General features: G+C 41.0%; 1 protein-coding gene across 3 annotated transcripts; it reads left to right on the top strand.

The window, feature by feature from the left end:
• Positions 1 to 14,233: 14,233 nt before the first annotated feature.
• LOC125458102 (protocadherin gamma-A1-like) lies at positions 14,234 to 68,669 on the top strand. 3 transcript variants are annotated; one of them, XM_059650544.1, is made up of 2 exons: positions 14,234 to 16,803; positions 68,334 to 68,669. In XM_059650544.1, exon 1 carries the CDS (start codon positions 14,364 to 14,366, stop codon positions 16,770 to 16,772), a length of 2,409 nt encoding a protein of 802 aa, XP_059506527.1. In that variant the 5' UTR covers positions 14,234 to 14,363; the 3' UTR covers positions 16,773 to 16,803; positions 68,334 to 68,669. The 3 variants fall into 3 exon arrangements, with proteins under 3 accessions (XP_059506527.1, XP_059506528.1, XP_048398953.2); XM_059650545.1 differs by lacking the exon at positions 68,334 to 68,669 and adding an exon at positions 17,404 to 20,633 and having other exon boundaries at positions 14,234 to 16,425; XM_048542996.2 differs by lacking the exon at positions 68,334 to 68,669 and adding an exon at positions 17,404 to 20,633.
• The last annotated feature ends 3,024 nt before the right edge of the window (positions 68,670 to 71,693 follow it).

Genomic DNA, 71,693 nt, shown 5'->3' with positions numbered 1-71,693 from the left:
AGGTGAACACTGAGCAATTCGCTGTAGGTGTCATCAAGAGGAGTGGGCGAGGTGAGTGTCTGTGACAGACTGTCAGCAATACCTGCAGGAATTGACAGGTTGAGCAGCCTGAGATATTTAGGTCGAAATCGATTCACTGTAGCTAATGAGAAGTGTTCTTAGTCTGCTGCAAATACAGTATCTAGCTGTTTGGTGCGTCTCTGTGAGTCTTTACATTATTTCTATTGATAATGTTTAACCTAGTATAACAGTTGGTGGTGAAGATAACTTTAGTAACATATGTAAAGCAACATCAGCTCGTGATTAATTATATAATTAATTGAAAGTGTTAAAGATGGAAGGGAAGTCAATGTGTCATGGAATCGCAGAATGAGGGAATTCCTGCCAGTGTGTTGCCAGCAGTGTGCCACCGTTTGAGACGTCTGCTGTTGCTGGAGAGCAATATTAAATAGCAAGAGCAGGTATCAATTGTCGCGGCCCATGTAGGTACAACCATATAGAAGGGAGGTTTGCATTGTCGTTGTCAGGAACAAAGCTTCAAATCAAGAAGCAGAGCCTCAAAAGTCATAACCTCTGCATTATTTTCCTGCGCCACGTACAAATTGACATAGGGCAAATGAGACCACAGAGAAGATTGCGAAGCCAAAGAGTTTGGGGGAGATGTGGGTTCATACATGCGTAAGAGTTACTGACGCTGTGAAAACTGGACTCTGTACTCAACTGTACTTCTCCTGTACTGTGCACAGACCAGAATTTTTGTTGTCTGCATAACTAGGGAAGCAGAAGAGACTTTAAGTTAAACATTGAATTAAATGGAGACAAAGAATCAAATAGGAAATGATGCTGTAAATGAAACACGGGTCAAGGTCAAATAGAAAGACATGAAGACAGAAGTTAGAAAGAGATCACAACAGGTGGAGAGGGAACAACAATGCGATAATAAGTATCAACCAACAGATAAGACTCGAATTTATAAAGATCGTAAAAGGGTATAACAAATTTCTCGATATCTGACTGCCTGAAATGCTGGAAGCAATACAAATAACCCGAGAATGTAGGTAGAAATGAAGAAATACGACCCACGATGTATTAAAGAGACCGTTCAGCGGCGGATAACGCTTGGGAGCTGAGTATTTTAGGTAGGGGACATTTAAGAATGGCAGGAAAATGTGAAGGGGTGATTTTGTTAGTTAAAGATTAATTCAGCACAACAGACAATGGTAGCCTAAATCCAGAAAAGTGAGATGTGGAATCAGTTTGCATGGAAGCTAGAAATGATAAAATCAAAATCATATTGGAGTGGAAATCAGACCTTTAAGTAATTATACAGTTCAGTAGAGAAAATAAAAGGAAGAAAGAGTGCGAGCTTGTCGGAAAGGAATGGCACAAAACAATGGAAACTTCAGTGTTCATATGGGCAGAGACAGCCTTGATGAGGGGATCATAGAATTTATTTCGGACAATCTTTTTAAAAAATTATTCTGGAGCCTAGTGGACACCAGGCCATACTAGATCTAGCTTTTATTTTCATAAGGTAGAACTAATTAATTATGTCACTGTAATGACGCCCTCAATAGCAACGACTATAACATGATTGAAATCAACATTCAGTTTGAGGGAGCAAGGAATGGGTTTGAGACTGTTCATTAACAGTTAAATTTTGGCAATTAGGAGCTCATGGAATTTAAAGATAGATGAACAGAGACCAGCAACAGATATTTAAATAATACTTTTGAAGGCATGCAATGGATACATTCCAATTAAAATTAAAGAAAAATCTTCTGTAGGATCCACTATCCTTCATTAACTAGAACAGGTAATATCACACTGTAAGAAACAACACACAATTGAGCAAACATGGGAAGAAGGTTAGAATGCTTGATGAAACTTAAACAGCAAATAATTACAAAAAAACCTAATATAGAGGGAAATTTTAGAGTATGAGTGATAGCTGTACAGAAATGGTGAGGCGTTTTATTACCAGTTTAAAAAAATACTTTGCAAAGTGAACGTTGGTCCTGAAGAATTTGGGATTGAAGGATTAATGAAGGAAAGTTAAGAAATGATAGACGGATTTTGCATCAGTCTTCAAAACAAATGACACAGGAAAGATCCTATGACTGGCTCTAAATCAGGAAATGGAAGAGAAATACGAATTCAGTAAAAAGTGGAGGTGTGGATGGAAAAATCATGATGAATATTACTCTATGTTCTTAATAGAGGTTGATGAATTTTCCAAAAGTAATTTCACAAATTTCATTTAATTTTACCAAACTCTTTTGATTCTCTGATTGTCGCATTAGATTTTAAGGCAGGGAATGTGACTTCTTCATTAATAGAGCGAGAAACAGACAGAAAGACATAGACTACAAAACCTGCATACTCAAAATCTTAGAAGCAATGATTAAAGAAGATATAGCTCAGCAATTGCAAAAATCCAACATCATCTGGTAGAGACAACGTGGTTTTGTGAAGGGGGAGTGACGTTTAACCAATCTAGGGTCGTTCTTTGAGAAGGTAACGTATTCTGTGGATGAAGGGGAACCAGTAAATATACTGAACTTAAGTTTTCCAGATTGCATTTGAAAAGGTGCTTTATCAAAGTGTATTGAAGAAACTAATAACTCATTGTGTGGATCGTGACATATCGGCAGAGAGGAAGATGAGAAGCTAAACTGTAATGGGTCGAAATGTGTTTCTTTTTTGATTGGAATGGTTGGAAGAAATTCTGCACCTTAGGTATTGATGCTGGCTCTAAGATGTTTACAAATTACATAAATTACATGAAATCAAAGATAGAAGGTATTGTTGCCAAATTTGACAATAGCACAAAGATAGTTAGTTTGATAAGTTCTGAAAGTCTTAAAGAGGTTACAGAAATGTATAGCTATGTTAAATAAGTAGGCAAAAATGTACCAAAAGAACAATAAATAGATTAAATAAGGAAATGTGGATTTATCTACTTTTTCGGAAAGAACGTATAAGAAGCTGGCATGTTGTAAGGGATTATCGAATTCTAAGATAAGAGCACAAGATGTAGGAACAGGATTAGGCCATTTAGGCTGTGCAGTAAACACCATCATTTGATGTGATCATAGCTGATTTCATTATCCTCAATTTTAGTTTAAAATTCGCTTACAGCATGCAAATAGCAGTAACTGTAAACTGGCCTTACCAGTCAGAAGGACTACTATTTGATCTCTCAGGCTGAAGTGAAGGAGGGGTTGTCTTCAAATTGTCGGCTGTTTCACAGAATTGTGGTAACTTTATACTGGAGTTCATTTTAAAGATTTTGTAACAATTGGTAGAAATGATGATCCTTCTTCATCTGTCATACTAAAGTAAGGACAGAGTTAGGAAGAGTTCTCAGTGATATGCAATTATATAGGTTATTTGTAAATAATGTGGTGCAGCTGTCAAATATCTGGGAAGGAATAAAACCATCAGAAGTGTTGTAACATCCCAAAGACAGATGATGGAGGAATCGAGTCGACATCATGAGATTATGGGAGGGCCTAGGTCTTTCCTTAAAGTTGATCGCTTGTATAAGTTAGGGCGATGAAACTAACAACATCAATTTTGCACGTAATTATCAGAATTCAAAAGGTATAAAAATGTTGTATTTGGCGGGGAACACAAATCGTCATTGGCCATGGACCTGAGCCATGTTTAAGACGCAACTGAGCTCCGAGTGAAAATCAGATTCAGAGCGGTTTCTGGCCTCTCCAACATGCGGCAAAATAACTCTGAAAAAATATTGCTTGTACTGCTGCACACAGAACTCAACACTCCTCTTTGATATTTATCCTTACAACAGGAAGGCACTGCTAAATACACTGATGAATTTCCATAGTGGGCTTTGTAAATGGTATGAACTGTTCCTATAGGCCGTCTATGCGGAAGGAGTAAATATTTTTGAATGTGATACCAACCACGTGTGCTGCTTTGATCTGAATATCCTGAAGATGCTTGCGTTTTATTAGAGAGTCTTTCATCAAGGCAAGAGAGAGTCCTGACTTGTGCCTTAGAGACAGTGAGCCAAATTGGAAATTGAGGGATGAATTACGCGATGCAAGATTCACAATCTTTAGACTGCTGTTATGGACACTATTTATATGGTTAATTCGATTTCGAGTTCTGGTCAATAGTCACTCCTTGGATGGTGATTGCAAAAGACTCAGTGATGGTAATGCTTTTGCACAGGGACATTTTCAATATCTGAGGAGTTGGAGTGCTGAATCTATGATCTCTTGAAGATCAAAATTGCAGCAACTGAAGATGGTTGGGCTAGGGACATCTGTAGATATTTTCGGTGATGAGCTGACTGGTTCCCAAAAAGCGTAACCATCATCTTGCGTGCTCAGCTTCATTCCAACAGGTGAAGGTTTTTAACCTTGATTCCAACAGATTTTAGCTTTTCTAGGATTCCTTGATACCAAAGTCGGTCAAGCGTAGCCTTGATGCCAAGGTCAGTCATTGTTGCCTCACTCCAGGTAGCGTTTTGTTTTCATTTTTGACCCAAAACGACTGAATGGTTCTGATGAAACTCAAACTAATAACGTAAACAGGTTGTTCCAGAGCAAGTGCAGAACACCTACTCTCGGTTCGCAATAAACAACTGCATTTCCCAGTCGGGAACGATTTTAACTTCCCCTCCCATTCCTTAGACGACATGTGCATCCTGGGCGTCCTGCAGTGCCAAACGATGCCACCCGTAGGTTGCAAGAACAGCAACTCATATTCTGTTTGGGAACCCTGCAGCCCAATGGTATCAACGTGGATTTCACAAACTTCGAAATCTCCCCTTGCCCCACTGCGTCCCAAAACCAGCCCAGATCGTCCCCGCCTCCCTAACCTGTTCTTCCTCTCACCTATTCCCTCCTCCCACCTCAAGCCGCACCTCCATTTCCTACCTACTAACCTCATCCCGCTTTCTTGACCTGTCCGTCCTCCCCGGACTGACCCATCTCCTCCCTACCTCCCACCTATACTCTCCCCTCCACCTCTCCTCTCCTCTATCCGTCTTTGGTCCGCCTCCCCCTCTCTCCCTATTTATTTCAGAATCCTCTCCCCATCCCTCTTTTCTGATGAAGAGTCTAGGCCCGAAACGTCAGCTTTTGTGCTCCTGAGATGCTGCTTGGCCTGCTGCGTTCATCCAGCTCCACACTTTGTTATCTCGGATTCTCCAGTATCTGCAGTTCCCAGTGTCTCTTTTATTGGACAGCTCCGTTGCTTTTATCACTTTCTTGATGATTGCGAGTACACTGATTTCACAATAGTTCCTCTGTATTTACACGACACACACGTAATTTTTCACATTGTCCTCTAGATGCCACTGTTGCAGTTGACCTGGAACAGCTCGGGAAACAGTAAGTTCGAAAGCACAGTTCATCCGTTTGTTTTTACAGGAATGTTATCAGGGTCCAATACAACGTTCGGTGCCTCCAACAATTCCATGACGCCACATGGAGTGAATTTAAATGGCTGTAGCTTCGCACATGTGATTGTTTAGATATGTTCAGGTGGCTGAGTTGAGACAAACATTCAGAGCTTCTGGAGGAAAATTGTTGTAAAGCTTCAGCTTCACAATTTTTTGCACTGATGCCCTGTGCCCCTCATCAATAAGCATTGATACAATGATATCTGTGAACCCTCCTTCTCCAATCAGTTGCTTAATCGTATGCCACCATTCAGGACTGCAAGTGGGAGGACTGCAGACTGATTTGTTCCTTCTGGAATCTCTTAGCCTATTCTGTTGCATCCTGCTGTTGGCACACACATTGCCTTGTGTTTCGCTTCACTCGGTTGATACTTCACTTTTAGGTATACCTGTTATTATTTATAGCATATCCTCCGACATTTTGCATTGAAACAGGGGCGACCCCCGAACTTGGTGGCCATGTTTGACTCGGTAATGTGCACCTTGAACCGACAGCTGTCCTTGCAGTATATTATTTACACGTTAATTTCCCAATGTATTCAACATTGATGTACAAGATTGAAGCTCTTCAACCATTTTCGGCATTGCAGAACCTCATTAATTAGTTCATATTATTTAGTGCAATGGTTCCATATTTGTAAGCAACGACTAAACTATACAACAATAATAATTGGCACTCCTTCACAGTTTTTATGTTAAATTTTCGGCACGCTATTCCTAAAAGCATTGCAGATCTATTAAAAATGGTGGACTTCAACGTGTCGAGAGGGTACTTTATCACTAGCTTCTCAAGAGTAAGAAAAGTGAGTTAAAGTGTTCGTCTTACTTGAAATGCCAACATCTCATCCTTTTGTCTGACCCCACCCCCACCCCATTCTGGAGAAGTCTATTTCAATGCATTCCTGGCAATGTCCCAAGCCTCATTTTCGAAATGCTTATGACCAAGCAAAGCTCAAACGTGTACCAGCATGTGTTCACTTATCATCCTTGTGCCTGTTGATATTAATACCACTCAGTGGATTAGTACATCAAGTTAAAAATTTGCCGTGCTCCTTCAAATGCCTCAATAGCCCTGTCCCCCTCTTTATCTGCAAACATTTCCAGTTTTGTCCTTTGCAGGCATCTGCGTTGCTCCAATTCCGGTGATGTATCAATCAGTGGATGTTTTGCTAAACCTTCCTAAGACTTCTCCAGCTTAATATTTCAGGTTCATTTCAGGTAAATCTTTAAACATGTTTTTGCAAACTTTTGGCAATGTGGTATGACGTAATTGCTCGCGGTTTGTTTTTATTCTTGTTTTTGGTAATTGTTCCTATGAGGCGAATACCATGTTTGGCTACCTTAACGGCGAAAAAAATACAAATTACTGTTTTTATAAAGTTGCATGTTAAGTTTGGGAAATATGCTGCTAGCCTGCGCTTGCTAGACTGAAGAATGCTCCACAGTGAGTTGCATCAGCGCGCCAGCGAGATATGCAGAACAAAAGAGGTTGTACTGAACTCACTCAAAATAATTGACAGAATTTGGAACAGGAGTAATAGAGTTAATGTTTTGAAGTGTGTTCCACAGCTAAACGGATCCTGATACAACTCACGATCTGAATCGTTAGCCCTATGGATATCCCTTCTCCCTTTCTCACAATTTTTGAGAGGGTGAAACTGTGCTTCCATCATTATCTATTTTATTACAGCTCAGGAGCTTCAAATCACTTATTTTAATTTTGACTCGGTTATATGTCTTGGATCTATTGGCCGGGAATATTCAGAGAGTAGAATTGCAGCTACTTGGCTGCCTCTTGGCACCAACTCTCTTCGCCATCTTCTTCAACATGATGCTGCAGGAAGCGAAGGAGGGCATCACGAACAGCATCTACATTCACTTCCGCCCGAACGGCGATATCTTCAATCTGCACCACTTCCTCACTCGCACGAAGACAACACGGGACTCCATCATAGAGCTGCTGTATGCAGACGACTGCGCCCTACTCACACACACTGAAAAGGTGCTACAGACTGCAGTGACGTGCTTCTCCGAAGCTGCAAAGGCTTTCGGGGTAACGATCAGTGTGAAGAAGACAGAGATCCTGTAACAGAAGCCACCATGCAGCGCATACAACCCACCTCGAGTCTCGATCGACGGCCACCCCCTCAACATGGTCGAACGTTTCACGTACCTGGAAGCATAATCTCCAACGATGCTACAGTCACAGGAGACGTCGACAATCGCCTTGTGAAAGCAAGTAGCGCCTTGGGACGGAAGCGTGTATGTGGAAACCACTCGACAAGCATGTCGACAAAAATCCAGGTTTACAAGGCCGCGGTCATCACCACACTGCTTTCCGGCTCCGAGGCCTGGGTTCTGTATCAGAAACAGATGTGGCTGCTGGAACGATTCCACCAATGTCGCCTGCGCTCTATATTGGGCATCACCTGGCAGGACCGCGTCTCTAACAACGAAGTGTTGAAAAAGGCCGGCTCCCCAGCATCGAAGCGACGCTTCTCCTGAAGCAACTTCGATGGTCGGGTCACATATCGTGAATGGACAACACCAGAATACCCAAGACAGTGTTCTTCGGGGAAATGTGCGACGGCAAAAGAAACCGCGGTGCCCCGCGCAAGCGCTACAAGGACCAACTGAAGCAACAGCTGCCTCAGGCCGGCATCGCCTCAACGGAATGGCAAAAGCTGGCCTATGGCAGGGACGCATGGCGGAAGAAAAATACAACGGCGACGGAGCAGTTCGAATGTTCGAGGAGAGCAGCAGCAGAGGACCGACGGAAACGCAGGAAGGCGCCCTCATCTCAAGCCCCACTGTCCGGAGCATTCCCCTGCCCGCACTGCCCTAGGATCTGCAGGTCCAGAGTAGGACGCTACAGCCACCAACGGTTGTGCCAACGAAATCGCTGATGAATCTCGTCCCAACTGATCTTCGCAAGTGAAGAATCTGCCTGAGAATTGCAGCTAGAAATTTCCAGTCTGTGTCCACACTTCCTGGCCTGACCCAACAGCAAAATAGTTAGTCATCCCTGTCAGCATGAACCTTAGAGTGATCTGCACTTTGTACCAGTGACCGATAGGTGAAACTGAGATACAGTATACTGTATGTTACTGGTAAGGCTATCGTGATTACGGTTGACATTTGAGCCCTGCGCAATCACGGATTAATTTGAACAAAAACAGAAAATTTTGGAGAAACTTGCCAGATCTGGCAGACTCTGTGCAGAGAAAATAGTTATAAGTTTCTTCTGAAAAAAGTGTGACTGAACTCGCAGTATTAACTGTCCTGTCTCAACAGATGATATCAGACCTGCTAAATTTCTTCAGGAAAACAAAGTGTGGCGCTTTGAGGATCATGATGTCTGTATCGGTCATCAGATATTCAAATTCTTCAGCATCTAGCCCATCGAATTACATCAGGCCCTCTCTGATGGAGGGTCTCGGCCTGAAACGTCAGCTTTTGTGCTCCTGAGATGCTGCTGTGTTCATCCAGCTTTACACTTTTTTTTTAGATTCCCTACAGTGTGGAAACAGGCCCTTCTGCCCAACAAGGCCACACTGCCCCTTGAAGCATCCCACCCAGACCCATCCCCCTATAACCCACACACTCTGAACGCTATGGGCAATTCCCCATGGCCAATCCACCTAGCCTGCACATCTTTGGACTGTGGGAGGAAACCGGAGCACCCGGAGGAAACCCACGCAGACACGGGGAGAATGTGCAAACTCCGCACAGACAGTCGCCTGAGGCTGGAATCGAACCCAGGTCCCTGGCGCTGTGAGGCTGCAGTGCTAACCACTGAGTCATCGTGCCGCCCAAATTCATTGTTGTCTTAGATTCTCCAGCATCTGCAGTTCCCATTATCTCTGATCACAAATTTCTTCAGGAATTTTTTTTTGTTTGTTTCAGATCTTCAATATCCGCAGTTCTTTGTTTCGCTTTGGTGGTTAATTAGAAACGAGATTGCGAGGAGAATCAGCTTTTCTGCTGCAAAAATACATTATACCGATTTTATAAGGAATACTGACAAAATGTGCTATTACTTGTGTTTGAAGAATTTTAAAATTGCGCACGCACAATCTATTCATTTCATGCTGTGGGAATGTTTGCTGAAACAATCTCCCGTTCGGGACAATTGCTGCAGTTATTGTTTGAGGCTGTTCGTGTCGCTGTCTACCAATAAGCAGCTGAACCACTGCCTTGGATCTACCGAGCTTCATCTGCCAGCTAAGAGTCACAGAGCAGCAACGAACAGAACAACAGTGCCTGCCTGTGTGCCGCGCAGACATGATCAGCAACGCTCCGCAGGTCTGTGTATTTTTTCGCTTCTTCTCTTCCGTATTGAAGTACTGATATGCGTCTGTATTGTTTTCCTGTAGGGAAAAGATACGGTAATTGATTTGCCGATCCATTTTGAAGCAGCGTCCGCCTGAAATGAATGGTAATAATGGGCGTGTGAATTTTATTTACTGCTTTACGCGTCGGACCTGTTTGCGGTCAAGCTCTCTCTTCGGCTCCCGAGCAGCAGTAACAATAGGCCTTTGTTGAGCATATCGTAGTATTTCGTAGTGTTTGAGAATAAATACGTCGGAATTATCCACTTGGAAGTCTCGGTTGGTCTTTGATGAAAGAAGCTAATACATTGAGGCTAATTTGGAAATTTAAGACGTATCTGTTAAAAAAAAAACGCTTGAGAATCACAGTGGGGACGCTTTTGTGAAGTGGCAGTAACAGTCCGAAACCCAGTGCGCTGGGGACGTGCGGGCGAATTACACGGGTCGTGGCGGAGTTTGCATTTAAATTTAAAGGTAATGTGAAGTGGAGAGGTGACCTAATGGTAGGTTGCCGTGCAAAGCCATTCGCTTTTAGGGGAGGCAACTGCTGGTCACAGTTACTGCATGTGACCCGTGATCTACGGCAACGTGGTTTGCCTTTCATAGGGAAATGCCAGAAATGCTGGCCAAACCAATGAAATCCCGCCCTAGCAAAGGAACAAATAAAAAAACAGATTGACGAGAGACTAGAGCCGGAGAGTTACTGTAGCAGTAAAGAGGATCATGATGTCTGTATCGGTCATCAGATATTCAAATTCTTCAGCATCTAGCCCATCGACTTACATGTTATGACTTTTTACCAGTTCATCTAAATAGTTGTGCCTTGAGGTTTCCTGTTTATGCCACCCTTTCAGACAATGAATTCGAGGTGTCCACAACTGTCTGGAAGAAAAACCCTTGAATCCATTCCGGATTCTTACGTTAATATTTTATCGCCCTGACTATTGACCACTCTAGTAAGGAGAAACGTTTCTCTTTATCTTGGCGTTTATTGTCCCTCGAAACTTTCCGTCCCTTAATCACAATGCCCCTCATCCTTATCTGCTATGAGGGAAACAATCACATCTTATCTCGACTTTTTCCGTAGCTGAACCTCTTCAGCCGAGCCAACACGCTGGCAAATCATTTTTTACTCTCTCCTGTCCAATCACTCCCTTTGTACGTTGTGGTGAGCAGAACTGCACACAGTACTCCAGCGGTGACCCAACTCTCATTACATGCAGCTCAAACAGAGTCACCTTGGTATTGCATTCAGGGAGAGCAACCAGAGGCCCAGAGTTAAGCAGCACTGTTTCCGTTCACTTTCTTTGCTGAAACTAGTGGAAAATTATTTGAAAATAAACCCACAATATTCTGAGAATATTACATGTAAACGATTTCCAAACAGAGAATTTCAGCTGCAGTTCTGTCATTCAATTTAACAGACGCGCTAAATTGAAAGGGAGAACGATGGGCTGCTAATCCTAACACTATCAACACATCCTAGATCTTTCCTGGAGATGGGTTTCAGTCCCATTGTTCCTATTAACGATATTTCAATTCGATAAAATTCTGGTTTCAATAACTAGTTAAATTTAAAGTTTGTAATATTATTTTTTAAACGGCAAGATGTTGCAAAGTATCGATGTATAAAAAGATCATCAAAGTGTCACTGCAGTTTAACATGCACGCGCAGCAAGCTGCTACGAAGGCCAATTGAATAGCAATCTTCAATGCAAGAGGATTTGAATATAGGGATTGTCAAGTACCAGTTCAATTTTATAAAGATATATTCCACGACAAAGGCAAGGTCGTGTACAGCACCTAAAGAACGATATTTTTGAAATAGGAGGAGTCCATGAAGAACATTGGGAAAATTGGCTTGCATTTCCTAGAGTTTTGAAAAAGTGATCTCATTCAATCCTATAGCATAGTTAAAGGAATGGGAGAATAAATTTAAATTTAGATTTGGACTTTATTGTCACGTGTACTCAAATACAAAAATACAGGAGTACAGTGAAAAGTTTTCAATGTCGCCACACACAGTAGCGCCATCTTAAATGCAATTACTCGGAAGAAAAACCTAAGAACGAGGTAGAAAGAAACAAGGAACAAAGTTAAAAGTTAAACATTACCGTCATAATCTCATAGATACAGGAGAGATGATTCCCCGAGATGGGGATCCTAGTTCCGTCAGGCACAATTTAAAATGTGCCCATGTAGAACCAAGCTGAGAAGGCTTTATTTTAAATTAAATCTATGTGATCATTTGGAATTTCCTCTCCAGAGGCTGCGGAAGCTCAGTCTTTATGAATGTTTTAATAATGTTTACCATATATTTTCAGACATTTCTAGTTACCAGTGGGTAATGGTTTACTGGGATAGATTACTGAGAGACGCTAAAGTATTAGGTTAGTAACATGACAGGCGTGGGCGTCTGAACGGTCTACTCCTGTTTCTATGTGCCTAGGTTCTGATCACTGTGAATGCAACATGGCAAATGCTGGGAGTTCGATGGAGTGAATTCTCTTTTTGCCATCTGCTACCAGTGGTCTCATTATTGCTGTCCATGTTGTCCATCATCGAGGCCAAACATTGCAATTTTCTTTCCATAATGCGATCTCCTTCTCTTCCTCCGAATTCCGAGACAAAATCTAACATTTAAACCGATCAGGATTCGTCCATTATTTTGATAGGATTTTGTGTCATTCTGAGCAGCTGTTATTCTCCTAATGGGCGTTTTATGATGACGGCCCGAACTTCTCGCATTCTAACTCTTACTATGTATCCATTCAACTCATCTGTTCATTCTTAACTTCACGAATATACACAGCACACGCGCCGCAGTTCCACGTCTATGGCTTTTCTTCAATTCTCTTCGCGAACATGAGTTGTTAGTCGCGTTTACTTCTGCGATGTTAAAATATGAATATTCTTGATCAACTTAATTCTTTCCAAAAGCAGATTGAGGAGTATCACATTCGAGTTCAGTTATAAGTCAACCTTAGAGCTATTTAATTTGGTGTCGGTCCAAATATCAGGGCCATGTACGCAGTGATAGTAGGAACTGCCGATGCTGGGTCGACTCGAAACGTCAACTTTCCTGCTCCTCTGATGCTGTTTGACCTGCTGTGTTCATCGAGCTTCACGCCATGTACGCAGTGTTTTGTGATCGTTTAAACTAATTTGAGATGCTCCAAAAGATAACTCACTAAAAAGCTGTAAGCACTAACGATTTTAGCAGATATGAAGATGTTCAGTATGCTATGATTCATCGAAGAATATCAAAAGGACACGCAGCTGTCTACCTCATTCTTTTCACATTATCGCATGGGTTCATTAGTTTCGCGGAATACCGACGTAATTTTGAAATTTTAATAGAACGTCAACAGAAATATTGAACTTTAGGGGAAGCATGCTTATGTATCGTATGCACACATTCTTAGAGATGGTCAGGATGCCGCTGTTTGCTCCTGGATGAGGGTGATAAGTTCATCAGAAAGGGATTCCAATAACATTCAAACGTTCGTAAAAAGAACCAAATAAACTGATTTGGGGTTACTATTAAGAGAGAGAAAATATCTATTACCAATAAAGCGATTACGGTCATTGGTATTCAAAAAAAAACAGAATCAACATCTTGGAGCGATTGTTGACTTTTTTCAAGCACTAAAGTTATTTAAACCTTCTTAGCATCAGTAAGTATTAGTATAAGTCTAATATTTTTTGCAAAGTTGATAACCTACGAATTATTTCGCCGGAGCCCCAGCGGAAGGTGAGCGCAGGAGCCCAATCCCACAGCAGCAGCGGAGCAGGCGGGCCGAGTACCGCGGCGAAGCGAGCGTGTCGTTTTGCGGGGGGAGTGGAGAGGGCCAGCGACCGAGCGGCGGCTGAGCGGGAGGCAGGTCGAGGCAGTGTGGCTTCATGTTCTGGGGCAATGGGGAACCAACTCATGTTAAAGAGGGACTGGAACTTAAGTACTTCTGGTCACTTTTATCATCATTCTTGACTTTTTAAACTTTGTTTCTGTGCTAGCCTATACATTTTTTAAACTCTAACAACACTTAAAGTATCTGTACCTGGCTACACTGTCCATACGATGGCGCCGAGAGGGCACATTACAAACTTTTAAAGACACTCATTCGAATGCACGTGACAACAAAGGATATACTGGTTGTAAAGAGTAAAATAGCAATAAAGCAGCTAAACATGACCAACCATTGATGACGAAAATGATGTAATTATCAAACAGTTCATGATTCTGATACACCACTTTGAAAACAAAACCGAAATGCAACATGCTACTTCCAGAATATTTTTTAATTGTGCACTCGTAATTTGAAAAGATCTCTAAAGGGTCTAGCTTTAAGAATGGTTGCAGTTATTGGGCGAAACTCGTCGTGTCGCTGTCTACCAATAAGAATTCGAGACGTTTTGAGAGATCGACCGCCTCCTTCGTTGGGCAAACAGAATCAAATGGGCAGTCGGTGTCTGCGTTTCTTTTGTGCGGTCACGGTCAGAAAAGCTCCCAGGATGATTAACCTTCCTTTGCTAGGTTCAAAAATAGAATATTAACATACAGCTAGCATTTTTTTCTCTGTCAGAGGTGACGCATGAATATGATAATGGCGACTATACTGATGAGCCGGGTGTCTATTATTTTTTTGCTGTGTATATCCAACCTGGTTTCCGAACAACTTCGCTACTCGATTCCCGAGGAAATGGAACGTGGAACCTTTGTTGGCCACTTTGCTGAAGATCTAGGATTAAAGGTTTGGGAATTACCGACTCGCAAAATTCTGCTGCTTTCTGATTACTCAAAGCAATACATGGAGGTAAATGTGGAAAATGGCTTCTTGTTTGTTAATGAAAGAATCGACAGAGAGCAGCTTTGCCCCAAATCCCCTGCATGTTCTCTATCTTTCCAAATCACGCTCGATGATCCTTTAGAAATATATCCCGTTGAAGTGGAGATACTAGATGTAAATGACAATTCGCCCGTCTTTTCGAAGAAGGAATTCTATTTGCAAATCAATGAGTTAAATGCGCCGGGCACTCGCTTCCCTCTCGAGAGCGCGCGTGATTTGGATGTGGGCACCAACACGATCAACACTTATCAGATCAGTCCGAACGAGCACTTCGGTATTAAAGTGCAGACAAGAAGAGGTGGAAGTAAAAACGCCGAGCTGATATTAAAGACGCATTTGGACCGTGAACAACAGGCAATGTTCACTCTTGTACTGACGGCTATCGACGGTGGGATTCCGCACAGGTCTGGCACGGCGCGGATCATTATTAACATCATGGACGGAAATGATAACCCGCCTATATTTGATCATGAAACCTACAGGACGTCTGCACTAGAAAACATGGCGAATGGCTCTTTGGTGTTAAAAGTTCATGCTGTTGATCTGGACGAAGGGACAAACGCTGAGGTAACATATTCTTTCACAAATCATGTTTCCCAGAACATTCGAGAGATGTTCAAATTGGACCCTGTGACTGGAGAGATCAGAGTTCGAGGAGTGCTCGATTTTGAAGAAACAAATGTTTATGAATTTGACGTCCAAGCAATGAACTCAGCTCCACCTGAATTATCAGCTCTTGCAAATGTTGTCATTGATGTAGTTGACACGAACGACAATAGCCCTGAGTTGCAAATAACAATGCTATCCAGTGCTGTGCCGGAAGATACTTCTTCGGGGCTTGGTATAGCACTCATCAGCGTAACGGATCGCGATTCTGGCGAATATGGTGAAGTTCAGTGTCAGATCCCGGAGAGCATTCCGTTCAAGATCGAAAGATCTTTGAAGGACAACTACAAGTTGGTAACCAATGGCATTCTGGATCATGAAATATCTCCGCTATACAACATCTCCGTTTCAGCCTGGGACGGTGGATTTCCTCCACTTTCAGTAAGTAGATTCATTGTGATTTCAGTAATTGATGTCAATGATAATGCGCCAAAATTTACACAATCGTCATATAACGTGTATCTGACGGAGAACAATACACCCGCTGCTTCCATATTTGCTGTGAGTGCAACGGATGCTGATTTGAATCAGAATGCGGCAATATCTTATTCTATTATCGATGATCAACAGCAAGAAGAAATGCTTTCTTCTGCCTACATCACGATCAACTCTAAAAATGGGAACGTTTACGCGCTGCACTCCTTTGACTACGAGCAACAGAAACATTTCCGGTTGAAAGTCCAAGCTCAAGATGCTGGATCGCCTCCACTGAGTAGCACTGCCCTTGTAAATGTAATTATCCTGGATCAAAATGACAATGCACCCATTATTGTTACACCTTTAACATGGAACAACGCAGCGACTGTGGAAGTTATACCCCATTCAACATATCCAGGATATATGGTCATCAAGGTAATTGCCACTGATGAAGACTCTGGCCAGAACGCAAGGCTTTCCTACGAATTACTGGAATCTACGGATCCTAGTCTCTTTACTGTTGGACTTCTCTCCGGAGAAATCAGAGCAACGCGAACATTTAGTGAACAAGATATGCTTGCTCTCCGCGTGGTCGTCTGTGTGAAGGACAACGGACAGCCAAGCCTTTCCAGCACCGCCACAATATCCTTTACCATAACGTCCAATGTTACTGAGAAATCATTTGAACAACGAGATGAACCCAGACGTTCGGATCATTTTTCAGGTTTAAATAGTTATTTAATCATCATTTTTGGATCCACTTCCTTTTTGTTTCTCACAATAATATTATTTTTGCTAACCTTGAAGTGCAGACAAGATAGAAATACTGCTGCAGACTATGGCACTGCAGTTTGTTGTTGTAATGGGAGGAATGCGAATGATGGCTTTAATCGTACACCAACAGGAAGGGATCCTTTGAATTATAGCGGGACCGTTCAGACCGGAAGTTATCATTACAGTGTGTGCCTGTCACCAGAATCATCGAAGAGTGACTTTCTGTTTTTAAAACCCTGTAATCCCACGTTGCCTTTCAACGATCTGAGTGTTCATGACAGCAATGCTAGAAACTAACTTCGACAGCAAACTATTCTTTGAAAAGCAGGTAATTCTTCGTTAATAATTATGATGTTTTCAATTAGAGATTCACTGCTATACATAAAGAGGATTTTCATACTGATACTGGAAAGCTTATTTTGCATAAGTTTCTAACTACTGTTGCTGCATTTCCATGGGTTCTGCAATAGTATCCTTGTCTAATATTCTGACGTTTTTCTGCTTTGAACAGCTTTTTAATTGAAAGCTATTACAAAACCCATTTTCCCTCCGCCCTTTTCATGATTCTGTTTTTAATAATAGTTGTATATAAGTTTCAGAACTCCAATATTCGTACAGAATCGATAATCCTTTACTTTGTACAGCCTGTACTTCTCGTAAAGGCGGATTGCGCATTCATATCAACGGATTGCGGGAGTGAAGTCGTTAATTTTGGACTTGGGTGTCCACTGTGAAGCAGTGACCACAAAACAAGGTGTTAGTATTTTGTATTCGTTTGCGTTAAAGTGTCAACTGCCATTAATTTTGCAGGAATCTTACCAGGTTATCCTTTCAACTTCTCTACCTTATGCGCAAAGCGCTTGATGCACTGCATGACTAATTTACATTTGATGCGAGCTCACGTGTTGGATTATTTTTCCTTAAACAGCATATCCGGAACTAGTTCATTATTACCCACTTCAAATCTTCGAAGAACGTTTGCGCTGGCCTCTAACTTAGAAGATTCCAATTATCATCCAGAACCTCCAACATAAAATGCAGGCTGCATGTCTAGTAGAGTGTAAACGGCGACCTGTGCCGTTCGTGTTGCCGAACTTTGGATAACAGAAATACCTGTCATATGTTAAAAGCGAAATCCTTGTTTTTGCGCCCTCATGCCGATCAAAATGTTCCTAGGACACTTCTTCAAAGAATAGCGGAGTGTCCACTTCACTAGTCATTCAGACATCTGCAAAAGACCAATTCGCTGTCCCTTGCCACTTTGCTGTTTGTGGAAACTTATTTTGGATCTTTGATTCGCGGAACCGTACATTACAGAAGTGGACCTTCAGCCATCGAGAATATGCCGCTAAAATTACACTAAATCTAAAGTCGCTCCATTTTTCAGCAGCAAGCATACAGCTTTGAATGCTATGATATTTCAAGTGTTCATCCAACTGCTTATTTAAATGTTGTGAGATTACCATCTCAATTACCCCGCAAAGCAGTGGATGTCAAACTTCGTCAGATCACCCTGCTTCCTTCATTTGAAAAGTTCGTCCTGAACAGAAAAATTCTTTTCGGGACCCTGAATCAGAGAAGTGTGTTGTAAATTTACTGTTCCTTCTTTCCTGTATCTATTGTTTTTATGTTACTATGTGGATAATGCTTTGAACGTTGTTAGCGTTTTCCGGCTAATTTTCATTTATTAGTTAACTATTTTAGAAAATGGTATTGAGAAAACGAATGGGTCACATTCGCATCATAAAGAACTTTATTTCACACAAGTTAATAACCAAAATGTCTGATACCTGCAACGACAATGTACCCACCATTTTGGAGAGAAATTAATTGTATCCACCAATCCACCTGGCGGGAATGTTTGCTACTTACTCGTTCATCAGGCAATATTTGCTTTTTAGTTAAATAAACTGACAGTGGAAATTACATTGCTCGCAAGAGAGTCTGAACAAACGTAGAAACACTTTCCGATAAGAGTTGACTACGTAACTCAGCAAAAATTGTTTTCCTCCAATAATCAAAATTCTAAGACTTTCAGCTCTCTTGATTATGACTGGCGTCAGACAAGTTTTAGAGAGTCAGAAACCGAAGTACACAGAACCTCAAGCGCCAATGTTAGTCAAGAGCTTCAATGAAACTACTGGAAATGTTAATATAAAATATTAATTATTTTAATTAAATGGGGAACTTTCCAATGGTACTTCCATTCAATGTCAAGTAGAAATGGTCAGTGACATGAATCAAAGAACCTTAAGCTTGTCAGACAAAAGTCTCGATGCTACCCAGTTGTCACGTGGATTGGGCTGCTTTTGTTGTCGAGGGCTCAGGAGTAAAGCTGAATATGCAGAATCTTAGACTACAGTTCCACTTTTTTATCTTTACGATGGAGGTAGGGCCCTTGATGAAGCAGCAGAAGGTCGGTTTTGGATACTGCGCGAGGAATTCGTGCAGTCCTGCAGCTAAAATATTCCACGCACTCCATTTTTGGCTCATCCAATTTCAACTGAAATTTGAGGATCTTTATTTTTGCGCGATCTTGTTTGTTTTCAATTTGCGTAGAGCTCCTTGGTCTATATTTAGAACATGCGGCATTGCTATCAATCAGGGCAGTTTATTTTACCTCACATATGGAATTGCAATGCTTTGTTCGGATCTGAACATCAGTTGTCAGGATTTGCAGCGGGAGAGATGCTGCAGAGCCCCCAGTGATCAGCACCGGTAAATTTGCAGGGGAGCAACTGTTGCTGAATAGCACTACTGATGGTGGCTCCCTTCCCCTGGTCCTGAATTAGAGGTAGACCAATAGGGCGGCGGTTGGCTGAATTATGCTGCTTGCTTCATCAGAGCTCACCTTGGCAATCATTCACATAAATGTTAGCATTGAAGATGACCTGAGGAAATTCTGGCTAGGACAATTTTTGTTTATGAAGTATAGCCGTCTTGCACGCCAGCTTGGGCTTTTGTCTGGTCCAAAATTGATCGTGTATCCAATGTCCAGTTTTAGTATTTGGCATCAGATTGAGAGAATACAGCGTGTGAAATACTGGCCTCGAAAATAGTTGGGATCTCAGCAGGAGAAATGAGCAAACTTTAACTATTTGCTGAATGGCTTTCACGCTGCTCATCATGGAAAATGAAAAAAAAGAAAGGAATAAAAGGAAATGTTTTATTTAAATATTGCACCTTCCAATATCAAGGCTTTTCAAGTTCTGCACAGCAAAATACTTACTTTTATTCATTTATTGTCCGCCCCTAGTTGCCCTAGAGAAGGCAGCGATGAGCTGCCTTCTTGAACAGCAACAGCCCATGTGCCGTAAGTAGGCTCACAATACCATTAGCGACAGAAGGTTACGATTTTGACCCTTCGCCAGTGCAGTGCTGGCGACGTATCTCCAAATCAGGAGGGTGAGAGCCTTGGAAAAGTACTTGCAGTTTGTGGTGTTCCCATGTATCTGCTGTCCGGTTCTTCTAGGTCTTAGGCTTGGACGAGGTTGTCTAAGGATGGAAGGCGGATTTCGGACGAATAATTGCAGTTTTAATGCAATAAACATTGCAGCCAATTTGTGCATACTAAGATTGGGCAGTTTCTTGTTTTCATGTGTGCTGTTTGAGTCATTGACCACCACGATCTCGAGTTGCATCTGGTAAAATTGATTTCCGTTTAAGGCAATTTAGCGAAAGAGCGAAACGATCTTGCCGTTCAACATATGCATCACTTTTTTATTTAGAAGTTTCACCAGGCTGAGAGCTCATTAGCAATCTGCTAATACTCCTGGTACGTTTACGTAGAGGACATATGAATTCAAATTTTGTAACCTAGGTTAATGGTGATCTATAGAAGTGAGAATTTTAATCGGGCCTGCACATTGCGAGGCTACAGATTGTGCTGATTTGCATATTTAGAGTTGCTATCCTATGTTATGAAAGGGGTGCTAATGCTTTGATTCCTCGATCGATTGTTAGGACTGAAAGGCAAATAGTTTAAATAATCCACTGTTCCAGATGTACCATGCACTTGTGCCGAACAACTGGGTCAAGTTTAATAGGAAATTCAGGCTCATGTCCTTTAAGTTGTCCACTATCTCGTTGCTTTAAATCAAGAATATTTCACTGAAGTTCAGTAATAACTTGCGACGCAGCTACTTTAGATAATGGAACGGGGCGCACCTTTTCACCGTGACAGGTCAAGGAGGTGGGATGAGGTTAGTAGGTAGGAGATGGAGGTGCGGCTTGGGGTGGGAGGAAGGGATGGGTGAGAGGAAGAAAATCTCCCCTTCCCCCACCGCATCCCAAAACCAGCCCAGTTGGTCCCCTCCCCCCACTGCGCCACACAACCAGCCCAGCTCTTCCCCTCCACCCACTGCATCCCAAAATCAGTCCAACCTGTCTCTGCCTCCCTAAACTGTTCTTCCTCTCACCCATCCCTTCCTCCCACCCCAAGCCGCACCTCCATCTCCTACCTACTAACCTCATCCCACCTCCTTGACCTGTCCATCTTCCCTGGGCTGACCTATCCCCTCCCCACCTATACTCTCCTCTCCACCTATCTTCTTTTCTCTCCATCTTCGGTCCGCCTCCCCCCACTCCCTATTTATTCCAGAACCCTCACCCCATCCCCCTCTCTGATGAAGGGTCTAGGCCTGAAACGTCAGCTTTTGTGCTCCTGAGATGCTGCTTGGCCTGCTGTGTTCATCCAGCCTCACATTTTATTATCTATCATTTCTGAATGTGATGGGCCTTTGGTTTCCTCCATCACCACCAACTGTTTCAACTTTGCTAGGGCTGGATCTTTATGCGTCCAAAGTCTGCTATTGTCAGCTGTGACTGAAAATGTATCTAGAAAATTTAAAATAATTACAGATCTTCCTAGTGGCTGTACCACTGGTGTATTATCTGCCAGCAGAGGTGGCACAATGCATCCACATTTGCTTTTTATCCATATAGACTTAAAATCATGTACATTTAGGATTAGAGCCCACTGCTGAATTAGGCCTGAAGCTATAGGTGGCACTGGCTTGACCTCTTTTTTGTGGGCCTAGTAGGGGTTTGTGCATTATTATTATCACAAATTTACATCTGCAAAAGCATTGGTTGGACTTCCGGACTGCAAATATAACCACCAAACATTCTTCCAATATCGGTGTATTTAAACTCGGCGTGAGCCAAAGTCCTGGATGCATACACTCTTGGATGTTCCTCTCCATTGGGCCACTTAGGAGCTAATATTACACCAATTCTGTGAGGGAAGGCATTGCATGTCAATACCAGATCTCACTTGGGATTGTTGTATGTCAACATCTTAGAGAATTGTCGCTATTTCTTCATTTCCCTCAAAATGATGACTTGGCTATGCAATCATTCCCAGGGCTGACTTTTTTAAAGAGTTCATGTAAATATGCAACGATGGATGACAGGCTATGTATGAACCAACCCTAGGAAGGATATAAGCTCTGGTATAGAAATGGGAGCCAGGGAATCTAGACCTTCCTCAAAAACTTCAGATATGTAATTAAAAATTGTTGAGCCAATCTAAGTGAATCTTTCTTCACAATTTTGCTCCAGCAAGCTTGGACCAGAGCCTTTTTCTGCAATCAATGGTAACTGAACCATCTCCTTCTCATAAGAGACCAGAAATACTTACCGCAAACTCAAAGATGACTGTTGTGAGCAAATTTCTTCAGGAACGTGCTATTATCTTGTCACCATTGAAATAGGTCCCCAGAGGACTCCATCCAACACCAAATTGCCCCTTATTTACATATGGAGAGTTCTTGCCTCTGATTCAGTTCCCTCAGAGTCTGCTCTCAGAGAAAACAGGATATCTGACACTCCTGCTCTTATTTGTTTTCCAGGGTTCCCTGATTGGATCAGATTCAAACCACCAATCAGGAAACTCATATTCCATGAGGTTCCACCTAGCTGACCTCATTACAAGCACTATAGCCTGTACTGATTGTTCTAAAAATGATAATAGGTGGATAGATAGGTTAGATAGTGATAGCCATGGAGAGGAAGTGACAAAAAAAGGAGGGATGACATAACTATTTACCAATGCCCTGCATGAAGGATCGCATCAAGAAGTAGAGATGAATGATAAAGCATGAAGAAAGCCACATCCAATGTTGGATGAAAATCCTGCAGGAATCCAGTTGAATGTCATTGTGTGGTTGTGAGGCATCTTCTGGTTGTGTTGGCACTGACGTTTCCTGGCATGCATATGGTTAACAGCATATAAAACACTTCTCAGATGAAGTCCTATTTTCTTCACATACACATGTGTATGGAGTTGTAAACTACTTTCTTACTTCAGGAATTGCAAATGCAACCAATCATTGTTCTTTCAATGGAAAACAATGTCACTTCTGTTCATGTAATGGAAGGAAGTTCATTGTTGGAGCAACTGACTATGCCTAAGGCATTAAAGAATACTTAGAGAAATGAGTTGTGCTCAGTGATTGTCCACTAGCAATCACAACCAAGTTTTTTATATTACCTTACAACATCCTGGACAGCACCATCACCATCCCTGGCTATGTCCTGTCCCATGTGTAGGACACAACCAGAAGAGGTGGTAGCATAGTTCTATTCAGTTGGGAGGGTGCTGTCTTAGGAGTCTGAAACATTGCCTCCACACCCCAATACATCTCACAGCATCAGATATAACATAGAAGGAATCCGCTGCCGGTTAGTGAATGTCACTCGGCATACCCTCAGGTGATGAATCAGTCCCACACATGTTAAACAGAAATTGGGGGAAACACTGGGAGTGGTATGGATGCACAATGTGCTCTGAAAGGGGAGGGGACTTAAATGTCAACCACCAAGAGTGACTCAACAGCACCACCATTAACTAAGCTGATTGAATCCTCAAGGGCTGTGGAAGCTTGACAGCATCCAGAACATGGCAGCCTATTTGTCTGGCACCACACCCAGAGCATCTGCTCCTTCTACCACTACAGATTATCAGAGCAGCAGTGTATACCATCTAAAGTTTTTGATAAGATTTTTAGCTTGGGTTATGGATGAGGTTGTAGAGTTGCTCACCAAGCTGGTGTGTTTAATTGCAGATATGTCATCACCCTGCCAGTTATCATTATCAGTATTCCTCTGGTAAAATGTCAGTGTTCAGTTCCACTTGTTATTTATATGCCTTGGTTTGCTGGGGTGATTGGCATCACTTATAGTCCTGTTATTCAGTTATTTTACATTGGGTCATGTTCAATGTGTTTGTTGATGGAGTTCCGGATAGAGTGCCAATCTAGATTTCCCTGGCATGTCTCTGTTCGGCTTGTGCTATTATGTGATCCCAGTCAAATTCATGCCCTTCCTTGTCCGTGCACAATGAGAACAGTGAGAATTGGTCATGTCTCTTCATGGCTAGTTGGTGTTCATGTGTCCTTATTGTCAGCTTTCTTCCAGTTTGGCTGACATAATGTTTCTCACAGTCCTTTAATGGTATTTTGTATATTATGTTAGCTTTATTGGTTGTGGGTATGGGATCCTTTACATTCATCTGTAGCTTTCACAGGGTGATTGTTGGTTTGTGGGCTACCCTGATACCGAGTTGTCTGAGTAGTCTTGTGGTCATCTCTGATATATCTCTGATATACAGTGGGGCGACGAGTGTCTCTGGCCATGTTGTGACTTCTTGTTGTGGTCTGACATGGAGGTAGCAGCAGATTGTGCTTTTTGGGTATTCATACATTTTAGAAACTCCAGAACAGGAGCACTTACTTATGGAGTTTTTAAAAAGGAATGGATACCCCAAAAACATAATCAGAAGTGATGCCAAAAACCCCAGCAAACCAAGGCATATAAATATCATGCGGGTCAAAACAGCAACAGTTCACCGGAGGTGCATGATGGTGTTATCTAGCAGGGTGACAAAATGTTTTCAATCAAGCACACCAGCTTGGCGAGCAGGTCTACACCCTCAGAGTTTGCAATATTCAAGATGCATGGAAGGAAGTTACCAAAGATCCTCAGATAGTGCCTTCCAAAGCAACAACTAATTCCTTCTATACGGACAGGGGCAGAATGGTAACATTACTCTCTGCAAGTTTGTCTCCAAGCCATTCACCAGCCTGACTTGGAAATACATTGCCATTCCTTCACTGTGACTTGGTCAAAATTCTGGAAGTCCCTATCAAGTGCCATTGTGGGTCTATCTGTAGCATGTGGGTTGCAGCAGTTCAACATGGCCACTTACCACCACTTTCACTCGTGTAAGTAGGGACAAAAAAAAATGCTGGCTAGACAGCGACACCCAAATCCCATATTCCATAAGTGAACAAAAAAAATACATTGCTGCTAAACTGAGTCTGCAGCAGGGTGATGAGGGAACCAACAAGAGGGAATAATATACCAACCTCATCCTCAGCACGCTGACTGCTGCAGTTGCATCTATTCATGGCAAACTTGGTAGAAGTAACATTCATGCAGTCCATGTGGAGACAATTCTCATCTTCACATAAAAACATCCTTCATTGTGTTGTGTGGCACTATCAACATACTGAAACAGTTCTATCACAGAGTCATACAGTCATAGAGCTGTACAGCATGGAAATAGATCCTTCAGTCCAACTCATCCATGCCGACCAGATCCTAAATTAATCTAGTCCCATTTACCAGCATTTGGCCCATATCCTTCTAAACCCTTACCATTCATGTACCCATCCAGCTGCTTTTTAAATGTTGTAATTGTACCAGCCTCCTAGACTTCTTCTGGCAGCTGATTTCATACATGCACATCCCTCTGTGTGTAAAAGTCAGCCATCAGATCTCTTTTAAATCTTTCCCTTCTCACCTCAAACTTACGGCCTCTAGTTTTGGTCTCCTCTACCCTGAGCAAAAGACCTTGACTATTCACCCTATCCATGCTCCTCATGATTTTATTAATTCCTATGAATTATTAATTCTCAGCCTCTGATACTTTGGGGAGGATAACCTCAGCCTCCCCCTGCAGCTCAAACCCTGACAGAGAACCCATGAATCACTGTGGTTCATCAGCAGCAGGCAAATTGCACTTCAACAAATTTGAAAGCTCACGACCCTGAATATCTCCCCAATTTACAATTTGTATCAAGCCAGGGATAAACCCTAGTTAAATGTAAAGTTCAGGAGGGCATGTCAACAACTGCCCAACATACATCTGAAATGAGGTTTCGACTTGTCGAAACTACAAATTACAGCTCATGCTTGCCAAATGACATAAGCAGCAAGTGACAGAGATGAACAATTCCACAGCCAACTGATCAGATTAAAGCTCTGCAGGTGCGGTCACATCAAGTCATGAAAAGTGGTGGATAACCAAATGAACCACTGGGGTGAATGGACCCACAGATGTTCAATCTTTGATCTGGGAAGCCCAGAATATCAGTGTATATGATAAGGTTTACACATTTACAATGTTTTTCTGCCAGACTGGTGTGTGCATGATCCATCTTGGCCTCCTCCAGAGGATCATAGCATCACAGACACCTGACTTCAGCCGATTTGTCTCAGAGCGCATGATGTCAAGGAATTGTTGCAAGCACTGGATTCTGCAAAGGCTCGAGTCACTAACAGTAGTCCGGCTATAGTACTGAAGAATTGTGCTCTAGAACGCACTGATTATTGGCCAAACCTTTTGAGAGAAGGTACAGCTACAACACTGGCCATCTACCAGATCATGTGGCAAATTGACCAGGTAAGTCCTGTGCAAAGTAAGATATAGAATTACAACCCAGTCTATTACTGGCCAATCTGTCTACGATCCAACATCAGCAAAATGATGTAAAGTGTCATCACATTGCTCTTAAGTAGCACATACTCAACAATAACCTGCTAACTGATATTCAGCTTGCATTCTGCCAGGGCCAGTCAACTTCTTGCTTTCATTACAGCCTTAGCTTAAACATTCATAAGTGAGCTTAATTCCACAGATGAGATGAGAGTAAATAACCTTGACATTAAATTCACTTTGGATCTTAAGGAGCCCTGGGATCAGGAGATTATACTCCTCTAGTTGGACTTGTACTGAGCACAAAATAAGGCAATTGTGGTGGTTGGATGTCAGCAATCCAACTGACATGGCATCCCTGCAGGAGTTCCACAATTTCATGTTCTAGACCAACCATATTCAGCTGCTTCACCAATGATGTTCCCTCCATCAGGAGGTCAGAACTGAGGATGTTCACCAATGATTACACAACATTCAGCATCATTCATGACTTCTCATAGACTCAAGCTACTCATGTCCATGCCCAAATACAGCATGGCCTGGACATCATCATAGAATTTTAACAGTGTGGAAGCAGGTCATTTGACCAACTGAGTCTACACCCAAAACCTGAAGAGCATCCCAACCAAATCCACACCCATTCCAGTAACCCTGCACTTGCCATGGGCAACTGGCTTAATATACACGTCTGTGGACACTATGAACAATTTGCATTGGCCAATGGACCCCTTTGGGTTGTAAGAGAAACTGGGGCATCCAGAGGAAACCCATGCAGACATGGGGAGAATGTGAAAACTCCATGCAGATCATTGCCCAAGGTTGGAATTGAATCCAGTTCCCTGCCACTGTAAGGCAACAGTGCTAACCACTGAGCCACCATGCCACCCCAAATGTGTATGAGCCAATGACTATTGCCCAGAAACTGAACTGATATGGCCCTGGTTAACCTGACCTTGATGGTTCTTAAGGTTTTAGAGTGAATTATTAACGATGAGTTTGTGGAGCACTTGGAAGTATATAGTAAAATAGGGCAGAGTCAGCATGACTTCAACAAGGGAAGTTCATACCTGAAAAATCTATTAAAATTCTTTGAGAAGAGAAAGAACAAGTGAAACAAATGAGAGAGGCCATGGACGTAATCTATTTAGATTTCTCAAAGTCTTTTGACAGGAAACCTCTAAATAAGATAAGAGCCCATGGTGTTGGGGAGATGGACTGGCATCAACAGAGGATTGTCTGACTGGCAGATGGCAGACAGTAGGCATAAAGGCAGGTGGCTGCTGGTGGCTCATGGAGTCCCGTAGGTGTCAGTGTTGGAACCTCAAAGTTACACATTATGCATTAATGACCCTGGATGAAGAAACTGAGGGCATTGTTGTTTAGTTTGCAAGTTACACAAAGAAAAGTGGAGGTGAGCCTGCAGGACAACTTGGACATGCTGGGTGAGTGGGCAAAGAAGTAATAGCTGGAATACCTGTGGCAAAATGTGAGGTTATACATTATGGTAGGAAGAATAGAGGTGTGGACTATTTTCCAAGTGTGGAAAGGCTTTGAAAATCTGAAGTGCAAAGGGACTGGACAGTCTTAGTTCAGGATTCTCTTAAGGTTAACTTGCACGTCCATTTGATGGTTTGGAAGGCACATGCATTATTGGCATTCTTTTCAAGAGGACTAGAAAACAAGAGCAGGGATGTACTGTTGAGTCTGTACAAGTCTCTGATCAGACCATAACTGGAATATTGCAAGCAGTTTTGAACGCTGTCAGTAAGGAAAGATGTGCTGACATTGGAGAGAATCCCGACGAGGTTTACAAAAATGATCACATGGATGAAGAGCTGGTCTTTTGTGGAGTGGTTGAGGACTGTGAGCTTGTTTTTGGAGTTTAGAAGGATGAGGGGAGGTCCGATTGAAACTTACGGGAGCCTGACATACCTGGATACTGTGGTAGTGGAGTAGATGCTTCTACTAGTTGGAGAGCCTAGGCCCCAGAGCATGGCTTCAGAGTGAAGTGGTAACCCTTTATATCTGAGATGAGGAAGAATTTCTTCATGTTGTGACTCTGTGGAACTCATTGCCACAAAAGGCTGTGGAGGCCAAGTTATTGAATGCACTGAAGATAAATGCAGGTTTTTAAATGGTAACGGAATCAAGGGTCGCAGGGAGAAGGCAGGAGAAAAGTGTTGAGTAACATATTAGCCATGATAGAATTGTGGAGCAAACTTATTGGGCTGACTGACCTAATTCTGCTGCAATATTTTATGGTCTTGGAGTTTTAATATAGTTCCAACAGCAGGTCAATGGCTGTTAATTGTTCAGCTACTAATTCACCTTCTGACTCCCCAAGTTCTACTCACCATAAAGTTTTAACCTATGGCTATAGTAAATTTTAATAACCATTTATTATAAGAAGTGACTCTGGATTACATTTTGTTAATGGTTGTAATATTATAGATTGCACAATGGTTGAAATCATAAATTCATGGAGAATAACCTGATAACTTGATATAATTAACTGTTGAAATGAATTCATCTAGAGATCATGGTGATTATAAATACTTGCCTAAACAGAAATGTAAGGTAACTTTTCTACTTAGAAAATTCATAATTTTCAAATGCATCTAAAAGGAAAGGGGATATACAAATTAATACATTATGAAGCTTATAGCTCTAATCCAAATATGAATTCATTTTAAAATTTTTCTTGTCTCAGAATTCCACAAGAAATGGATCAGATCTAAGTGGTGCAGTCCTATAACATTCAGTCATAAATGGTGGTGGACATTTACCCAACTCAGTGGAGGAGAAGGCTCCTCAAAAGTCACCAAATTTTGTACGAGTTTAACCCAGCCAATTACAGTCCCATCAATTTTCTTTCAAACTTAAGTAATGGAATATGTCAGCGACAGTGTTCTAAAGCAATGCCGGCTTAACAATAAGCTGCTCTTTGCAGCCTACTTTGGATTCCAGTCGGACCACTCAATTTCTCATCTCATTACAGCCTTAGTTCAAACATGCAAAGAAGAGCTTATTTCCAGAAGTAAGGTGACAGGGATGGACCGTGACCTGAAGGCCACATTTGATCGACCATGTTATTAAGGAACTCCAGCAAAACTGGAGTCAATGTGAATTGGGTGGTTGGTGGGGGTGGGGGGGGGGGGGTGCAATCGACTGGCTGTAATCTTTCCTGCTATAAACGAAAGTGGTTGTGGTTGGAGGCCAGTCCTGTTAGTTCCATGATATAACCATCTTCTGCTACTTCATCAAAAACCTTCCCTCTATCATAAGGTTAGAAGTAGGTACACTTGCCAATGACCGCACAATGCTCATCACCATATATGACTCCTCAAACACTGAGGCAGTCTTTGTCAAATGCCACATGACCTAGATAATACTTAGGCATTCCCTGACAAATGGCAAGAAACATTCAAGATACACAATTATCAGGCAATCATAATCTCCAGTAAAAGCCAATCTAACTACTCCCTTACATATTCAATAGCTTCTCCATCACTGAGTCTCCCTGTATTGATATCCTGAGGTTATCATTGAGGGAAAATGTATATACACTAGCCATACAAATACAATAGCTACGAACGCAGATTCAGGGTTAGGAATCCTGAAGGTGCAACTTACCTCCCAACTGCCAAAATCCTGTCCAACATATTCAAGGCACTGTGATAGAATATTCCCCAACTCCAAGCGATGCAAGGAGCTTGACACCATCAAGGATAAAACAGCCCATTTGATTGGCACCACATCCTAACAGAATGAATGTTTAGTAGCAGTAGCGTATGCTATCTGTGAAATGCACTGCAGAAATTCACCAAAACTCCTCGACAACACCTTCTAAACCTGCGACAACTTCCAAAAGGAAGGATAGGGGAACAGATATATGGAAACAATGCCACAAATTCCTAATTTGGCTATGTGCCACCACTCTTTTTGTATCATTGGGTCAAAATCTTGGAATTTCATCCCTAATGACATTGTGGGTCTACTTACAGCACATAGCCTGCAGTGGATCAAGAAGGCAGTTCAACATCACATTCTCAAGAGCTGCTGGGAACAGACAATAAATGCTGGTTGAGTGAGTGAATTTAAAAACAAAAAAAAGGGAATGATGAAATCTCCTATTACTGTCACACCATTAATTTTTCATCTCTGTGATTTGACTATGTATCTGCTGTTTTAACTCTACCTGACTGCAGGTCAGTAGCTGTTGTATTTCTGAAGTTCTCTGAAGTTATCCAATAGCTTGCCACACTCAGAATTGTTTACAATTTTGCTTTCAGCAATTCATTTTATCTTTTTTAACATATTTTTCAAACTACCTAATTTTGTTTCAGGTTTAACACTTTAATTGTTAACTTAATTTGGTGCTTGTGTTCACAGGACTATCAGACTCTATTTTTATGATGCTCCTGTTTTGTTCTTTGAATGTTCATACCAAGGCCATAAATCAGTTATAAGAATCTATAAAGTTTTTGTTAAGTGAATTTTTCATTGAAAGAATAGAATCCATAGAATCTAAAGCATTGCGTAATTCCAGATTCTACTTTTCTTTATTTCAAATTTTACGTATGAATGACATAGCAGCACCTTTCACCAAAATATGACTTTGCAATATCAGTAATTCTTTCAAGGTTTGCAATTTCAATGGTTTTTTTTTACAGTGAAACTCTTTATAAAAGAAAAACAATGTTAAAGAAAGATCTTCAAGTGTGTATTTTGGCCATCCATATTGACAAAACTTGCTCAGTAGAAAAAATGTTTGGGAGAGATGGACTGACTAAAAATATAGTTATGTACATTAAGTAAAGAAGAAAAAATATGAAGTGTTTTTTTTCTTGTCCCTGGAAAGACAAACAAACTGTTAAGCTTGCGGGCCAGAATACAACTAAAACATCTGTAAAATGTATAATCAAATTGCATGATGCGAGTAAACTCCGTTATGATGAATTACCTGCATTCACCTTCACACTTTATTGTGCTGCGTGGCTGCCTTAAATGTGATAGATTGTGAACAGATCTAACAACTTAAGACTGCACACCAAAGAGGTGTTGTGGGCCATCACGAGCGTCAGAACTGTAATGTAAACACAATTTGAATTATCATGACACGGCATATCCCTCACTCAACAATTACCAGGGAATCAGCCCTATTTTAATGAAGAATTCAAGAGGGAATGCCAGAAGCAGTACCAGCATTCCTTACATTAAGCAGTGAACTTGCTGAGCTACAAAACAGGACAAACCGTGTGCAAATGATGCAAACCACGAGTGACAGGCTAACTGACACAATTCCATGGCCAATGAGGCAGATCTAAGATCTGCAGTTCTGCTATATCCAGTCAAGATTGGTGGCACAGAAGTAAGAAACTTCGTGGAGAATGAGGATAAATGACCTTAATGGAAGTCTCCTACATAGGTAGAAACATCAGGCTGAAGCATTTGAAATAATCTTCAGCCAGAAGAGCTGAGTAGATGAACCAGCCTAATCTTGAGGGCCCAAACATCACACATGCTATTCATCAGCCAATTTGATCACTTCTAACGACAAGATATGAACAGTGGTACTGAATACGATAAAGAAGGATGGTCGCAACAGCAGATAACAAGGTGTAGAGCTGGATGAACACAACAGGCCGAACTGTATCAGAGGAGCAGGAAGGCTGATGTTTCGGGCCTAGACCCTTCTTCAGAAGAAGGGCCTAGGCCCGAAACATCAGCCTTCCTGCTCCTCTGATGCTGCTTGGCCTGTTGTGTTCATCCCGCTCTACACCTTATTATCTCAGATTCTCCAGCATCTGCATTCCTACCAGCTTTGGCCTTGACAGCATTTCAGCAATAGTGTTAAGGATTTATGATGCAGAATGTGATCTATCCTGTATAGCTATAACATTTCCACTAACCTGACACTGTAGAAAAATTGCCCATGTATGGCAGCTACACAAAAGGATAACTGTAACCAGCCCAATTACCATCCAATAAATCTACTCTCAGTTATCAGTAAATTGATGGGAATGGCTATCAAAATCACCATCAAGCAGTCTTTGTGAAGCAATAAGCTGCACACTATGTTTAGTTTGGGTTCCATCCGGGCCCCTCACATCTGCCCTCATTATAGCCATGGAGCAGTACCAAAATAGAGCTGAATTCCAGAGGTGAAGTAAGAGTCACTGCCTTTAAAGTAAAGTCTGCATTCGACTGAATGTGGCATCGAGAATGCCTAACATAATTGGAGACAATGGGAAAAAGGGGAAAAATTATTCTCCAGTTGGGAATGTACCTGGCTCAGAGAAAAGTGGTTGTGGTTGTTGGGGTCAGTCATCAATGCCCAGTATATCTGTACAGGAATTCTTCAGGGCTGTATGCTAGGCCCAAACGTCTTCAGCTGCTTCATCAATAACCATCCCTCAATCAAAAGATTGGAAATAAGCATTTTTTCTATTGATTACACAATATTTAGCACTGTTGATAATTCCTCAGGTACTGCATCTGTTCACGTAAAATTCAGCAAGACCAAGCCAATATTCAGGTTTGGGATGACAAGTGGCAAGTAATATCTGTACCACACAGGTGCCAGGCAATGGCCATCTCCAAGAAGACAAAATCTATGTGAAAAGTGATTTTTGAGTCAAATGGTGATTATAGGTTTAGAATGATTCTCAGATGCTAAACTTACAAAAAAAAGCCAGCTGACTTTATTGCAAAATTAGTTTGATCCAATCAACAATATCACCAAACCATCTTTGAAGGATAATGTCAGAGATAGTGGGAACTGCAGATGTTGGAGAATCCAAGATAACAAAGTGTGGAGCTGGATGAACACAGCAGGCCAAGCAGCATCTTAGGAGCACAAAAGCTGACATTTTGGCCCTAGACCCTTCATCAGAAAAAAGGATAACGTGATGGTTGATTAGTATTTACTATCCTTAATCCTGTAAGCCTATTCTGAATAGATGCACATTAATGGTGTTAGTTCTGCAACGAACAATACTTTCTGGAAAGATAAAGAATCTTTGGTTCCCAAGCATATCCTTAAGTAAAAGTGTTTAGCTTCGGTTATGACAGGAGAGAATGGATATTGTGCCAGCATATTCAATGGTGATAATGATCTGGCCCATCTCTTAATTAGTTACAGGATGGTGGTCATCATATGTCATTGTTGTGATGTCCTAAATATCAGCATTTAACAAAAAAAATCAGTCCTGTTCTTGGTGACACTGTGTTAGCAGAATACTATCAAAACTGTTTGAAGTTCCGCATTGTTGAATAATTCTGGTTTCTCAATGAAGAGAGTTGTTGCACCATTGTAAAATAAACATTGCTTGATGCTTGAATGAAAGACTCTGTGATTAGTATAAGTTTGAAATGCTTCACCACACAAACCATTGACTGTCAGGACCATCAATCAATCACACATTATCAGCACTGTTGAGTTAGTATTGACCAGAAACTGAACTGGACTGAACTGGAGTGGGCTGGGGAGAGGTGGTGGCCTAATAGTATTATTGCTGAACTATTAATCCAACGACCCCCAATAATGTTCTGGAAAACAGGGTGCAAATCCTGCTATGGCAGATGGAATGTGAATTCAATAAGATGAACTAAAACTCTAATGATGACCAGGATTCTCACTGTTGATTGTTGGAAAAACCCATCTAGCCCACTAATGTCATTTAGGGAAGGAAACTGCCATACTTGCTGGTTTGCAGGACAGCTATGTTCTGCCCCCTGAAAAAAATATTCCAGTTGCCTACCACCTTAATACACACCTTATTCCCTGGCCAACATCTCTGTTTCAGGCTATCTGCAATGTTCCAGCAAAGCTCAGCATAATCTGCAAGAACAACAGCTCATTTTCTGCTTGGGGACCCTGCAGCCTTCGGGAAACAATATCAAGTTCAATAATTTTAGGGCCTGAACTCTCCTGTGTCCTAGCCCCCTACCCAACACACCATGCCTTGTTATCACATAGCCTGCCATTACACACCACCTACTGCTGGCCACTAGACAGTATTCCTTAATGGCTATTCACTTTCCCAGACAGATTGTTATCCACTCCTTTGTCTGCACAACTGTTCTTCTTTCACTTTGGGCGCTATCCCCTCATATAATTTAATCCTTAATTACTCCCCTCCCCTTCTTCTGCACATAAACTGACCTTTTCCTAGCTACTATCTGTTCTGATGAAGGGTCATCAGACCTGAAACATTAACTCTAACTTTGCTTCACAGATGCTGCCAGACTTACTGAGCCTTTTCAGCAACTTTTGTTTTTTGGGCCATCTTTACCCAGTGTGATTGCAGAGCCACAGCAATGTAATTGACTCTTAACTGCCCTCTGGACAATCAGGGATGGATTAAAAAAATATTGCCTCGCCATCAAACTCCCTCATCCCATGAATGAATTAAAAAATAATTGGTATCAGTGCTGAGAAAAGGTGTCAGCAGCTCAGACTGCTGCTGTGAGAACTCAGTTCCTGACTCCCCAATGTCAGTCCGTCATTTTCAAGGCACATATCTGAAGCATGGTATAATGTTTCCCATTTGGCTGGATGAGTACAGCTCAAACAGTATTTAAGAAGCTTGACTCCACCTAGTGCAAAGAAGTCCATTTGATTAGCACTACAGCCACAAGCATTCACTCCACTGATCCTTAGTAGCAGCAGTGCATACCATTTCAAAATGCACTGCAGAAATTCACCAAAGCACCTTAAAGAACAATTTTAAAACTATGAATACTACCATTTTGTATAAGAACAGCTGCACATATATGGGGATACCATCATCTACAAATTTCCCTCCAAGCCACTCAGCATCCTGTCTTGAATGCGCAGATTTGCATAATGCAGAAGTGCTTATGCTTGCAAACCATTTAAAATATAGGTCTCTGTCTTATACTGCAACTAATAAAAAGAGGGGAACTGTTAATGCAATACTTTTATTTGGCTATGAGCTGAAGAATTTCAAGTCAATATTCAAGCTTAGGATGCTGAATCCCTATATTGAGCAGCACTGTGTCATCTTGAATATTACTAATGTGGACTCAAGTTACAATGCGCCTGTTATTGGCTCACCTTTAACATGGATGTTTTGACAACTGTGATGTTCTGGACAATTCTTATTTCCCAGATATTGGTCGCCAAGCAATTTCAACTGATGCGAGTTTCAGGTAGAATATGCAGCTTTCCTCCTAATTCTGAAGGCCACTGATCCAAGTTTCTTCATTGTGCTCTTCAATTTACTTTGGGCCATGTTCTGTAATGACTGTGTGAAACTATCCCCAAAATTGGCAATGATACTTGCAAATCAGAACATCCTCAGTCCTGTTTGCAGTCATGTTTATTTTTAGTTCGATTTTCTGCTTCAAAATTGAAAAGATACAGCATTTTAAAGGGGGGTTTTGGTACAATATCTCATTGATAAATATGAGGGACAACTTTACTCATATTTGTGAGCAATTTAGATCAAAACAAAGCAATGGAAATATTTAAAAAAAACCTATATGTACAGTCTTGCAATTTTTATGTTATATACTCATGTTCACTTTAGGATAGGAATGTGGACATCCCAATTGATAAGAATGAATGTTACAGTTTGACATTTATAGATAAAATCGAGCCATTGACTGATGCAAGTTTGGATAATGGAAGCATGTGTGAATACATACATCTTGATATAAAGATATTATGTGGAGATAATAAAAAAAAATTCACAGAATATATTTTCTCTTTAGTACTATCTTAGTTAGCTAACAATTTGCCACTAGCTCAGCTAGAGTGCATTATGTGAAACAATTTTGACTTTAAAATGTTCTTGTATTATTTTTGACCTGATCATTTGTTCCAGTTGTAAATAGGAACACCACCTCAAAAGGAAGTTGTGCCTGTTCCATTGAACCTGTATCAATGTCATGATATTACTAGGCATCATGGCTCACAATGTTCCCTAAAAAGTCATACATACAAACTGTGATAGATGAACTGGTTAGATGAACATCAACTGGAAGTTCTACGTCATTTCGAGCCAAGCAAATCTCAATAATGATCAGATTCAGTTCAAATGATCACAGTGGCTCTGAAGTATTTTGCCTGTAGGCATTCTCTGGATGTGAGAATATGAGAAACACGTTTGTTTCACCATTCCTTGTTGCTTTGATCAGCATCTTCTTTAGAAGCTGTGAAGCAAAGCTGTTTGCAATACACAGAATTTGCAATCACTTAATAAATACTTAATAAAATGGCATGCTTTTTCTTTTCAGGGACGTGGGCATCACTGGCCAGGTTAGTGTCTGGTGCTCCTCCCTAATTAACTTTGAACTGAGTGAGTTACTAGGCCATTTCCAAACAGAGTTATGAATTAATCACATTGCTACAGGTGTGGAGGCACTTATAGGACAGTTTGGGTTCAGGCAGCAAGTTTTGTCCTCAAATGGATAAGGGGTCTTGTGGCACAGTGGTAGCATCCCTAACTGTTAAGTAAACAAAACAGGTTCAAATCTCACTTACTCTAGAGGTGTGTAGTAACAGCACTGAGCAGGTTGATTGGAGAATAGCTTCTGTTCTTACAGCTTTTAATAAATGAGACAGGTTCCATAATGATCATTTGTAAACACAATATTGCTGAAAAAATAAATTTAGATGAAAGCTATTCCTCTTAAACTCGTCAGGCAATTTGCACAAAGTAACAAAAGAAAAGTGAGAGACTAGGAATTACCCTTGCCCAATCAGAGTCAAGCTGCCTGGTTTGCATAGAAAAAAAAACTTTGCAGCTCACTCTCAACCAACATTAAATGGAATATCATCCACAACAATACTTCTCCCAACTATAGTCTGCATACCAACAATTCAACACTTTATCATTTACACTGTAAATGGGTTGTTATCTTTAATGCTGGTATTTCCTGTGAATTATCCTAATGAGCTCAAGACAAAACATTTTGACAAAATACACCTTTTAGTATGCCTTTTTAATATTCAAATCAGTAATGGTTTTATTTTTACCTTCTCTGAAACTAGTTTCAACTCAAGGTTTAATAATTGATTTTAAGCTTCGCCAGCTACAAGACTTTTAGGCAGTAAGTTCAGGATGCCCACAACTGTATGGCAAGTTTTATATTTGGCCTTAAATCCTCTCTAAACGTCTTTTTGAATGACTTAAAACTGTGCCTTTGGATAATGACTACTGTGCTAATTGGAAAGGTTTTGCCTAACCACCATATTTGTTCCACAAAGGAGTTTGTAAACATAAATCGGATCCCCCACAGCCTTCTCTTCTCAAAGGAAAATAACCCCGGCCAATCTAAACTCTTTTCATAGCTCTGTCGCCCCATCCAAGGCGACATCCTGGTGAAAATCGTGTGTGCACTGTCTCATGCAATTACACTCTTCTTATAATGTTGTGACCAGAACTGCACACAATACTCCAAATGTGGCTTAACTATCATCATACTTAGTACCATCAAAAGCTCCTTGATTTTGCATTTAATGCCTTGACTAATAAATATAAGTATCTCACATACCTTTTAATCTGTCCTATTACCCTTGTCCCTGTGTTTAGCATATTTACTCCTTTTAAAATTTTAACAGTTTCTATGAGGCTCACCCTCATTTTCCTAAAGCTGCAGTGAATAAAAACCCAAGTGTTACAGTCACTCTTCATATGTAAGTCTTGCTGTCCCAGGAGGCAGTCTGTTTAAATTTTGGTAAAACGTTGTTGCAATCTGTCCATAGCCAGAACATTCTTCCTCAAATACAGACATCAATGCAGCACACAATTCTCCACCTGTGGTCTCACCAAGGCCCACCACAATTGCAGCAAAGCATCCCTGGATCTGTACTTGAGTTCTCTCACTGTGAAGGCCAACATGCCACTTACCTTCTTCAAATCCTGCTACACCTGCATGCTTACCTTTAACAATCAATTACAAGGACTCACAGGGCCAGTTGCATTTCACCCTTTCCTAATCTGTCACAAATCAGATAATAATTCGCCTTCCTGATTTTGCTAACAAAGTGGATAAGGCCACATTTATCCACATTATACTTCATCTGCCATGCATTTTGACACTCAGTAAATTTGTCCAAAACACATTGAAGTAGCTCTAAATCCCCTTTACAGTTCACCTTCCCATGCCGCTTTATGTCAGTTGCAAACTTGGAGATCTAACATTTACTTGATTCAAATAAATCACTGTAATGTACAGGGGTTCAAACACTGATTCCTGTGGTACCCTATTGATCACTGATTGCCACTCAGAAAATGACCCGTCACTCCAACTGTTTCCTGTCTACCAGCCAGCTTTCTTCTATGTCATATTCGATTGTCTCTTCACTCCTTAACTAGCCTCCCAGGCAAAACCTTGTCAAAAACTTTGCTGAAATTCATGTGGACTACATAACTGCACTCCAGTCATCTGCGTACCTAGTTACCATCTCAAACACTTCAATGAAATTAGTTGTCTATGATCTACCCCTTACAAAACCTTGCTGACTTATTCTTGATTCAACCATCACTCCCCAAGTAGAGATTAATTCTTTCCCTTGGAATTTTTTTCCAACAGCTTCCTTGCCACATATATCAGTCTCCCTGACATTTCCTGGTTTATCAGAATGTCTTTCTTCAATAATCATGTTTTATTTTCTCTCCTGTAGTCTTCTGCTTTTCCTCCTCTGGACCAGAAAAGATGAGAAAGTAGTGACAGAGATCCTTCATTTTCCTCCTTTGCCATCCTTGGTAGCCTTGCATATGTCTCACAAGATCATAAGAAGTAGGAGCAAGAATAGGCTGTCTTGCCTGTTGAGCCTGCTGTGCTATTCAGTAGGGCCGTGGATGATCTTTTCATGTACTGAACTCAACTGAACCATCCACTCACCACAACCCTTAATTCTTTCACTGGCCAACATTCTACCTTTGCCTTAAAGACATTAATGAGGTGGCGTCAACTGCTTCACTGGGCAGGAATTCCACAGATACACAAACCTTTGTGTGCAGAAATTCCTTCTCAACTCAGTCTTAAATCTGACTCCCCTTGTTTTGACACTATGCCAGCTCATTCTAGTTTCACCCACCAGTGGAAACAATCTCCCTGCTTCTATCTTTTCCATAGCCTTCGTAATGTTTTATGTTTCAACCTCCCATTCTTATAAATTCCAAAGAGAACAGTCTTAGTCTACTCAATCTCTCAACATAAACCAATTCTTTCAACTCCAGAATCAACCTTGCGAAACTCCTCTGCATGCCCTCCTGTGCCAGTACATCTTTTCTCAAGTAAGGTGACAAAACTGCACACAGTGCTCCAGGTGTGGCCTCACCACCACCCTATACAGTTGCAGCATAACCTTCGTATTTTTAAACTCCATCCCTCTAGCAATGAAGGGAATTAGTCCATTTGCCTTCTTAATTACCTGCTGCCCCTGCAAGCCAACCTTTTGTGATTCATGCACAAAGACATCCAGGTCCCTCTGCACAGCAGCATGCTGCAATTTTTCACCTTTTAAATAATAGTGGATTTTGCTGTAATTCCTACCAAAATGGATGACTTCACAGTTACCAAAATTGTGCTCCATCTGCCAGAACCTTGCCCACTCAATAGCCTATCTAGATACCTCTGCAGACTTTCAGTGTCCTCTGCGCACTTTCTCTACCACTCATTTTCGTGTCTTCTGCGAACTTTGCTGCTCTACCCCTGGTCCCAACTCTAAATTATTGATGTAAATTGTAAACAATTGCAGCCTCAACACTGACCCTGAGGCACACCACTAACCACTGATCACCAACCAGAAAAACATCCATTTATTCCCACTCTTTGCTTTCTGTTAGTTAACCAATTTTCTACCTATACCAATATATAACCAGTAATGTTGTGCACATTTATCTTGTGCAGCAGCCTTTTGTGTGGCACCTTGCTGAATTCTTTCTGGCAATCCAGATACACCACATCCATCAGTCCTCTGTTGCCCACTGTGCTTGTAATATCCTCAAAGAATTCCAGTAAGTTAGTTAAACATTACCTGCATTTCATGAACTCTTGCTGCATCTGGCGGATCAGACAATTTCTATTCAGATGTTTTGCTATTTCTTTCTTGATGATAGATTCAAGCATTTTCCCCACGACAGAAGTTATGCTCATGGGCATGCAGCCGCCTGCCCTTTGTCTACCTTTTGTAAACAGTGGTATCACATTCGCTATCTGTTGGATCCGCTATAGATTCTCTATAAAATCTATTTCACCTTTCACTGTCGGCCTGATGTCATCCTTAAATATCAGACCAACACCACCTCCCTTTCCTTCCCATCTGTTTTTCCCAATAGTCTGATACTATTGGATATTTCACTTCCAGTCGTGATCACCCTAAAACCATGTCTTTATAATGGATACTAAATCATACCGATTTGCAATGATTTGCGCTGCCAAGTTATTTACCTTGTTTTGAATGCATTCAGGTAACATGACCTTATGCTCGTTATACTTTCGTTTTGAATCTTAACACCTTCACCAGAAGACCATTTGTTTTTGAGCATTCTCACGTTTTCTGTCTCAACCTGGTTTCCACCCACCTTAATGCTACGCTGCTCAGCTGCTTCTTGCTTTTTATTTATTGTCTTGCTTCTTTTTTGACTTAATCCCTCATCCACTCCGGCTAACTCAGCCTCATCTTAGATTCCCATCCCCTTGTCAAAAGAGTTTAAAGCCCAGCCGACAGTGCCAGCAAAAACATCAGCAAGAACATTCATCCTGTCACTGTTTGGTGAAGACCTCCCTCTTAAACAGGTCCCAGCTTCCCCTGAAATAGTTCCAATTATTCAGAAATCTAAAGCCCTCCCTCCTATACCACCCCCCCAGCCACATATTAAACTGTTTAATCTGCCACATCCTAGCCTCACTAGCATGTGTCACAGGTAGTAATCCAAAGTTTATTACCTTTGAGGCACTGTCTTTTAGTCTGGTTCCTTCCCTCCCTCCCCCATCCCCCCATCCCACACTAGAGAAATGCCTTGCAGTTGCCCAGTAACCTGCAGGATCCTTGCACCAGGGAGGCATCACACTATCCTGTTTTCACTTGAGCGGCTGCAGAAGTGTCTCTCTGTTCCCCTAATGATTGAGTCTCTTATCACTCCAGTCCTAACTGTCTCTTTCTTCCCTCTCTATGCAGCTGAATGATCCACGGTACTGCAAGGTTTACTTCAGTTGCAATTCCCTGAGACATTATCACTGTTACCAGATCTCAGCACACAGATCTGTTGTCTATTGGGATGGTCTTAGGGGACTCCTGCATTACCTGTCTTGCCTTATGCTTGTGTGCAATGGCCACCCATTCCCTATCCTCCTGCACACTTTTACACTATGGGGTGACCACCTACTTGTACGTGCTATCCACATAACTCTCATTTTCCCAGATGCTTCTCATCCCTCCAGACCTTGCTCAAGTTCTATAACCTGATACGCGAGCTAAAGTTACTGATTTGCTCATTGATGCAATCAGCATCCAAGAAATCCCACATTAGAGGTGAAGCATACCACTTGAAGGAGCTGGCCTGCCATCCCTTTAATTAACCCAAAAATTACTCACTAAAAATGAAGTAAATCTAACTCTCACTAACATGCACAAATAGTCAACTAGTAAGTATGGTAATTTTTAACTTAATTTTTTATGTAATTTCTCAAAGGGTTATTTGATTGGAGTAAGAAAAACTTAAGAGTTATACTCATCCATCAAACAGCAAATTACTTACAGGTGGCTAAGACTCACTCTGGGATCTGACAGTCCCTTTCACAGAAACTCTATAAAACTTACCAGTCTCTGATTCTCTGCCCTCTGACTGCTTCCAGCTCCGAGGAGAGACTCTGTAAGGCTAGTTGCAAAATCTGCACTGCTCTGGATTAAGAGCCCTCAGTGGCTGTTGAGTTTCTATCTTCTGACCTCTCCCACCTCTGAGGTACATTCCTGTAAGACTAGGCCTGAAATCCACACTACACTAGATTGATAGCCCTTACTGATTCCTGAGCCACTGCCCTCTAACTGCTCCCAGCTCTGAGGTAAGTCCCTGAAAGATGAGGCCCAAAATCCACACTGCACTAGATTTATTGTCACTATTGTTTCTGAAACCTCTGCACTCTGATTGCTCGCAACTCTGAGGTAAGTACTTGTAAGACTAGGACTGAAATCTGCACTGCGCTAGATTTATAGACCTCACTGGCTCCTGAGTCTTCACCCTCCAACTGCTTCCAGCTCCGGCTCTGAGGTTATTATGTGTAAAACTAGGCCCAAAATCTGCACCACACTAGAATTATAGCCTTTACTGATTCTGTAGTCTCTGCACTTCGTCAGTTCCCACCTGTGAGGTAAGTCACTGTAAGACCAGGCCTGAAATCCGCACTGTGCTATATTTATTGCCGTTACTGGCTCCCAAGTCTTTGCCCTCTGACTGCTCCCAACTCTGTGGTAATGCCCTGTAAGACTCACCTAGACCTAGGAATTCATTGACTTTCAAGCCTCCTGCACCATTAATACTTCTCTATCTTGTGACACTAATTCATTCAAATGTATCACAGCCCCGACTTCCCTGATTTATATGCCAACATGCCTGCAGTGAATAGAAATGTAAAGTACTTATCTAAAACCTAAACTATGTCTTCTGACTCCACACACAGGTAGGCATTTTGATCCGTAATGGGTTTTTAAGGGGTCTTTTAGATTTTCAGACTCTAAAGATACTTCCATGCTAGAAGTAGAAGGCAGATTTCAAATTTGTGTGGCATAAATTTATGCAGCTCAGAGACTAGTATCAGTAGGATTCCTGAAAGCCTTTGTGTAAACAAGAGACAATGTTAATGTAAATATTCTAAGGATGGCTTCGAAGGAAGCTGTGAAGGGCAGATATGGATAAAGGAAGGAACAGTGTGAAATTGATTGCTCACACCCTGGCTAGATTTAAGAGATCTTAACACATTAACCTAAGATGCCAAACTGACATCTCTTTTATTTGCTGCACATGAGGGAAGATTAGGATGTGGACAACAGGATGCTAAAAATATAAAGATAATCAACTCTTTAGTACACTGTACATATTCAATTCAGTGTAATAAGTGAGGCAGACCTCTCCTTGTATCACTCAAATAGAATGATAACTAAAGCATATTCTCAGGTGCCAGAAGTTGATTATTTATTCACTGACCTCGAGAAGCAGATTCCACTCACTGGCGTATGAGATTAGTTGGTAGCAACCACACACCCTGGAAATGTGGGAGATGCACTGGACTTCTGGTGAGACTAAAACTTCAATGTTTCAATCTCCTCTGCACCCCACCTCGCCAGTGTACTCCTGGAAAACATTCAAGCTATTGAGAACAAAATGAATGACTGAAAGCAAGTCTCACCTTCTAAAGGGAGTTCAAGGGCTGTTGTGTACTCTGTTTCACGGAGACATGGCTCACCACTGAGATACCTTACCAAACATGAGGGCTTCGCAATTCACTGAATGGATCTCTTGACATCATCGGGCAAGGTGAGAGGCAGTGGGTTCTGCCTCTAATCATCACCTCCTGGTACTCAGACCTGGTGATCCTGGTGAACCATTGCTCCCCGGACCTAGAATACTGAACAGTGAAATGCCATGTATACGACCTGCCACATGATTTCACCTACACAATTCACATGGCAGTCTACATCTTACCCCATGCGGAATTGAAGAGGACACTTGGTGAAGCATACAACATTACAAACAGTCTTAAAAGGAATGCCTCGAAGGCCTGTTTATTATAGCCGGTGGCTTCAACCAGGCCAACCTGAAGAATGCATTACCAAAATTTCACCAGTGTGTCTCCTGTCCCACCAGAGATCTGATCATTCTTGACCTTTGTTACACATCTTTAAAAGATGTCCACCACTCCATCCTTCATTCACATTTTGGCAAACTAGATAACAAAGCCCTGCTCCTCCTGGCATACAAGCAGGAATTGAAGTGTGAGGAGTTTTGTGCAGTGTGGGTATGAAGAAACAGAATGGCTTCAATGTGACTGTTTAGAGTTAGTGAACTGGTCTATATTCAAGAACTCAGTGGCCAATCCATTACCATGACAGACATCATTAATGTCGAAAACATTAACTCAAATGTTTCCCAGCCAGAAATCACTCTCTCTATGAAGGTATGAAATGTTCAAGTCAGGTGACCCTGACCTATATAGCAAATGCAAGTATGAATTTTACAAGGCCATGAGGGGCTTCAAGAGACAATATAAAACTGAACTTGTGACTCAGAGTAACCACATGGATACCCATCATTTATGGCAAGGCTTACATGACATTGCAGGTGAAAAAATAGTGTTCAACAGATTCATGGGCAACAGTACTTCCCTAGCTGATGAACTTAATGCATTCTACGCTCACTTGGAACTGAAGGGTGGTGAAATGATATCACCGGTCCCATCAGCTTCTGAAGCATCTGTAACCTTGTTCACCACTGCAGACGTAAAATCAACCTTCTTCAGGCTGAATCTATGGAAAGCGACTGGCCTGGATGAAATTCCCGATCATGCACTCAGATCCTGTGCGGACCAGCTTGTGAGAGTATTTGCCAACATCTCCAATCTCTCCTTTCAATGATCTGAAGTTCTCACCTACTTCAAAAAGACCACCATCATCCCAGTACCAAAGAAAAACATTGCACTGTGTCTCAGTGACTACCATGCAATGGCTCTGACATCCACAGTTATGAAGTGCTTTGAGAGGTTGGTCATAGCTCACATCAAATAGAGTCTCCAAGATGGCCTTGAGCCCTTGCAATTTGCCTGTCAGTGCAATAGGTCCACAGTACACACCATCTCACTAGGCATACAGTCATTTGGGGAATATCTGAACAACAAGGATACTTACGTCAGGCTCCTAGGAATTGACTACATTTTTCCTTCAACACCATAATTCCAAACAAGCCCCTTTCCCTCTGTAACCAGATTCTAGACTTCCTGAACAACAGACCACAGTTAGGAAGGTTAAAAGACAACATCTACTCTATGATAATCCTCAACAGCAATGCGCCACAAGGTGCACTCAGAACCCTACCAGACTCCTTCTACAGCACCTGCATGGCCTAATTCCACACTAACTCCATCTACAAGTTTGCTGACAACATCATCATTGTAGGTCAGATCACAAACACTAATGAGACAGAATACAGGAAGGAGATAAAGTGCTCAATATCATGGTGTAAAGACAACAGCCTATTCATTAATGTCAGCAAAATGAAGGAGCGGGTCATTGACTTCAGGAAGCAGAGCGGAAGGTATGTCTCTGTCTGCATATTTGGTACCGAGATGGAGATGATTGAGAGCATCAAGTTCTTGGGAGTGATAATCACCGACAATCTGTTCTTGTCCACCCATGGCAAGAAAACACGGCAATGCCTCTACATCCTCAGGGGGCTGAGGATATTTGGCATGCCCAGAAAGACTCTTACAAATATTTCTCAATGCAGCTTGGAAAGTGTCATATCTGGACGCATCATTGGATGGTATGGCAGATGCTCTTCCCAAAACTGAAAGAAACTGCAGAGATTTACAAACATAGCACAGTTCTTCACTCAAACCAGCCTCCCATCCAGTGACTTCATCTATATTTACTGCTGCATTGGGAAAGCAACCAACATCATCAAAGACCCCCAAATCCTGGTTATTCTGTCTTCCATTGGGCAAAAGATACAAACTTTGCATACTGATATGATCAATTCTGAACAGCTTTCTCCCTACTGGTATCAGGCTTTTGATTCAATCTCTTTGATGTTAATGTTGATCTCTGTCTGCAGTTCTGAGGAGGTCATTCAACCTGAAATATTAACTCTGATTTCTCTCCATAGATGGTGCCAGACCTACTGAACTTTTCAAGCAATTTCTGTTTGTTTTGATTTACACGAACCACAATTATTTCGGTTTTTGTTTATAACCTACTCTTTCCCTGGTTATTTTCTTGCCCTAAATACACTTAGAAAACACCTTTAATTATTTCTTCATGTCACGCTGTCAATATCTTTTCCTGTCCCTTTTTGCCATGGAACTTCTTTAATCCTCTAATGCATATGCTGTTTTGAGCCTTCAGTTTCTCACATAAAGCTATCTTACTTTCTTTTATCCATTGCTGTACACCCCTTGTGATTCAGGGTTCCATACATTTTTTGCATTCTCTCTTCACGAGAATATGTTGGCCCTGCATTCTTCACTGATAAACTTTTCATAGAATCCCTAAAAAGCCTCACCCAGATTCAGCCCCCAACCACATATCCCTGTAGCCCTGCATTTCCCATGGCTAACCCACCTAACCTACAGACTATGTGCAACTTAGCAAGGCCACTTCATGAAACTTGTACATCTTTGGTCTATGGGAGCAAACCCATGCAGACACAGGGAAAATATGCAAACACCACACAGTCACCCAAGGTGGAAATCAAACCTGTGTCCCTGGTGCTGTGAGGCAGCAGTGTTAACCACTGAGCCACCATGTCACTCATTACTCTGCTGTGGATTGTTCCTGAAGTAACTGCTCCCAAAGCACTTTGCTTAGACCACGCCTTATTGAATTAAAATTTGCCTTCCCCAAATTGAGATTTTCTATTTTCACTTCATCTTCACTTGTATTCATAATTATATTATGTGTTGCCAAATTATGGCTGAGATCACCCTAATTTTTCTCCACTGCCACATGTACAATTTGCCTGGCTTTTTTTCCCTTAAAAATAGATGTGACTCCACACCCTTTCCTGCAGGACTGGCTTGAAAATGCTATACTAGATACATATTAAGATTGCCTGATTCAAGCCCTTCATACTTTGTCTATTCCACTTAATAACGGGGAGGTTGAAATATTAAGGTCATTGCTCACAGCAAGCACGGGAATTGCTATCCATACTGAAGTTACATTTAGAAATATTTTACTCATTCACAGGCTGAGGGCATCCCTGGCTAGGCAGCATTTATTGACCATTCTTAATTGTCCAGATGGCAGTTAAGTGTCAGCTACATTGCTGTGGGTTTGCAGTCACAATTAGGCCAGATCAGATAAGAATGACAGTTTCCTTCCCTAAGGGACTTTAGTGAAGCAGATAGGTTTCCCTCGGCAATTGATTCATGGTCATTATTACACTATTAATTTCAAATATTTATTGAACTCAAATTACACCACCATGGCAGGAATCAAACATGGTTCGCCAGAATATTACATGGATCTCTGGATTAACAGTCCAGTGATAACACAACATGCCCATTGCTATTCCACTTGGATTGAAAGTAACTCCACATGGCAGCTCATGATATATATGCTGAGGTGATATGCATGAAAAGTGATAAATGAAATTTAATGCTGAGTGGCCCTCTTGTGGTGCAGTGGTATTATCCCTACTCCTGAACCAAGAGGCCCCAGTTCAAGTCCCACCTGCTCTAGCAGTGCGTCACAGCATCTCTGAATGGATTGACTTGGAGGAGTGGTGTTGGTGGAAAAGGTTAAATACACAGAAAAGAAATTCAATGCTGCTTTCAGGCAAAAATATGAAGTTCTTTCAAAGGCTAATTCTCAAAGTTGAGCCACAACATGTTGTTATCCAATTTGTTATTTAAAAGTTTCAATCCACCTCTGGCCATATGCTGCCCAGAGATACAATGCAATATACAGCTGTGATTAACACTTTGGTTATTGTACTAGATACAAAATAGGCTATTGTAAAACAAATTATAAACTCAACATTTTTGTGATTTCTCAGTAATAAAATCACTGACAATTCCAATGTCAAATATAAAATCATGTGAACTATAGTAAATTTTTGAATGCTTTCCATTTCTATGCTAGCAAAAATGTCAGCAATCAACAAACCTGCTGGTGAAAAGAAAATAAATTTTAAGCATGACAAAGTACAGTTGCTTCTCACCATTCCCTGGTGTTTAAAATTACACAATCACCAAAAACTTCAATGATGCATACAACTCATAACTACTGGAAATTTTGGGTTGAAACTGAATCAGAATAGAGGATTTCTCAATTTTTGAGTACTTTTCATATTTGAATCTTCCTTGTCTACCATACAGGTTAACATTAGTTCTTCACTGACATCATAATATCATGATTCAACAAATTCACTAATGTACATACTGGTCTCAAAACATGAGCTCTGTTTATGATGGTGGCCGAATAGCAGCACAACGTGAGGGCACCTGCCAGGAGCTCACTTGCTCTGTTTACTTTTACTTTTTCTTCCTTCTGTCGCTCTCTGTTTTACTTTAATTTACTTATTTTCTGCAGAGAGCGAGCTTGTATAGTTCAGAGGGGCCGAGCATAGTGGAGTTGAGACACTGCAAGGTGAGTGAGCCCAACATGGTGGACAGCAAGGTCCCTCAATATCTGTGATGGTGGTGAGAACAGGCAGCCCATGCCAGCAATGGTGACAGCAGGCAGCTCCAGGTTGAATTCAGTACAGACTGGAGGCAAGGTTCAGCACAGTCTGGAGGCATGGCTCGGTGTAGTCTAGAGGCATGGCTTGGTGCAGGCTGCTTGAAGGACCAATATGCAGGACTTTTCATATTTTTAGTTTACTGAGTTTTTCTAAAGGCTTCGTATGTAGCTATCTCATACCTCAGATGGCACTAACAACTGTGATGCCGAACTTTTTGTTTAGTTGTTTTTAATTTATTCTGAAGTTGTTCCGAAAATCCGGTACCTGGGTAACCTTTGTACTTACGATCCCATGGTAGGTGGTGGCTTTTTAAACTTTTCACTGCACTCATATGAGTACATGTGACAATAAAACTGATTCTAGTTCTAATTCTAAAAGTGGCAGACCTGTTCAGATTCTCCATCCATTTTTGTTCATATTTTAATCTATTCAGATTGCATGCATTGAGGTAAAAATGACTGACATAATCATAAGTTTGTTAAACAGAGAGCTTGTTTTTTCATTTATTTTAGAGATATTGCAAGGAGGGTATTTGTTGTTTATTCACAATATGCCATCTCTTTGTGAATCTACTTCAGCATAGATAGATACTCTTTTGCTGCTTTTAAGCATGGAGTGCCAAAATCTTGACCAAGTGCTGGTGAATAAACTGAAATTTTTCTTTTACTGTTTACTTTTTCCAAGTAAAGATGTGTGTGGCTTTGAGAGGTACTTACAGGTGACTGTCTTTAAATGTCAAGTACTATTGTGTCATTTAGCTGCAGATGTCCTTATAATTTGATGGTAAGGTTTCAGAGCAGATCTTTGCTATTTGGCCTATCAGGACTGCACTGCCTTTCAATGATCTGAAATCCCCAACTTCACTTTCGTGGTCTATCCCCATAAAACTTGGTTCCCTACCTCACAAAAAAATCTGTCTAATCTCAGCTCAACTACCCTGATTAGAAAGCCCGAGGGAATGAAAAGTTCCTCAGGTGAACTACTCTGACAAGAGAATTCTTCTCCATCGCTGTCTTAATGGGCTGTACGACAGGGGAAAACAACTTATCAGCAACTATCCCATTAATTCCGTGAAGAATTTAATGTGGTATAGTTTTATTTATCTGAACTCCAATGAGTACTACTCTAATCTGCTCAAACGCTCCTTATTAGAAGATCCAGTGCCAGCATCAAACTAGTGTTCCAATTTTATCTTCCAAGGAGAGATTGAGCAATTTAGACCTACCTCACTAGGGTCAGAAGAATGTAAAGAAATCTAATTGAGCTTGAGGAGGCAGATTTAAACAACAATGAGGAAGATTTACTTTTCTCAAATTGTTGTAAATCTGTGAAAATCATTACCACAAATTCACAATGAAGACTGGGACACTGAATAAGTTTGAAGAAGTGATACAGTTTTAATTAGAAATGTTTGAAGGGTAATGAGCAACAGTCAGCTCAGAGGAGTTGAGGCCAAAAGTGAAGTCAGCCAGGATCATACTAAATTATGCAGCAATCTTGAGGGGCTGAATGGTCTGCAGCTACTCCGAGTACTTATTTTCTTTGGACAACCTCCAATGCCAGCAACTTGTATGAATGTATTTATGTTTTTCTGTGTGTCACTGCTTTTGAATCTTTAAAAAGCTTACCTCGAGGGTCGGTGCCTTCCATTTCTTTGTGCAGCAGTGGCATGAGCGGGAGCTTCGACTAGGGGCCTGTCGGGAAGCTGGTGAGTCAGTGGACTTGATTTTCAGGCTGCTATTCCAGTGAGGTGTCACAGGATGTTGACTGAGTTGGAAGGCATGACTCGATTCTCTCTTGCTGGAGATGGTCATTATTTGGTAATTGTCTGGCATGATTTTTATTTGTTACTTTCAGCCCAATCCTTGATATAGTCCAGTTGCAATAATCTCTATTTCTGAGCTTCTGGTGGAGGGAAGGTTATAGTTTGACTAGCTGAAGATTGTTTGGCCTAGGTCTTAACCCTGATGACTCCTATAAAAATATTGTGGAGCTGGGATCACCGACATCCCACAGTCACTGACACCTTCCATTGTGCCAGTTATAGCTCCAAAAAGCAGAACAATATCATTTGTGGAATGTGGGAATTGCTGACTGGTGAGCATTTATTGCCCACTGTAGTTGGCTTGAGAAGGTATTGGTGAGCTGGATCCTTGAACCTCCACTATAGGTTGACCCACAATGTCATGATGAAGGGAATTCCAACATTTCAACCGCGCAACAGTGAAGGAATGGTGCCATATTTCCAAGTCAGAATGGTGAGTGGCTTGGAGGGAAAATTAAAGGTGGTGATGTTCATACTGCTGCCACTGAGCGTCAATAGTGCAGTGAGTTAATGTTTCGAGATCTAGTGTCAATCAAGCAGCTGCTTTGTCCTGGATGTTATCAAGTTTCCTGAATGTTGTTGGAGCTGTACTAATTCAGGCAATTGGGGAGTATTCCACAACAAGGCTGACTTACCTTGTAGGTGGTGAACAGGGAGTCAGGATATGACATTTTTGACACAATATTACTAGTCTCTGAACAAAAACAAAGTTTCTGGAAAAGCTCAGCAGGTCTGGCAGCATCTGTGTATGAAAAAAAAACAGAGTTAACATTTCAGGTCCAGCGTTCCCGAGGAAGGGTCACCGGACCCAAAATGTTAACTGCTTTTTCCTTCACTGACGCTGCTAGACTTGTTGAGCTTCTCCAGAAACTTTGGTTTTGTTCCTGATTTCCAGCATCTGCAGTTGTTTTGGATTTTACTAGTCTTGGACCTACTCTTGTTGTCACTGTGTTTATGTGGTGAGTCCGGTTATGATTCTGGTCAATGATAATCCCAGGATGTTGATACTGACTGATTCAGTGATGGTACTACCATTGATTAGTTGCATGCCAAACAACATAAACAGCAATTTACAGATACAGCTGTCTGACCCCAAAACCAATGGACCAGATCTAAGCTGTGCAGTCCGACCATATCCAGTCATGAATCATGATGGATAATTAAACAACTTACTGAAGGAAGATGCCCCACAAATATCCTCATCCTCAACAATGGAAGAGCCCATCACAGTGCAAAGGATAAGGCTGACAGCAATCTTCAGCCAGAAGTGCTGAGTGGGTGAATCATCCTGGCCTCCCCAATGGTTCCCAGCATTACAGATACCAGTCTTCAGCTAATTCAGGTTGTATGAAACATATAAAATAATCAGAGGGTTAGATAGGGTGGATAGGGAGAGCCTTTTTCCTAGGATGGTGACAGCGAGCACGAGGGGGCATAGCTTTAAATTGAGGGGTGAAAGATATAGGACAGATGTCAGAGGTAGTTTCTTTACTCAGAGAGTAGAAAGGGAATGGAACGCTTTGCCTGCAATGGTAGTAGATTCGCCAACTTTAGGTACATTTAAGTCGTCATTGGACAAGCATATGGATGTACATGGAATAGTGTAGGTTAGATGGGCTTGAGATCGGTATGACAGGTTGGCACAACATCGAGGGCCGAAGGGCCTGTACTGTCCTGTAATGTTCTATGTTCTATGTTCTACTTCATGTGATATCAAGAAACAGTTGGGCACATTGGATACCACAGAGGCTACAGGCCATGGCAATTGTACAGAAGACATTTGCTCCAGAGCTTGCCTTTCCCTATTTAAGCTGTTCCAGTACAGATACAACACCGTTATCTACCTGATAATATGGAAAATTACCCAGCTACGCTGTGAACTTAAAAAGGAGAAATCTAATATGTGCAAATACCACACCAACAGTCTACTCTCGATTGTCAGTAAAGTGATGTCATCACTAGTGCTATAAAGCAGCACCTGTTCAGCAATAACTTGCTTCGTGATACCCAGTTTGGGTTCTGCCAGGGCCACTCAGCTCCTGACCTCATTACTGCCTTGATTCAAACATGGCAGCTGAATATCAGAGGTGAGGTGGGGGTGACAGCTCTTGACATCAACTTTGTATTCGACCAAGTGTGGCATCAAAGAGCCTTTGCAAAACTGGAATCAATATGTATCAGGGGCAACTCTCTGGTGGTTAGAGTCATACCTGTAACAAAAGAAGATGTTTATATTTGTTTGCAGCCAGTCATCTCAGCTCTGTAACATTTCTGCAGGAGTTCCTCAGGGTAGTGTCCTAGGCCCAACTATCTTCAGCTGTTTCATCAATGATCTTCCCTCCATCTTAAGTTCACAAGTGGGGATGATCACTGATGATTACACTCTCAACTCCTCAGATAATGAAGCAGTCCAATTTGAAATTCAACAAGTTCTGGACAATATCCAGACTTAAGCTGACAATTGGCAAGTAACATTCATGCCACACAAATACCAGACTATGCCCATCTCTAATAAGGGACAATCTAACCACAGCCCCCTGACATTGAATAGTGTCATCATCACTGAATTCCCCAGCATCAATATCCTTTATCATGGAGCAGACATTCAACTGGGCTCATGACATAAACACAGTGGTTATAAGACCAGGTCAGACGTTAGAAATTCTGTGGCGAGTAACTCACCTCCTAATTCCTCAAAGCCAATCCACCATCTACATGGCACAAGTCAGGAGTGTGATGCAATCATCCTCACTTGTCTGGATGAATGCAGCCATGACAACACTTAAAAAGCTTGACGCGTTCCAGCACAAAGGAGCCCATTCGATTGATACTACATCCACAAGCATCCCCTCCCTCCACCACCGATGCTCAGTAGCAGCAGCGTACTATCTATAAGATACACAACAGAATTTCACCTAAGATCCTCATATAGCACCTACCAAACCCATGATCACTTCCATCTCGAATGACAAGTGCAGCAGATATATGCGTACACCACCACCTTCAAGTTCCTCTCCAAGCCAACTACCACCATAATTTGGAACTATATCACTGTTCTTGCAATGTTGTGTCAACATCATGGCTCCCTGTAGGCATTGTGGGTCAAACCATAGCAGGTGGACTGCAATGGTTCAAGAAGGCACCTTCTCAAGGGCAACTAAGAACAGGCAATAAATGATGACCTGTCAGCAATGCCCACATCCCACAAATAAATTTAAAATATCTCCGTGGAACCAGTGCAGAATGAATGAATAGATTAGCTTCTTTGTCACATGCACTTGAATGATTGCAGTGAAAAGCTTGTAATGTTGCCCCTTACAGCACGGTCTTAGGTGCAAGATACTTAGGAACAAGATACTTACGTATTTGTTACAAAATTGAAAAACAAAAAGTCCAGCATAAGAATAAAAAGATTAAAAATGTACTCAATTTACAGTCCATTTACCCCAGTCCGTGTCAGCACCTAGCCTCTAGACTGCATCGGGCCGAATCTCCAGACCACGTTGGGCTTCAAAACATGAGGCCTCACCTCAAATCAGCAAAGGCTTCATCTCCCTGCAACAACCTCGGGTCTAGGTGCTGGCCTACCTTGCTAACCCCTGGTCTTGGATTTGCCTCCCTGCACTGGCCTCTGATCTGAGCCTTACCTCCTCATGATGGCCTCCAGTCAGGGACTTAGGCATCGAGACAGCCTGCATTCTGGAATTCATCTCCTCCATTTCCGTCTGAGTAATTTTAAAATGTTAAGAGTTTTTTTTTAATATACCACCCAAGACAGGAGAAACAAAAAGCTGCCATGTTGGCCAGGAAAGTGGAAAAGGAATAGATTGGGTGAAGCAGGCGAGTTCTGACTGGAGTGTCTGACTCTGCCACTATCTTGATCACCTAGCTTAATGGTAACGTTTGAGTGGAGATATGCTGGGCTATAAGGTTACAGATGGTGTGCAAGTACAATTTTTCTGCTGTTGGATGGCCCACAGCACTTCATGGATGCCCAGCCTTCAGTTGCCAGATCAAAGTCCGTCCCATTTAACATGGTGAAAGTGCCATATAACATGGTGGAGGTTATTCTCAATGTGAAGGCAGGACTTCATCTCCACAAGGATGGTATACTGATCGCTTTTACCAATACTATGATAGACTGATGTGTCTGCAGCCAGCAGATTGGTTAGGATGAGATCAAATGTGTTTTTCCCTGCTGTTGGTTCCCTCACCACCTGCTGCTGACCCAGTCTAGCAGCTTTGTCCTTGAGAGTCTAAACAGCTTGATCAGTGGTACTGCTGCCAAACCACTCTTGGTGGTAGAATTTGAAGTTCCCCCACCCAGAGTACATTTTGTGCCCTTGCAATCCTCTATGCTTCCTCCAAGTTTTGCTCAGCATGAAGGAGTATCGATTCATTAGCCGAGGGAGAACAGTACTTTGTATTGAGCAGGAGGTTTCCTTGCTCATGTTTAGCCTGAAGCCATGAGACTTCTTGAGGTCTGGAGTCAATGTTGAGGACTCCATCCCAACTGTATACCACTGTGCCACCATCTCTGCCGGTTCTGTCCTGCCAATGAGTAAGGAGTTAGTAAGGGAGACTTTGCAGGTTTGGCAGGGCCATTTCTGCCATTGTCTTCTCCAGTTGCTAGGTTAATGCCAAGTGATCCATCAGGTTTCATTTCTTTGAGACTTTGTAGTGATTGTTTACAACTGATTGGCTTGCTAGGCCAACACAGAGTGCAACTGAGAGTCATCCACTTTACTGTTGTTCTGGAGGCTAAATCAGATGAGGATGGCAGATTTCCTTCCCCGACAGATATTAGTGACCCAGATTTTTTTCTTATTTCTGAAAATCAACAAAAATTTCATCGTAATCAGTAAATTCTTAATTCCAGATTCTTTTTCATTGAATTAAAATTCCACCATATGCCATGGTGGGATTTGAAGACTGGTCTCCAGAACCTTAGGTGAAGTATCAGTTGACTGAAGAGTTATTGTGGATCCTTGGTGTCACTCTAACTTCATTTCTGATATTAAATGTTTTTGACCAACTTTAAACCAGGGCTGTAATTAAGAACTGAATGTGCCTGGCAGAACCCAAACTGAGCAGCAGTGAGGAGGTTATAGCATTGCACATAATAACTTCTATCACTTCATTGATTGAGAAAATGCAATTCAAATGGTAATTGGCTGGTTTAGATTTGTCCTACTCCAAATAGATGTTAGCGTTATAGCTTTACCACAAGAACTTGATCCTGGGTGCAGAACCTCCTAGAGCTCATGTATTCAGTACAATTGCCAGGACGTTGCTGGGCCCAAATTCTTTGTGGTATTCAATATCTCCAATTACTTTGTGACATCACGTGCAGTGAATCACATTGTCTGTTGGCTGGTATCAGTATTGCTGGTGACCTCTGCATGAGGCAAAGGGTACATCTGGATGAAAATTTTATTTTTATTCATTTGTAGGATGTTGTTGCTCTTGGCCGTAGACTGCTTCACTATTTGAGTAGTCATGAATGATGTTGAATTTTATGCAATCATTGACAAACAGCTGCACTTCTGACCTTATAATGGAGGCTAGATCATTAATGAAGCAGTTAAAGATTGTTGGGTTGGGGAAACCATATTTAGGAATTCCTTCAGAGATGCCCTGGAGCTGAGGTGACTGATCTCCAACAATCTTCAACAATCTAAATCACCTTTCTATGCACCAGGTATGACTCTAACCAGCAGAGAGTTTGCATCCTAATTCCATTGATAGTGTCGCTTGTGTCAAGTTTGCTCACCTCAACTCTTGACTTCAGTACTTTTGTCCCTGTTTCAACCAAGGCTGTCATGAGGTCAGGAGTTGAGTGACCCTGATGGAACCCAAGCTGGGCATCAGTGCATGGTATTGTTGAACACATGCTGCTTGGCTTCACCGTTGATGACGCCTTTGATTACTTTACTGATGATTGATGGAGCTGTAATTGGCTGCATTGGACTTGTCTTCCTTTTTGTACAAATGACATAACTGGCTAATTTTTCCACATTGTTGGTTAAATGATAGGGTTACCTCTCTACTGGAACAACTTGGCTAGGGGAGCAGCAAATTCTAGAACACAAGTATTCAGTACTATTTGCCCGAAAAATGTCATAACATTTGCAGTATCCAGTGTGTGCAACTGGTTCTTGATATCACATGGAGTGAATCAACTTAACTGGACTCAACTGGAGGAAATCAAGATGGTTCATCCACTTGGCGCTTCTGGCTGAAGATTGTAGCAAATGTTTCAGCATTATAGAAACATAAAAATACAGAAAGTAGGTGCAGGAGGAGGCCATTTGGCCCTTTCAACCTGCACCAGCATTCAATATGATCATGTTGATCGTGAAATCTCAGTAACCCATTTCCACCATTGCTCCATATACCTTGATACCTTTAGTTGTAAGTGCCACTTTCGTAAGGGCAGCTTCCTTTTGAACATATCTAACGAACCATCCACAACAGTTTCCTGTGGGAGAGAATTTTTCTGGTTCACAACTCTCTGAATGAAGAACTTCCTGCTCATCTCAGTCCTGAATGGCTTACCCCTTATTCTTAGATGTGGATAATTGTTCTGAACTTAATCTGCATTGGAATCATTGTTCCCATATCCAGCCAGTGCAGTCCCAGAAGGTTTTTATATGCTTCTTTGAGATCTCCACTCATTCTTCTAAATTCCAGCAAGTACAAGCTCAGTTGATCCAGTCTTTCCACCTATGCCAGTCTGGCCATCCTGGGAATCAGTCTAGTGAGCCTTCATTGGACTCTGTCATAGCAAGAATGTCCTTCCTCAGACTAGGAAACCAAAGCTGCACACAATACTCAAGGTGTGGCCTCACAAAAGTGTTGTTTGACTGCAGCATTATTGCTCAAATACTTGAATACTCTATTTATGAAGGAGAATATGCTATTAACTTTCCTCACTGTCTAGCGCACCTGCATGCCAAACTTTAGCAATTGATCCACCATGAAATCCAGGTTTCATTGCACCTCAACTTTTCCAAAACTGCTACCATTCAGATAGTAATCTTCCTTCCTGTTTTTGTGACCAAATTGGATAACCTCAAATTTACCCACATTATATTGCATTTGCCAAGTATTTTCCCATTGATCCAGTCTGTCCACATCAACCTGCAATCTATTAGCTTCCTCCTCACAGCACACACTGCCACTCAGCTTAGTGTCATCTGCAAATTTGGAAATTTTGAACAGTTCATGTCCCAGCATGAACACTATGGCAACCCACTTGTCACTGCCTGCCACTCCGTAATGACCTGTTTAATCCGACTCTCTGCTTCCTGTCTGCCAACCAGCTCTCCATCCAGGTCAATACATTACCTCTGGTACCATGAACTTTAAGTTTCCTTACTAATCTCTTGTATGGAACCTTGTCAAAAGCCTTTTGAAAGTCTAGCTACATAACATCTACTGATTCACCATTGCCTACTTGAGTGGTCACATCCTTAAAAAATTCCAGAAGATTTGTCAGGAATGATTTCCTTTAGTGAATCAATGCTGACTAGGACCAATTCTGTCGCCGTTTTCCCAATGTTCCTTAATAGTTAACTCCTGCATGTTCAACACCACTTATATCAGACTAACCAGCCTATAATTCTCCACTTTTTCTGTCCCTTTTATGTTAAAAAAGTGGAGTTACATTAGTTACCCCCCTGCCCAATCAAACTCTTCCAGAGTCTACAAAATGCTGGAAAATGATCACCAATGCATCTGTTATTTCTTGGGCCACTTCCTCAAGTACTCTGGGATTCTGAGTATCAGACCCTGGATACTTGTTAGGTTTTAATCCGATCAATTTTCCTGACACCATTTCCCGATTAATAAGGCCTATTATCCTTTGCATTGATGTAATGGGGTTTTCTATCATTGATGTTGGAGACATTTGTAGATTCTCTTGCATTATTGAGTTTTTTCATAGTCCTCTGCTGTTCATGGCTGGATGTGGCATTGCTGCAGAGTTTAGATCTGACCTGATAGTTGTGGGATCCCTTACCTTTGCCTACACTTGCTGCTTATGCTGTTTGACACAAACATCCTCCAAATTGATAGCTTGATCAGGTTACTGCCTCGTTTTTAGGGATGTCTGGTGCTACTCCTGGCATGCACAACTGAATTCTACATTGAACCAGGATTGATACCATAACATTAGGCTGAAGTGCCTTAACTGCTTCCTTAAGTTATGATCAAAGTGAATACAACATGACATATGTACACTTCAATTACTTAATATATGTTTAACAATTACTTATTTCCTCAATAAAGTGATTATCTCAAACTGCTTAGATACATTCAAACAAGTGAGTCTCATGTACTTTTGCACAACAGGGGCCTTTGTGATGGATGGCACATGGAGTTCAGTATGAATTTCCACGTCACCGATTACAAACTCATTTGAGTGGTGAAACCCAACAAACTGTGATAAGCCTCTTTCAGCAATAATATACTGGATTTGCTGTTATGTGCTGAATTTCCCCTGCCAAGTACTTTCCAAAACATTCCTCTGAGCTTAATCAAAAATAAAGCAATTCCAGGTATTGCTGCAAAACAGCCTGTTCTCTTAGCAAGGCCACCTTCTTGCAACCAGCCTGTTTCAAATACTTTTCTATTGTCCAGGAATTCCTTGTCATTATGTCCAATGGCCTGGCCATCTGAAGATATAATATTTGGTATAATAAACTGCATTCCAAACTTGATGTCTCCAAAACAGATGATTACAATGTTCCATAGGTTTATGTGCATTGTTTGAAAGCCTCAAGCTGATTATATCTGTGATAAAGTTTTCAAGCCATTATATAGGTTGCCAAAAACAAGTGGCAAACAATAAAACATATTCTCATAATTGGGTGCCATAAGAATGAAAGCACTGCTGATGCTTTGAGTGACCCCATCCCTAAAATATATCCCACCATTTATGCACCATAACAGTCCCTAAAGTGTCCACTAAATGAATCAATTGACCATAGCTGTAACTCTGGAAGTTTCTTGCTGCAAGAAGTCACAGTGCACTGCTACCAAATGACAGCCAACTTGTTTATGCTGTGGGAGAAAACTATCCAGTTTCTAAGGTTTTGGAGTAGATCTGTAGCTTGGGTTGTGGGTGTTGAGGTTGGTTGGTTTGCTGAGATGGTTTGTTGTTCCACAGAAGTTTCATTACCATGCTGGGTAACATCATCAGTGCAGCCTCCAATGAAAGGTTGGAGTGTTTTCCAGTGTTTAAAAACCGGGCATTAAATCACACCGATGCTTCTTCAGAGGCTGCACTGATGATGTTACCCAGCATGGTAACAAAACATCTGCGGAGCAACAAACAAGCTCAGCGAGCCAATCAAACTCAACTATGCCTTCTGTCAAATGTCAAATGTGGAGATACTCTACTTAATTTGTTAGTGGTGTGGTACAAGGTTATTGCCAGCCCTTCTTTACATCTATAGGCTTTATGTCTAATTGCATCACACATAACATAAATTTTGCTCCTATGTAAGTTGATGGGTGGTTCTATTCTTTTATCATTCAGATAGACAATATGAATATTAGTTGCACATAGATGGTTTGGCCAATTTCATGAATGATTGTATTATTGAGTGGTAACTTTCTCCATGTGCAAGTACCGCTGAGAAAATGCATTGTACTTGGTTTGAAGGTACAGGTGTGGATGGAACATGCCAGGCTTTCTGGTCATTTTCACAATCATCCTCTTGTTGGATTTGGTTGATATCATCAAACCATTTGACATTAAACATGGGTGTCCAGAACATGTCTCCAAACAAATGGGGTAGAGAAATAAGCATGTACTTTATTTGCTGCTGGATGTTATCTAAAAGAAGGAAAATACCCTGACATTGTAGCATTGTAATTAGTTCATATTAAACTGGTTTTAAGCATTAAGTTAGCGTATGTAAGGTTAAATAATCATTTTGAAGATAACAGCCATCTGGATAGCAAGGATTTGGTTGGTTCATGCCATAGCATTAAACCACAGCTCTGACAAATTACAGAGCATTCATTTTTCCTCAGCCGTAAGATTTGACTTGGTGTAATATGTTTCCTAGACAGTGCTATTAGCAACCTTCCCAACCAAGCTGGTAAGAAAATAACTTGCTAAATCTCTCTGGACTAATGTTTAGACCCATACAGCTGATAATTTGAGAGCTTCCCTAGTTAGTTTCCCAGCCTTAGGAGGCTTGTTTTAGTGGCATCTGAATATCTACAGAATTCAACATACTTATCCAAGTAAAAACCAAAAGAACTGTGGATGCTGTAAATCAGGAACAAAAACAAAAGTCGCTGGAAATTAGAGTCAGCAGGCCCAACAACATCTGTGAAGAGAAAATCAGAGTTAATGTTTTGTTAACTTTATCTCTGAATTGCTCTTCACAGATGCTGCCAGGCCTGCTGAGCTTTTCCAGTGACTTCTGTTTTTTTGATAATTATCCAAGTCCCTACTCCACCAAGAATGATAGAGAACACATCCTCCTACCTCTCTAATGGCAATATGTATGTACTTGGTGGCAATAAGAGGATAATTTATTTCCATTAGTTATTTCTTCAGTCATGGTTAACACAATATTTGGTTTAAATATTTAGGTACATGTATCATACAATTATTGAAGACATGGTAACTGTTTGGGTCTTGATGGGCCTTCATAGTGTTATCAACATTCCAGAACGCATTAGCTCTGTAACATTTTGATAGAGTGGACATTTACTATATTACAATTTTACATTAGGTTATTGGCTATAGTGAGCTGGAGTCCACTGCATAAACTGCTTCAAAACAGTAATATTCCAGCTAGCTATGTTGGTGTCAATCAATTTAGTGCACTGAATTAAAGGTACATTTCATCTACCTAATTTCAACACTTGATCATGAGAGATGAAGAGATATGCAAGTTGGAAGGAATGCTGCCAGAAAAAAATGCTAATATGTGTAATTCATGGAGAGAAGAGCAATATTCCATTGTATAAAGAGACGTTTGAGAGTCCAATGAAAAGTGGTGAGGTGGTGTGAGGAGTAATGGAGAAATCCTTGGTTTAAGAGAGATAGTTTATTCTTGGTAATTATATAGTTGGATTGCAGGTTGGAGTGAAGCTGACTGCGGTTGAAAAACTGGTGGAGAGCCAGATAACTAGGGTGTTACAGGTAGTATATCCTAGGATTTTTCCTGATTGTGTGGTAGAAAGGTCACAAGGCTACATGTTGAAGAAGGAGGAGAAATCAAGGAGAAGAGATAAGGAAATTGAAATTCAATGATCAGAAACTGTGTTTGATCAAACGGTTGAGGAAAAACAAGAATACATGAAAGAAAAATTGGATATTTTTAGCTCAGAGGCAAGCTGAGTTACAGCAGAAAGATGAAAAACTAAAGCAGTTGTATAAAATAGCATACACAGAAAAAGTATCTGCCTGTATCCCTGAACATACTATCTTAAAGGTGTAGTCTTGATCAGGAAATGGAATCTGAAACACATTCAGATGGCTGAAAAATGGACAGAGGTTATCAAGTGGATGTTGTCTTTATGGACTTCACCAAGGTTCTCCACAGTAGACTGTTTAACAAGGTTAGGTCACATGGAATCCAGGGAGGGCTATCCATTTGAATACAAAATTGGCATGAGAAAGGGTGGTGGTAGAGGATTGTTTTTATGACTGGAGGCCTGTGAGCAGTTGTGTGGTGCAATGACCAGTGGTGGGTTCACTGCTTCTGTCATTTATATAAATGACTTGGACATGAATATAGGAGCTATGGTAAGTATGTTTATAGATGATACCAAAATTAGTGACATAGTGGACAGTAAAGAAGGTTATCTCAAAGTAAAAGAGGTTTTGATCAGATGGTCCGATGGACTAAAGAGTGGTCGATGGAGTATAATTTAGATAAATGTGAAGTGTTGCATTTTGTTAAGGTAAATCAGGGCAAGACTTATGCAACTAATGGCAGGGCCCTGGGAAGTGTTGCCAAACAAAGGGGCCTTGGAGTGCAGGTTCATAGTTCATTGAAAGTGAAGTTGCCGGTAGACAGGGTAGTTAAGAAGACGCTTGGTATGTTTGCCTTTATTGGTTAGTTCATTGACTAAAGGAGTTGGGATGTCAAGTTGTGGCTGAACAACACATTGCTTAAGTCACTATTGGAACATTATATTCAGTTCTAGTCTCACTGTTACAGGAAAGGTATTAAATTTGAAAAGGTTTCACTGAAAGATTTACAAAGATGTTGCAAGGGTTGTAGAGTTTTAGATATAGGGAAAGGCTGAATAAAATGAGCTTTTCTTGCTGGATCATGAAGGCTGTGTGTGACCCTACAGAGATGTATAAAATTATGAAGGACATGGATAGGCTGCATAGCCAAGGTCTTTCTGCCAGGGTAGTGGAGTCTAAACTTAGACTGCACATGTTTAAGGTGAGAAGGGAAAAAAATTAGAAGCGACCAAAGGGACATTCTTTTTTCATTCAGAAGGTGGTGCATCTATGGAATGAGCTTCCAGAGGAAGTGGTGGAGTTTTATTTTAAATTCATTTTTGAATTGTGGGCATTGCTGACTGACCAGCATGTATTGCCTATCCCTAGTTGTCCTTGAGAAGATGTTAGTGAGCTGCTTTGTTGAAATGTTGCAGCCCACCTACATGGGTTGAATCATAATGCAATTATGGTGGGTATTACAAAATATTGACCCAGCAAAGGTGAAGGAACTGCAATATATTTCCAAGCCATAATGGTGAGTGACTTTGAGGGGTTGGGGTTGGGCAGTGGGGGCACTGGGGGGATCTTGAAAGTGGTTGTGTTCCCATGTATCTGCTGCCCTTCTCCTTCAAGGTGGAAGTGGTCATGGATTTTGAAGGTAGATCTTTGGTGAATTTCTGCAGGGCATCTCATAGATATTGCACACTGTTGCTACCGAGTGTCAGTGATAGCAGGAATGGATACTTGTAGATATAGTGTCAATCAAGCGGGCTGGTTTGTACTGATTGGCATCAAGCTACTTGAATGTCGTTGAAGATAAACACATCCAGACGTGTGGCGAGCATTCCATCACACACCTCACATGTGCCTCATATATAGCGGATTGGCTTTGGGGAATCAGGAGGTGAGTTACTTCCCATAATATACCTAGCCTGCTCTTGTAGCCATCGTGTTTATGTCAAAAGTCTACTTGATTTTCTGGTCAAACACAACCCATAGGATGGCTGATAGTGGAGAATTCAGTGATGCTAATACCATCTAATGGTGGTTAGATTGTCTCAATGGAGATGGTCATAACCTGCCACTGTGTGGTGCAAATTTCAGTTGCTGCTTGTCAGTCTGAGCCTGGATATCAAACAGGTCTTGCTGCATTTGAACATTGACTGCTTTAGTGTCTGAGGAATTGCAAATCATGCTGAACATTGTGCAATCAAAAGCGAACATCCCCAATTCTGACTTTATGATGGAGAGAAGGTCAATTACAACATTTAAAAGGCATCTGGATGGGTACATGAATAAGAAGAGTTTAAAGGGGTATGGGCCAAAGGCTGGCAATGGGACTAGATTAATTTAGAATATCTGGTTGGTAAAAATGAGTTGATCCAAAGGATCTGTTTCTGTTCTAAGCAACATTATGCCCCTATGAGATTAATTTCTCTTACTTCTGGATTATAGGAAGGAGGAGTTGTGGGTAGCATATGAATTACCAATAGGATGTTGCTTAGGAGTAAGTAAAACCTCAAACCAAAATACGAATACATTTTTATTGGCCTGGATTGCGTAGGGATGTGAGTTAATCTTTGCTGGATGTGTTGTATGTGTCAGGTAATTGAAAACAAAAACCTCAGGCAGCGATAACACCAGAACTCTTAATGCCCATTCCCACATTTGAGGAGCCTTTTATGACAGACTTAATTGACTGTGTTGGAACCTTACCTAAAACAGATAAAATGGGAATCAATATTTTTTGACCATAATGGTTGTACCTAACAGATTTGCAGAGGTCATTTCATTAAGCAGTATCATAGTTAAAATGATTGTAGAAGAGTTACTCAAATGTTTTACAAGTGTTCATGGTAAATCAGTACAAGTTACCTTTAATTTGGCTACCTATTAGGAAATTTCACAGATAATCAAGTACTGAGCCAGAATTGTTTTGGTCTACTATTCTTATCCAGATTTTCACCCTTCGGACTCTGACGTGATATACTGATGATTTCTTGCCCTTTCATCCAAAATACTGCAAATCTGTAGCTTTCTTTCTTATCTGTCTTTTATGATTGTTTTTAACTCTCTGTCCAACTACACAGCATTCCTGTAGTAAACTCCTTAAATTTTTCTGCATGGCAATCCCCTTTCTTTTTGGCATTAACTCATGCAATTCATCAAGCAGATTGCAAAACAGATTTGTTTATATAATTTTGCCAAGAGATGGCTAATTGCTTAACTCTGTTTAAAAGTGTGTCTTTTATTCCTTAACAGTCTATTCCAGACAGAGTTATTGCTACATGTGATAGTTTATCTTTTGTTGTTTCTTTCTGTCCATAATCAGTTATTAAAGTTCTGAAGTCTATACTGTCAGACTAGATATGCATGACCCACAAAAATACAATCAGATCAAGGATCAAATTTTACATCTAAACTACTGAAGGAATTTATAGATAAATTTAGGAATAAAACAATTCAAATCCACTGTATCCCATTCAGAATTGCAGCAAACATTGGAATGGTGGCAACAATCTTTAAAGACCAAATTGAGGTCTTATAGTCAAGACTATCCAAAACTCAAATTAATTTGGACTTTTGCAAATAAGGATGCACCTAGTGAACCAATTGAATTCAGTCCATTTAAATTAGTTTTTGGGCATGAGGTGAGAGGACCATGGAAAATAATTCAGCAGAAATTGTTGGGTCAGACTTCAGAGGTCATATATTTTGATTATGTGCCAAATTTTAGGGGAGAAAAATAAACAGAGTAGGTGAATTGATTACTCAGCATTAAAAGGGAGAACAGCATGTGATGAAACAGGAATCAGACAAGAAATCAAAAATTCGTAATTTTGATACTGGAGATGAAGTGTTACTGGTAATTCTAATGGTCGGTGAACATTTAACAGCAATGTTTAGTGGGCCTCATCAAATCGAAAGAAAATTAAATAAGATGAATCATTTGGTAAAAATGCCAAAAAAAATCTCACAGACTGTCGTGTGAATATGTTCAAAAGTTATTTTGGTAGGGAATGAAAAGAAAAGGATAATGTATTACTGGTTACAAAACAGAGTGAAGAATCATATTCAAATGATTCTCAATTCGACAATACTCAAATTAATTTGGACTTTGAGGGAGTACTCAAAAATTGAGAAATTATTGACTTACCTTCGAGAGGAAAATTGAAATTACCTGATAGAGTTATTACAACCACATGGGGAGGTATGTTGGGATGAACTGAGAAGTACTGAGCTGATTGCACATTGTGTAGATATAGGAAATAAAATGTACAACATAGAACAATACAGCACAGTACAGGCCCTTTGGCCAATGATGTTGTGCTTCCTATTATCCTACTAAGATTAATCGACCCTGCATTCCCTACAATTTGCTATCCTCCATGTGCCAATCCAAGAGATGTTTAAAAGAGTCTAAAGTATCTGACTCCACTACCCTTGCTGGCAGTGAATTCCACACACCCACCGCTCTTTGTGTGAAGCACCTACCGCTGGCATCTCCCCTGTACCTTCCTCAAATCACCTTAAAATTTTCCCCCTCATAATAGACATTTCCACCTTGGGTAAAAGTCTCTGAATATCCATTCTTTCTATGCTCCTCATCATCTTGTAAACCTCTATCAAGTCACCTGTCATCTTTCTTTGCTCCAATGAAATAAATTCCCTAGCTCCTTCAAATTTTCTTGAGAAGACCTGCTCTCCAGTCTGGGCAGCATCCAATTAAGCAGCATCTGTATAGACTTAACAGTCAAAAGTTGCTACAGGTTCAAGAGATTGAATGCATGTTCAAAGACAGCATAATAAAAGTGCGTTGCAGCAGGTGGTGCTCACCCATAGTGGTGGCAAAATCAGATGGTACCCAATTATTATAGGTGGACTGTCATGAAGTCAATGCAGTTACAAAATCCAATTCGTATCCTAATCCATGTTTGGACACATGTTTTGTGAAGGTGGGGCAAGCAACTTCTATTTCAAAGTTGGATTTGTTCAAAGGATACTATCTAAAGAGTGAAGGAAATTTCAGCTTTTGCAACACTGAATAAGCTGTATTAGTGCCAAGTGATGCACCAGCTACATTTCACAGATTAACCAATGAAGTCATTTTGGGATTACCCAATTGAGTGTGTATATGGATGATCTGATGATTATTGGTCACACATGGAGGTAATATTTAAATCATCTATTAGAATTGTTCAATCAATTTTGGCAGGCAGCCTAGGTGATAAATCTGGACAAAAATGAGTTCATAAAAACCCCAGACCCTATTCTAAACCACATTATTAGATATGGGATTGGCACGGGATTGAGGGAGATTTAGCAGTTTGGATTAGAATCTGGCTTTCTGCATGAAGGCAACGAGTGGTGGTTGATGGAAAATATTCAGCCTGGAGTCAGGTCACTAGTGGTGTGCCTCAAGGATCTGTTTTGGGACCACTACTGTTTGCCATTTTTATAAATGACTTGGACGCAGGCATAGGTGGATGGGTTAGTAAGTTTGCAGATGACACTAAAGTTGGTGGAGTGGTGGACAGTGTGGAAGAATGTTGCAGGTTGCAGGGAGACATGGATAAACTGCAGAATTGGGTTGAAAGGTGGCAAATGGAGTTTAATGCGGATAAATGTGAGGTGATGGTGGGAGGAATAATAGGAAGGCAGAATACCGGGTCAATGGAAAGATTCTTGGTAGTGTGGATGTGCAGACCGATCTTGGTGTCCATGTACATAGACCCCTGAAAGTTGCCACCCAGGTTGATAACGCTGTTAAGAAGGCTTATGGTGTGTTAAGTTCTAGAGAGACTAAGTTCCAGAGCTGTGATGTCATGCTGCAACTGTACAAAATGCTAGTGTGGCCTCATTTGTAATATTGTATGCAGTTCTGGTCACACCATTACAGGAAGGATGTGGAAGCATTGGAAAAGGTGAAAAGGAGATCTACCAGGATGTTGCCTGGTCTGGAGCACAGGCCCTATGAAGAAAGGCTGAGGGACTTGGGTCTGTCCTCATTGGAGAGAAGGAGGCTAAGAGGGGATTTAATAGAGACATACAAGATGATTTCAGGATTAGATAGGGTGGACAGTGAGAGTCTTTTTCTGAGGATGATGACTTCAGCTTGTACAAGGGGACATAACTACAAATTGAGGGGTGATAGATTTAAGACATATGTCAGAGGCAGATTCTTTACTCAGAGAGTGATAAGGGTGTGGAACACCCTGCCTGCCAATGTAGATAACTCTGCCACATTAGGGGCATTTAAACAGTCCTTGGATAAGCATATGGATGATGAAGGGATAGTGTAGGGGGAGGGGCTTAGATTAGTTCACAGGTCAGCGCAACATCAAGGACTGAAGGGCCTGTTCTGCACTGTATTGTTCTATGTTCTATGTTCCATGTTTTATATTCAAATAGTCCCTCAGGATGTGCAAACAAAAGTTTTTGTAGAGTTTCCCATACATGCACGGGGAGACAATAGCCTCATGGTATTATTGTTGGACTGTTAATTAGAGATCCAGATAACATTCTGGGGACCTGGGTTTGAATGCTGTCATGGCAGATGGTAGGATTTGAATTAACTAAATTATCTGTCTTTAAGCATCAAATGATGGCCATGAATCCGTTGTTGATTGTTTGAAAACCTCTTTTTGTATTTATTGATGTCCTTTAGGGATGGAAACTGTCATCCTTACCTTGTCTGTCCTACATGTGACTCCAGACTCACAGCAATGTGGCTGACACTGAACGGCGCTCTGGGCAATTGGGGTGGACAATAAAGGCTGCTTATCCAGCGATGCCCTCATCCTGCTAAAGAATAAAGAAAATACAAACGATGAAGAGGGAAGAACTATGATTGCAGAGTCTGTGTGGTTTTTATGAGAAGTTCATACCTAATTTTAGCAGTGTGCTTGCTCTACTGATTGTTGAACAAGTGCATAAAACAAGTGGATGAAGGAATATCAGAAGGCATTTCACAGTCTGAAAGCTGTGTTAACCACTCCATCAATGTTAGCCACACTTGATTATGCAAAACCATTCAAAGTAGCTGACAATAAAAAGCCCTGTGAATATTGGTGCTGTACTCTTGCAAAAAGATAATGAGAATACAGAAACACCTATTGGTTATTTTTCCAGATAAGTAAATAATCAAAAAAAAAGGCACAATTCAGAAGGAGACATTGAGTTTTGTGCTGGCATTGCGCCATTTCCACATTTATATTACCAGTATTGTGTGTGAGACAGTTATGTACACCGATCTGAACCTCTCAAAGTTTTTAGAAAAAAAAGATAAAAATTTTGGACAATTTAAATTGAGATTATTATAGCAGCCATCCATTTCAAAATAAAAAATATACACTTTGCAGGACAAAAGAATGTGATTGCTGATGTCTTGTCATGACTTTAATGAAGGAAGATGGGGCATTCTGTGATGGGAAAAATGGACTGAAGCGGATGGTAGTAGTGAATGCTTGCATGCTTAGAGTCAATGTAATAGATATGCTGTAAAAAATAAGTGTATGGCTAAATGCTCTTATAAATGAAGCCAACTTTGGATTAATGGTCTTTTTTAACATTGGAGATGTAATGATATTATGGCTCTAAAAGTTATATTTTGTCATTTTCTTATGAAGAGAGATTAACGCAGATGTGCAGAGCAGTCTGCTTCAAGCCAAATTTGATTTTTTTTACGATTTGACCTTTAGCTTTCAGTAGCTATTGGGGTTATGAAAGCCATTACATCCCCCCCTCTCTCTCTCGCCACCACCACCACCTCCCCCCCGCCCCGGCTCCACAAGCATACACCACCTTTTGCCTCTGCTAAAAGCAGGAGTTGTCTTCTTGCAGCTGGAAATGCATGTGAGTCGATCCATGTTACTGAATTTCCCTCTGCCACAGGTATGCTTATGAACTGTTATTATATTGAAACAGTGAATAAGTAGTTTATGATTTTGTTAAGTATTTCAGTTACATTTTAGCTGAATATTTTCTCTTGTTTTTAATGTGTCTGTATTTTGACTGTCATGTGCGAATAAAATGTGTTGCTTCAAGCTTGATAGTTTGATAAATTGAATTACATCTGGAATACAACATCTGGCACATGCCTCAAAAATAAGAAAATTTAACATCTAGGCAATCTCCTTGACATGTTTTTCGAAGGTTTGCCTTGTTCATAGCAGCTTTGAGAAGATAGGAAGAAGCTGTTTCCTCCAATAAAAAAGAACAAGAATGAGAGTGCATATAGTTGTTGTGATGTGCACATATAGAAACAATCACATAGCTCAGTTGGTTGTATAACTGCTTACTTATGCAGAGTGATGACAACCGCATGGGAAATTAACATGTCTTGGCTAAAAGGTCCCAGAATGCCAACATCAACTATTGCTGAGGTGTGCTAAATTTCTCTTTAAACTCACTGCTGGTCAACACTTACCAGACAGCAGTTTGTATAACAAGGCCGATCTAAACTTAATTTCAAACATATTAGCTAAGCACACTACAGTGGACACTGTGGCAGCAACAGCAGTTCAAGGATGATAATTCTGTGGTGAGTAGCTCACTCTCTTGACCCTTGAAATATGGCTTGTTTTCTAAAAGAAAAAAAAGTTAGGAATGCCATTGAATGCTGTTCACTTGCCTGGGTGAGTGTGCTTGCAATTGCCATCATTAAGGTGAACTTAACTGAGGACAAAACAGTCTACCTTATTAATATGCCATGCAGTAATTTGGCATTCTCTCCCTCTATCATCAATGTATTCTGGCAACAATGTGTGCTTTCTATAAGTCACAATGAAGTTACTCACAAAACTTCCTGACTTTTCCAAACCAGCATCTTCCATGATTCAGAGGGCAACCAGCAGCAAATGCATTGTAACACAATCCCTTGTATAATCTCACAAAGTCAAACTTAATCAATATCTTAATATTGCTTTGTGTTATTGGATCAAAATCCTGTAATTCACTTCCACAAGCATTGTAAGTATTTTGAGAGATATATCTGCCTAAAATGCAATGGTTCAAATAGACAAATCATAATCACCTTCCAATGATCCACAAATGGTAGCCTTTCCAGTGATTCTGCCTCACATGAAAGTAAAGAAGAAAAGTTTCTGCCCAAATAATAAAATATCCCCTACTATTACTGAAGTGGAGCATTACTTCACTCTTGTTGCACCTCAAAGAAATGCCGCTTAACTCAAACATTATTTTCACTCTATTTACTAGTTGCCATAGTTGAGTCATGGTAATGCCTCTGGGCTAATAATCCAGAAAATCCAATTTAATGTACTGGGAACGTTATTCCCAACATGATATATTGTGAACTTTTGATTGATATAGTCTGGCACTTGTGGTGACAATGAAATCATTGGTTATCATAAATGTCCACCCGGTTTAATAATGTCCTATACAGAAGAATATTTGTCATTCTTATTCTGTATGAACTGTACATGAGTTCATTCATCAGTGTTGTTGATTGTTAACTTCCCTTTGAAATGGTCTCGTAAACTATTCAATTGAAGTACAATTTTCTAGCCAGTGATGCCCACATTCTGTGAAATAATAATAGTGTTCTAATACTTTGGTTTTGTGAACTGACCACTGATGCAACACACTGAACCATCCTATAGAAATCTCACTTACCACTGTACATCATCAATACAGCAGAAACTACCTGCTTACCTCATAGGAGTAGTTCCCATTTATGGCTCTCCAGACGCACTTTCCATTGGAAAACTGATGGCTTTTGAAATCAATGTGAACGTATATTTCCAGCTAGCCTTTCCCCGTTTTGCTTTTGCGATTATTTGCTGTTGTTTTGTTCGCACTGTGTCCAATCATCTGGCTTGCCTTATCTTTGTCTTGCAGTAGACTGAAATAAACTGAAATCATTTATGAAAATTCTGTGTTGACTAGCTCACTCTTTTGAAACTTCAAATATTGCTTGTTTTCGAAAAGACAAAACTTAAAAATGCTTTTGAATGCTGTTCACTTGTCTGGATAAGTGTGCCTCTAGTGACAATCATTAAGCTCA

Source organism: Stegostoma tigrinum, chromosome 13 (genome assembly GCF_030684315.1).
Source record: "Stegostoma tigrinum isolate sSteTig4 chromosome 13, sSteTig4.hap1, whole genome shotgun sequence".
In the NCBI taxonomy this organism is placed as follows: Eukaryota; Metazoa; Chordata; class Chondrichthyes; order Orectolobiformes; family Stegostomatidae; genus Stegostoma; species Stegostoma tigrinum.
This window is presented reverse-complemented; position numbering and strand designations above follow the sequence as displayed.

Bases quoted from the DNA above. Each gene is read 5' to 3' on its own strand.
- LOC125458102 (XM_059650544.1), top strand. From the start codon at position 14,364: ATGAATATGATAATGGCGACTATACTGATGAGCCGGGTGTCTATTATT.